At 34.7% G+C, this 72,089-nt stretch overlaps 6 protein-coding genes and 2 non-coding genes across 8 annotated transcripts in view; 6 read left to right on the plus strand and 2 right to left on the minus strand.

The window, feature by feature from the left end:
- Positions 1 to 4,787: 4,787 nt before the first annotated feature.
- Positions 4,788 to 7,427, minus strand: LOC112099933. Its single transcript, XM_024187465.1, has 2 exons — positions 7,000 to 7,427; positions 4,788 to 5,409 (listed from the first exon to the last, which is right to left on the minus strand). Exons 1-2 carry the CDS (start codon positions 7,425 to 7,427, stop codon positions 4,788 to 4,790), a joined length of 1,050 nt encoding a protein of 349 aa, XP_024043233.1.
- An 898-nt stretch (positions 7,428 to 8,325) lies between these two features.
- LOC112100415 lies at positions 8,326 to 8,432 on the plus strand. The gene has a single exon (XR_002906787.1). It is a non-coding gene; the product is annotated as a small nucleolar RNA R71 (small nucleolar RNA).
- An 11,321-nt stretch (positions 8,433 to 19,753) lies between these two features.
- On the minus strand, positions 19,754 to 20,323 carry LOC112099934. Its single transcript, XM_024187466.1, has one exon. It carries the CDS (start codon positions 20,321 to 20,323, stop codon positions 19,754 to 19,756), a length of 570 nt encoding a protein of 189 aa, XP_024043234.1.
- An 897-nt stretch (positions 20,324 to 21,220) lies between these two features.
- Positions 21,221 to 21,327, plus strand: LOC112100441. Its single transcript, XR_002906813.1, has one exon. It is a non-coding gene; the product is annotated as a small nucleolar RNA R71 (small nucleolar RNA).
- A 14,881-nt stretch (positions 21,328 to 36,208) lies between these two features.
- On the plus strand, positions 36,209 to 39,719 carry LOC18050123. The gene is made up of 3 exons (XM_006442742.2): positions 36,209 to 36,778; positions 37,064 to 37,196; positions 37,611 to 39,719. The coding sequence occupies exons 1-3, from the start codon at positions 36,305 to 36,307 to the stop codon at positions 39,182 to 39,184; spliced, it is 2,181 nt and encodes a 726-aa protein (XP_006442805.1). The 5' UTR covers positions 36,209 to 36,304; the 3' UTR covers positions 39,185 to 39,719.
- A 12,411-nt stretch (positions 39,720 to 52,130) lies between these two features.
- On the plus strand, positions 52,131 to 54,822 carry LOC18045833 (leucine-rich repeat receptor-like serine/threonine/tyrosine-protein kinase SOBIR1). The gene is made up of 2 exons (XM_006442744.2): positions 52,131 to 52,864; positions 53,148 to 54,822. Exons 1-2 carry the CDS (start codon positions 52,358 to 52,360, stop codon positions 54,273 to 54,275), a joined length of 1,635 nt encoding a protein of 544 aa, XP_006442807.2. The 5' UTR covers positions 52,131 to 52,357; the 3' UTR covers positions 54,276 to 54,822.
- A 10,537-nt stretch (positions 54,823 to 65,359) lies between these two features.
- Positions 65,360 to 68,858, plus strand: LOC18045834. Its single transcript, XM_006442745.2, has 3 exons — positions 65,360 to 66,093; positions 66,379 to 66,511; positions 66,905 to 68,858. The coding sequence occupies exons 1-3, from the start codon at positions 65,791 to 65,793 to the stop codon at positions 68,464 to 68,466; spliced, it is 1,998 nt and encodes a 665-aa protein (XP_006442808.1). The 5' UTR covers positions 65,360 to 65,790; the 3' UTR covers positions 68,467 to 68,858.
- Positions 68,859 to 70,464: 1,606 nt separating this feature from the next.
- Positions 70,465 to 72,089, plus strand: part of LOC112099935 — a 2,114-nt gene continuing 489 nt past the window's right edge. The window contains exons 1-2 of the mRNA XM_024187467.1: positions 70,465 to 71,341; positions 71,416 to 72,089. The exon at positions 71,416 to 72,089 is cut by the window's right edge and continues 489 nt beyond it. Of these exons, the coding sequence (XP_024043235.1) occupies positions 70,465 to 71,341; positions 71,416 to 72,089 (1,551 nt within the window). The remainder of the gene's footprint in view (positions 71,342 to 71,415) is intronic.

A 72,089-nucleotide genomic window follows, 5' to 3' on the forward strand; every position in this document is an offset into this window, starting at 1 on the left:
CAAGATGACCATAGTAAATTAGTTCTAGACTTAAGCTTCTTTCTATCCATAGTGTGTGTGTGCTCTTTCGATTGAATTCTAGATATGCTATAGCATCACCAAGGAATTGAATGAATTTCAGTAGTGAGTACACTTCATTCATAAATGGGGTAATCATAACTTTCACATACTCAACTGTGATCATTTTAGGATTGACAAACTAGGGAATATTTGACCTCCTCACTGTAACATTTATCTTTCATGTGAATGTCAATCAATTGTAATGATGACACCCAATTACTCAAACCATGCCCAGATTAGAGTTGTTGCAGCAGTAACTGTAATGTAATCTTATCTAGAAGTATCTTTTACTCAAGGCTGAACATGGGGCTTATGAGCAGACCTGGCTACTCAATGCCTTAGACAGAGGATTTTTTTTTATATATATGTTACAGCATTGCTCATAACTCTCGCTACCTTTGAACACAAATCTGCATATGGGGTATATACTCAGATCTGGTTACTCAGCACCTTGAGCCATTGGAACAGATTGTATTTCATAGATATCACAGTTATTCAAACTTGCTTCCCCCCCCCCCCCAAACTTGGGATCTTTTCTATTCTTTTGGCTTTACTCTAACAGTCTCATACAATTCAACCAAAGTCTAAGTGTCGGGATAGAATTTCACTTTCATCTATAACTATCTCTACTTGGCATATAAATATTGAATAGCACTCAATTTATCTTCATTAGATTTTTAAATCCATACACAAATATTAGATAATAGAGCTCCACACCACACAAACATAAACACATGCATACAAAATATAAACATATGCATTCGGGAACACAACCCCCCCAAACTTGAGAGGTGATGTGTCCTCACAAGCAAACAGAACAAAGGCACACAAACGGACAAGGATATGAAAAACCTTAGAAAATACCACACAAATTGACAAACAGAAGGTAGATTTTTTTTTTTGTAATGAAAACTAGTAAGGAAAGAAAACTCCCCTGGGGTGGGGACTGCATCACATGATGGGATGCTATCAGCGCTTCTTGAATGCACTGCACAACTTATCCTTTGGTGAAGCGTGGGGGGAAGTAACTGGCAATGTCTTTGTCTTTTTCTTCACGGGACTGATGATAGGAGTTGAGGCTGGGGTTGCTGGAGCAGTGCCTTTCGACGTACTGCCTTTTCTTTCGCTGGATTGCCGCGGACTGGTGCGAATAGGCTGGCTAGGAGTTTGTTGTAGCAGTAACAAATTGAAGCTAATGTTCCTGAGAGTAAAATGAGAAAAAGAGGGTAAGAATTAGGAGAGGTGTACTTGCGAAGGAGATGGGTAATAGTATCGTAGAGCACTAAGCACAGTGACTCATTTTTATAGTGGACTTTAATTGAAGATAAATAAGGTAACTAGAGATAATTGAGGGAATAAAATATTTTGAATTAAATGTGCAAATCCCAAAATCATCGGCCAATGAAATTAAAGCTTTAATTTCGGAGATTTGTTTCCGCAATTTCTATCTATATCCATGCGTCCATCTGTCACGATTTTGTCTCCAACGGTAATTGAAAGGCTCCAGCTTTTAATTTACTGTAACGGTAAAATTAGTTGCTGCAGCACCCATTCGCTTACTTTAACAACGAATACATGCTCCATACTAAAGCTTCTGACACGTGGTTCACCTCTGCATTCTATCACCATGCACTCTCACTTGTCAACATGGAATTCAATTGTCACACATACTTCTCACAAACTAGAATTAATTCTAAAATTATTAAAAGAAATAAATAGATTAAATTAAAGCGAAAATAAAGAATGCAATAATGTAAAAGGATAAAAGTAAATGGCTAACATAGAAAAATAGAATTAAATAAGATGGTAAAGAGGAAGAGCTGTCTACAAAACCAAAGAATATCAAAGTTGGTTTGAAGTGGCTGTCTCCCCAATGGGTTGCCTCTCATGAAGCGCTTAATTTAAGGTCCTTCAACCTGACCTTCTTTCCTTGGTCAATAGTTGAGTTCTTCAAGGAGTAACACCTCATTTGAACAATCTGCTACTGGATGTATGTAGTGCTTAATCTTGTGGCCATTAACCTTGAATTCCTGACCTGTTTGTTCATCTAGAAGATCAACAGCTCCATAAGGATAAAATTTGAGTAGCTTAAATGGGCCAGACCATCGTGACTTGAGCTTTCCCAGAAATAATCGTAGTCTTGTATTGTGGAGCAACACTGATTGACCAGGGTTGAATTTCTTGTACTGAATATGCTTGTCGTGCCATTTTTTTGTCCTCTCTTTATAGATTCTTGCATTTTCATATGAAAATAGCCGTAATTCATCAAGCTCACAAAGTTGAAGCTTCCTTTGCTCTGCTGCAGCATGAATATCCCAATTTAATTTCTTCAGTGCCCAGTACGCTTTATGTTCTAACTCTAGTGGCAAATGACAAGCCTTGCCATAAACAATTCGGTAAGGGGACATGTTGAGTGGAGTTTTATATGCTGTTCTGTAAGCCCATAAAGAGTCATGTAAGTGTAAAGACCAATCCTTCCTTGTTGGGATTACCACTTTTTCTAAGATCTTTTTAATTTCTCTGTTGGACACTTCAGCCTAACCATTGGATTGTGGGTGATATGTTGTAGTTATCTTGTGTCTGACTCCATATTTTACCATTGCTACAGCAAAGACTTTGTTGCAAAAATGTGTACCCTCGTCACTAATAATTGCTCTAGGAGTGCCAAATCTGGAAAAAATATTTTTCTGAAGAAAAGCCACCACTGTCTTAGCATCATTGGTAGGTAATGCTACAGCTTCTACCCACTTGGAGACATAATCCACAGCAACAAGGATATATAAGTTCCCAAAGGATGGGGGAAAAGGTCCCATGAAATCTATTCCTCAGACATACAATACTTCCACTTCCAGGATGTTGGTCAATGGCATTTCATGTCTTCCAATTATGTTCCTTGTCCTTTGACACCTGTCACAACATTTAACAAATTCATAAGCATCTCTGAAAATAGTTGGCCAGAAATAACCTGATTGTAATACTTTGGCAGCTGTTCTGTGACCACCAAAATGTCCTCCATATGCTGCAGCATGACATGACTCCAGTATGTGGGGGATCTCTCCTTCTACAGCACATCTTCGTATTACTTGATCTAGGCACAACTTATATAGATGTGGGTCATCCCATTGGTAACTTCTAACATCATGAAGAAATTTCTTTTTCTCTTGAAACTTCAACTCAGGTGGTAATAACCCACTTACTAAATAGTTAGCAAAGTCTGCATACCATGGAGATTCTTGCTGCTGCAGCATCTGTGCTTGTTGTACCACCAACAGCTGTTCATCAGGAAAAGTTTCAATGATGTCTTTCCTTGTCAATGTGCTTGTGTCTGCTTCCAGCCTTGACAGGTGGTCTGCTACTTGATTCTCAGTCCCCTTTCTATCTTTAATTTTCAGATCAAATTCTTGTAGCAATAAGATCCATCTGATTAATCTTGGCTTGGCATCTTTCTTTGAAATCAAGTATTTGATGGCTGCATAGTCCGTATATACAGTCACTCTAGTACCCACCAAGTAGGCTTTGAATTTGTCAAAAGTAAATAATACTACTAGAAATTCTTTCTCTGTAGTGGTGTAATTGATTTAAGTTTGAGTAAGAGTTTTACTTGCATAGTATATGGAGTGAAAAACTTTATCCCTTTTTTGTCCTAGTACTGCTCCCACAGAATGGTCACTGGCATCACACATCAATTCAAATGGTAAAGTCTAGTCTGGAGATATGATGACTGGAGTAGTGATCAGAGCTTTCTTTAATTCTCCAAATGCTTGATGACACTCTTTGTCAAAGTGAAAGGGCTTATCGTGTTCCAGCAATGAGCACAATGGTTTAGCCACCCTGGAAAAATCCTTAATGAATCTTCTGTAAAATCCAGCATGTCCCAAAAAACTCCTGATACCCTTTACTGAAGTTGGAGGTGGCAATTTATCTATTACTTCTATCTTGGTTTTGTCTACCTCAATGCCATTCTTGGATATCTTATGACCCAACACTATTCCTTCTTGCACCATGAAATTGTATTTTTCCCAATTGAGTACTAAGTTGATCATCTCACATCTTTTAAGAACTTCTTCCAGGTTGTGTAAGCCATCATTGTATGTTTTTCCAAAGACTGAGAAGTTATCCATGAAAACTTCTAAAGTCTGCTCTACCATATCAGAAAATATAGACATCATGCATCTCTGAAAGGTTGCTGGAGCATTACATAACCCAAAGAGCATTCTTCTGAAGGCAAATGTTTCATAGGGACAAGTAAATATAGTTTTCTCCTGATCCTCAGGAGCTATAGCAATCTGGTTGTAGCCTGAATACCCATCTAAGAAACAATAGTATTGTTTTCCAGCAAGTCTGTCTAACATCTGGTCTATGAATGTCAGTGGAAAATGGTCTTTCCTTGTGGCTTTGTTTAGCTTCCTGTAATCCATACATACTCTACAGCCAGTCACTGTCCTTGTAGGAATAAGTTCATTCTTCTCATTAACTATTACTGTTATGCCTCCCTTCTTCGGAACACATTGAACTAGGCTCACCCATGAACTGTCTGATATTGGGTATATGATTCCAGCATCCAACCATTTGATGATTTCCTTCTTCACCACTTTTTTCATAATAGGATTCAACCTTCTCTGGTGCTCAACCGAATTACTGGAGCAATCTTCTAACAAGATTTTATGCATGCATATTGATGGGTTTATCCCCTTTATGTCAGCTATAGTCCATCCAATTGCTTTTCTCTACTTTCTAAGTAAATCTACTAGACTATGTTCTTGACCTGCATCCAAAGTAGAAGAGATAATTACAGGGAGTGTGTTATTTTTACCAAGATAAGCATACTTCAAATGTGAAGGTAACAGTTTTAATTCAAGACTATGAGGTGATTCAATAGATGGTAAAGTTGTTTTTACTTCCCTTTCTGAAAGATTCAGATGTTCAATAAACCTGTTGTGCCTATCATATTGCTTTGCTTCCATCCAATTTGACTGAATTGCTGCAACATCTTCCTCTTCTACATCATCAAAGGTAGTGACTTTGTCAACTGAATTACTGCAGCATTTGTTCATTCTGTCTGCTACAACAAAATCCACTACACTCAGGAAATTGCAGTCTTCTACTTCATCAGGGTTTCTCATAGCCTCTAGTACATTAAATGTAACTTGCTGATCATTTACTCTCATGGTGAGCTCTCCTTTTTGCACATCTATCAGGGTCTTTCCAGTTGCTAGAAAAGGTCTTCCAAGTATAATGGGTACTTCTTTATCAGCTTCAAAATCCGGTGCAATGAAATCCACTAGAAAGATGAATTTGTCAACCTTCACCAGTACATCTTCTATTTTTCCTTCAGGGTATGTGATAACTCTAGAAAATGAGAGTTATTACATCAATTTTAGACTTGAATCAAGATCATTTAGAGAACAAATAAGGTGTTTTTATTACATTTTGATTACATTTTGCTTAAACATTCATTTTAGTTGAGTATTAATAAGTTTTGCTTGAATCATAGTAATTTGTGCTAAAAACATATGCATAATTGTAGGTTCTTGGAAAGTCTTAATTCATGAGGGGATGTTGAGACATTAGATGAGCAAGAGGAGGAAAGAAGACGGCCATAAAAGAAGAAAAGCACAATCGGGAGCAATGCAGTGATGTTACGGATGTTAGAGCAACTCGTGCTGTAGCAATCTGGAAGTAAATGCGGGAGAAAACTTAGGTGCGGGTCAGCACATGTTTCCTAATTTAACGCATGCACGCTCATGGGCTTGTGTTTAATCTAATTTGCAATATAAAAGGGAGGCAATACCACAAAAAAAGGTTGCAAGGGAATTATCATTAGAATAATTACAAAGGAACGAAGAAGAAGAATATCATAATTTAAGAGTGTTGTTTCGGCAACATTGGGGAATCGTGCAGAATTACTTGGCTTTGATTTTCACTGTGTCCAACTTATATTTATCTTCTTCCTTTAATTGTTTTGATGTATTCCGAGATCAATATATTTATGTTTATTTTTCTCATCCAGATTATGAACTAAATTTACTTGTAGTTGAGTGGCAAATAATCCAATAGGTTCTTGACTGTTCTTATATGTTGTTATGGTATTGCTGTAGCATTTTACTCTAATAGTTTTTATGAATATAACTGTTATTTCGGTTGACCACTCATTTAATAGTTTTAGTTAAGATAGAGCAGCAAAAGGGCATGTCTTAGTGAATATTATTAGAGTATTACTTGTTCTTAAGTCAAGTTTCCTGGATTAGGTTATCTTGAATCCCATAAAGGCAATACTTGAAGTTAAGATTTGTGACACTCTAGACATAGGTGTTCACCTTGTAGAGTAGAGAGATTAAAGGATATAATGTCGTACCATAAATATATAAGCAACTGGTCATTATTAGTAGATTTAAAGGTATGAGACTTCCAACATGCGATAGCTGAGGATGCAGATTTATTCTGCCCAATGCTGCAGCACTTATTGTAACAACTGGTGCTAATTTGGTAAACAACAGTCACCCCATTAGGAGAGTTTGATCATTCAACTACTATATTCTCAATTGAATCTTAGACATATTTAACTTAGTTTATTTCATTACAGTATTGTTTTATTTCCATCTTTCGCAATTATTAATTACGATAGAATTATTTGACAATTGTTTGTTTTGGTCTTTAGTTGATTTGCACTATTGTGATTGTTTTAGCATTTTGAGTAACATCAATCCCTGTGGAGACGATTTTGAATACTCATCACTTTATTACTTGTTGTGTATACTTTTACATTGGCATTGATAATAATTGATTATAAAAATCAATCAACAGTATGCATGAGATCTGTCAGCTAATTGCAGAGTGACTGTTGTTGGTCTGCATTCCCCTACTCCCAACTGCTTAAATACAAACAATGGCATCAGATTAATGCTAGCTCCCAAGTCACAAAGTGCTCTGCCAGCATACCTAGTTCCTATAGAGCAGGGTATTGTAAAATTCCCTGGATCTTTCACTTTTGTTGGAATTTTACTCTGGAGCATATGACTGCTCTCCTGTGTTAAAACAACAGTTTCAAACTTTCCCAGCCTTCTTTTCCTTACTAAGATATCTTTTAGAAACTTCACATAATTTGGCATTTGCTCCAAAGCTTCCACAAAAGGTATATTTATGTGCAATTGCTTCAGCACTTCCAGAAACTTACTGAAATGCTTGTCTTGTTTTTGCTTCTGGAACCTTTGTGGGAAAGGTGGTGGATGTCTAAACTGCTGGGTGGCTTCAGAAGATATCACACTTTGTTTGTTTGGTTTGGTGCAGGTTGTGACTACTGGTGTTGCAACTTCTTTTTCAGCATGTTCTGGTTGAATTTCCTCTGCAGTTGCTGTAGCTTGGTCCATGTAATCAGTGCCTTGATGGGGAGTTTGTTGTAGCATGCTTCAATTTTGGAGTGGTTTTTGTGCTGAATTGCCTTCCATTCCATTTTTAGTCACATCAACTGAGATATCAACATTCTTTACAGATCTCAAATTAATTACTTTACAGTGTTCTTTGCTCTCTCTCCTAGGGTCTTCTGTGTTGCTAGGTAAGCTTCCTTGAGTTCTGCTGCTCATTGCTGTGGCTAGTTGTCCAATTTGGTTTTCCAGGTTTCTCAAGGATACAACTTGACTCTGCACAATTGCTTCATTCTTTGCAATATACTCCTTAATCAGTGCTTCCAGTGAAGTGATTGGATCCTGACTGATATGCTTTTGCCCTTGACTCTGCTGATGAAAACTAGGTGGTTGTGTGTTTCTATTTTGTCCATTTAATGCTGGAGCATTTCGATTCTGACTGCTCCATGAGAAATTTGGGTGTTGTTTCCAGCCAGGGTTGTAAGTTTTCGAATATGGGTTGTTCTGAGGTTGTCGATTGAAGTTACCCACATAATTTACTGAAGCTGGATTTCCAGGACAATTATCAAAATCATGTTCTTCACCACAATATACACAACAAAGTTCAGTAACTTGCTTCACTGTTGCTGGTGCATATATCATGGCCTTTACCATGTTAGTCAATGAAGTTACTTGTGCTGATAAGGCTGTAATTGCATCTATATTATGTACCCCTACTGCTCCTCTTGCTGCTGGTTGCCTGGCTGAAGGCCACTGATAATTATTATTAGCAATTCTTTCCAGAATTTCATAAGCTTCAGTGTAAGATTTGGATAACAGGGCTCCATTTGCTGAAGCATCCACCATCAACATTGTACTTGAATTCAACCCATTGTAGAAAGTTTCCAATTGAATGCAACAAGGAATACCATGATGAGGACACCTTCTGAGCAATTCCTTGAACTTTTCCCAAGCCTCGTACAAACTCTCATATTCAAGTTGATGGAATGAAGTAATCTCATTTCGCAATTTTGCATTCTTTATCGGTGGGAAATATTTCATTAGGAATTTATCAGCTAATTCATTTCATGTAGTGATGGAATCAGATGGTAATAAATTTAACCATGCTCTTGCTCGATCTCTTAAGGAATAAGGAAAGAGCCTCAGCCTTAAGGCATCTTGTGCTGCTCCAGCAATCTTGAAAGCATCGCTTACTTCCAAGAATAATTTAAGAGGGAGGTGAGGATTGTTGAGTGTTAGAAAATGTATATTTATACGGTACGGTACTATTCACGTGTAAGGTACTGTCTACGTTACTGTTCACGATACTGTTCACGATACTGTTCACATAGACGGATCGATGATGTGGCATTGACCGATGATGTGGCATTGACTAATGAGGTGTCACGATCCTGTTGGACTAAAATTTTATGTACTGTTGATGGTGACGTGGCAACATATCAGTGGACCAAAAATCTTGCGTACGGTACATGCATCACACATGATTATTTTCAACCAAACCGCGTCACTGTTCAACCCGGGTCAAACTGTGTTACTGTTCATCCGCGTGGTCAAACCGCGTACTGTTGACTGATGACGTGGCGCAATTCTGAGCATCCAAACTGTTTTTAATCCGATGGCCACGATTTACTTAATGTATCTATAAAAAAGGGGCCTCCCCCCCTAATTTGATAGCTCTGAATCCATTTTTGGACTCCATTTTCTGTAATTCCTTCTCCATCTTATATTTTCTATGTATTTTAATAAATTCCTATTTTACCCATAGTTCAATTATGAGTAGCTAATTTTCTTTCAAGCTTGGGTTGAAGGTGAAGTCTCAACATGTGTCATGGGCTTTATTTGGTAAATTTATTTTCTTTTCCCCTCTAATTTTTGTGGATGATTTGACTTTTCGTCGACAAATAATAATAATCTTGTCTAGATACCGCCCTGGTTACACCGGCTCCCTAGTACAAGGTTATTATTATTTGGCACGATAAGCCCTTAGCATCATATTGATTAGAGTGTGGTTCATGAGGTGTGGATTCCCCCCTCATGATTTAATTGGTATTCATAAGGAATATTTAGCTCATGATGCATGTTGATACGGATCCAGATACCCAAGTACGTCAATTTAATAGATTTTTACTTCAATTTATTCTTGCCATTTCAATTCCAATTTTAGGATAATCCAAATCACTTTCACCAAAAATCCAACTACCCTCATACAAAATAAATTCTACACGCAATTAAAATTCAACTCCTCGTGAGATCGACACTCGTCACCATTGATCTATACTACAATAGATTCGTGCACTTGCGAGTTCAATAAAATTTGCACAACAAGTTTTTGGCGCCGTTGCCGGGGAGGTAAGTTATTTTAATTTGTAAAATTAATTTTTGTCAATAATTTCTTTTATTTGTTTTCTTGTATTTTTTTTCTTATTAAAAAAAAAGAAAAAAAAAAGTGAATCTACATTTAAAGGTTAGTATTTCTTTTCTTTTTCTCTTCTTTAAAATTCTGTAATTTAATTTTTAATTTATTTTTCTTTGTACATTTTTTTTTGGTTTATCTTATTAATATTTTTTAGTTAATTTATTTCACGTATTTTTTTAGTGTGTTTTTATAGAAAGATTGTAACAGCGTGATAAGGTTAGTACCGTAATTTCTCATTTTTCTTTATTTTTATTCGTTTTGTTCCCATTTATTTTTTTGCTCTTTGCATGTATGGTCGTAGGTTATTATTTCCTAATCTTGAGCCTATAGACCTTGAACTAGAAAAAACACTTCGCACACACAAGTACGTTAAAAATAAATTTAGAATGGATTTACAAGCACTACAGGAGAGGCCATTTAAGGACTACTTCAGTCCTTTAGCTAATTTGAGCACATCATGCATAAGATACCCAAATGTAGCTGCTAGGAGTTTTGAACTAAAACCTAGTGTACTAAATTGTCTCCCAACATTCTATGGCCTAGAAAATAAGGACCCATAGAATCATTTGAATGATTTTCATGCTATTTGTCAAACATTTAAATATGAAAATTTTTCAGATGATGATGTAAAACTTAGACTATTCCCATTTTCTTTAAAGGATAGAGCTCGTTCATGGCTTAATACATTGCCTGCCAATAGCATTTCATCATGGGAACAAATGGTAACAAAATTTTTGAATAAATATTTTCCTGTGCATAAAACCAATGCTATTCGCAGGGAAATTTCAGAGTTTACCCAGAGAGAAGACGAGCAGTTTTCGAAACATGAGAGCGATTCAATGGGCTACTCTTGAAGTGTCCACATCATGAATATGAGAAATGGCATCAATGTCAATACTTTTTTGAGGGATTATTGCCGAATGTGCAAGAATGACTAATGGCAACAAGTGGAGGAGAGCTAATGTCAAAAAGTGCATCAGAGATTTGGAAATTCTTCCAGCGACAAGCGGATAATTCCCAACAGCGGAGTCGGTCACTCAGGAATACTAAAAGAATCAAAGGAGTGAACGAGGTTCACATTGGCGAGTCAAGTTCAGAAATTAAAGAAGTCAAAGCTATAATTGAAGGTCTCTCTCAACAAATAGCATCGTTATCGACTGCTAAATCAACAGAACCACATGACCATGACTCATACTCAGATCAAGCCAATGCCATAGGTGTAATGAGAAAACCATCTAATTACAACCCATACTCCAACACATATAACCCTGGATGGAGAGACCACCCCAATTTTCATGGTCTCAAGGATTCCAACAGAATGGACCAGCAGCTCCAGCTCCACCAATGCAACCAATTCCTCAAAATCCTCAAGCCTCACAGCCCCCATTTAGACCATTCAATCAGAACCAGAACTACTCTCAACTCAGACCATGGGAGGATTCATTCCAGAATCTCAAGAATGTTACTCACTCTATGATTGAGCAACTAAATCGCACCATTGATGGACTACGAAATGAGTTGAGAGCAAGCTTCAACTCACAATCCCAATCAGTTTCAAGCCTCGAGAAGATGATGGGACAGCTTGCTTCTTCAGTTCAGACCTTGACAATGACTGTTGAGAAAGGCAAGTTTCCAAGTCAAGCAGTGTCTAACCCTAAAGGCGTGCATGAAGTAAGTACCAGTTCACCACAGCAGCATAGAGAGGTCAAAGCTGTCATGACCTTGCAAAAAGGAAAAGAAATCGACAACAAAGTGGAGATGCCGGTAACAAAAGAAAATCAAATTGTACCTGTGAATGCTGAGGACTCACCACCGGAAGAGAAAGAAGAAACCAACCCACAAGAATATGTTCCCAAAGCTCCATTTCCTCAAAGGTTAGCTAAAGGAAAGAAGAGAAAATCCACAGGTGAGATTCTTGAAATCTTTAAACAGGTAAGTGTTAACATCCCTTTGCTTGACGTTATTAAACAAGTTTCATCTTATGCCAAGTTTTTTAAAGACCTTTGTACTAAAAAGAGAAACATTCATGTTCAAAAAAAGGCATTTTTAACAGAAAACGTTAGTTCTATCCTTCAACACAAGATTCCGCTAAAATGCAAAGACCCAAGCTCCCCCACTATCTCATGTAGCATAGGGAACCACACAATTGAGAATGCTTTATTGGATTTAGGAGCTAGTGTAAATCTGTTGCCTTACTCAGTATTTTTGAAACTTGGACTTGGAGAATTACACCCAACTCCAGTGGTGTTACAGCTTGCAGATCGGTCCACAAAAATACCTCGTGGTATTGTGGAGGACGTGCTTATCCAGGTAGACAAGTTTTATTTTCCTGCTGATTTCATTGTAATTGACACTCAACCAATCCAGGATTCAAGGAAGCACATCCCCATTATTCTAGGCCGACCTTTTTTGGCAACTGCGGATGCTCACATTCAATGCAGGACTAGAAATATGCAGTTGTCCTTCGGCAACATGACTATGGAGCTGAACATCTTCAACATTGCCAAACAACCTCACAATGCAGATGATGGAATTGTTGATGTGGATTTAATAGAAACAATAGTTGATAATACTTTTCTTTTAAACCTTAGTGATGATCCTTTACAAACATGTTTAACTCACTTTGGTTTGGATTTTGATATTGACAGATCGGTCGATGAGGTCAATGCCCTACTTGACTCAGCACCATCCATGGACACTAATAAATGGAAGTCAAGAGTTGAACAACTAGCACCATCAGAAAAGAAACTCATCCCATCATCAGAATCACCACCGAAACTCGAGCTCAAACCATTACCCAACACTTTTGAATATGCATTTTTGGGAGAAGAAAGTACTCTACCGGTAATCATCTCATCATCCCTAAATGACGAACAAAAAGGTAAGTTGTTGGATGTTTTAAAAGAGCACAAAGGAGCATTAGGATGGACCATAGCAGACATTAAAGGTATAAACCCAGTAGACTGCATGCATTACATTCATCTTGATGAAAATGCTAAACCTACTAGGGAAATGCAACGTCGGTTAAATCCTAACATGAAAGAAGTTATTAGAACTGAAGTCCTTAAACTATTAGACGCAGGTATCATTTACCCAATTTCTGATAGTTCATGGGTCAGTCATGTACAAGTTGTCCCTAAAAAGTCAAGAGTCACAGTAGTTACCAATGCTGATAATGAATTGATACCAACTAGAGTAACTACAGGATGGCGTGTATGCATTGATTATAGAAAATTGAATTCTGTCACACGTAAAGACCATTTTCCTTTACCATTTATTGATCAAATGCTTGATAGATTAGCAGGCCATGAATTTTATTGCTTTCTAGATGGTTACTCAGGATATAATCAGATTCCCATAGCACCAAAAGATCAAGAGAAGACCACTTTCACTTGCCCTTTTGGCACTTTTGCATATAGGAGGATACCATTTGGATTATGTAATGCACCTGCTACATTTCAACGATGCATGTTAAGCATTTTTTCTGATATGGTTGAACGATTCCTTGAAGTCTTTATGGATGATTTTTCTATCTTTGGTGACTCGTTTGATCAATGTTTACATCATCTAACACTAGTTCTGCAGAGATGTATCGAGAAAAACTTGGTTTTAAATTGGGAGAAGTGCCATTTTATGGTAAAACAAGGTATTGTTCTCGGTCACATCATTTCAAGCAAAGGTATTGAGGTTGACAAAGCTAAGGTGGATCTCATTTCTAAACTTCCTCCACCCAAAACAGTCAGAGAAGTAAGATCTTTCCTTGGGCATGCTGGTTTCTATAGACGTTTCATTAAAGATTTTAGCAAAGTTTCTAGACCCTTATGCAATCTACTTGCTAAGGATGCACCTTTTATCTTTAATGATTCATATCTTGTGGCGTTTGAAAAATTACAACAGTTGTTGACATCATCACCCATCATTCAAGCCCCAAACTGGAGCTTACCATTTGAACTCATGTGTGATGCATCTGATTATGCAGTAGGAGCAGTATTAGGACAAAGAGTTGATCGAATTCCCCATGTTATTTACTATGCTAGTATGACATTGAATGATGCACAGTTGAACTATTCAACTACTGAAAAAGAAATGCTAGCAGTAGTGTTTGCATTGGAAAAATTTCGATCTTATTTCATTGGTTGTAAAATAATTGTGTTCACAGATCATGCTGCTCTTAAATATCTTCTCACAAAGAAAGATGCAAAAGCTAGACTAATTCGTTGAGTGTTACTGTTGCAGGAGTTCGACTTGGAATTTAAAGATAAGAAATGCACAGAGAATGTTGTGGCGGACCATCTCTCTCGCCTCCATTTTGATACAATTATGGAACCATTACCATTGAATGAGTCATTTCCAGATGAACAATTAATGAATGTGGAAGTATTACCATGGTATGCTGATATAGTTAATTATCTTGTTACAGGTAAACTTCCATAGCATTGGACTAAGCAAGACAAGGCTAAATTCTTTGCAGAAATAAAGAATTTCTTTTAGGATGACCCGTACTTGTTCAAGTATTGTGCAGATCAAATTGTTAGACGATGTGTCCCAGAAAGTGAAATTCAAAATATCCTTTCATTCTGCCATGAACAAGCTTGTGGAGGTCATTTCAGCGCTAAGAAAACAGCAACTAAAGTTTTACAATGTGGTTTCTATTGGCCAACTATATTTCGAGATGCTTACGCTTTCTATTCTTCATGTGATAGGTGTCAACGAATGGAGAGCATTACACGAAGGAACATGATGCCATTAAATCCAATTTTAGTGGTTGAAATTTTTTACGTATGGGTATCGACTTCATGGGACCATTTCCCCCATCTTTTGGCCATCAATACATATTGGTTGCTATTAACTACGTATCAAAATGGGTAGAAGCAATTCCATGCAGAACCAATGATCACAAGGTGGTAATAGGATTTTTGAAAAGCAACATTGTTTCACGCTTTGGATTCGCTCGAGCTATAATCAGTGATGGTGGTGCCCACTTTTGTAATAAAGCATTCAAGGCTCTTTTGACAAAGTATTCAATCACTCACAAAGTGGCGACCCCATATCATCCGTAAACCAGTGGCCAAGTTGAGATCTCCAATCGAGAAATAAAGCACATATTAGAAAAGACGGTGAGGCCGGACAGAAAAGATTGGTCATTAAGACTTGATGATGCATTATGGGCATATAGAACGTCTTTCAAGACCCCGATTGGGATGTCACCCTATAGGCTAGTGTATAGAAAAGCTTGCCACCTACCTGTGGAACTCAAGTATCGTGCATATTGGGCCATCAAGAAATTCAATTTTGACATGCAGCAAGCCAGCTCAGAAAGAAGATTACAGCTGGCAAAACTTGAAGAAATTCGCAATGATGCATACGAAAATGCCAAGATTTACAAGCAACGAATGAAAGTCTTCCATGACAAGCAAATTATGAGAAAATCTTTCACTCCAGGTCAGAAAGTGCTTTTGTTTAATTCTCGCTTGCACCTATTCCCAGGTAAGTTACGCTCTCGATGGTCTGGTCCCTTTATTGTTCATATTGTTTTTCCACATGGGGAATTGAAATTAAGGACCCAAAGAACGGTGTCACATTTAAAGTTAATGGTCAAAATTAAACCATATCTAGAGTACCAACCACATGGAGAAGACACCAAAATAAATTTGAGTGACCCACCAGATTTGAATTAGATTTTTTTTCTTTTCGGTGGTTTGATTTTTCTTTCTTTCTTTTTATTATTCTTTTGCTAATTGAAATTATTTTTGCATAAGTGTGTTTGTTTTACCATTAAGTTTTCTCTTATCATTGTTAATCAAGAGTACCTTACTTAGACCGTTCCTCCTGAACATTCTTAAACCACTTCAACGTGTTAAAACTCATCTCAAAAGGCAGATTCAATTTTGTAAAACACATCGTATTTAGGCTCTGCAACCACCAGAGTTAGTATCCTATGTAGAGGGTTTAGAAAGCCAACTCAGAGACATTGAGAGAAGTGTTTACGACATCCAATTGGAGCTTGAGGTAAATTCAATAAGAGGACGATTTTAATTTTCTTTGTGTGTTTTAATTTATTTTTCTGTTTGTGTGCTTTAGTTTGTTACCTCGGTGAAGTGGCAGATAACGGTACTCCATGACAATCAAGTCGGTTACTTCAATTTTCCCATAATAACTGATATTCTGAGGTGAAGGTATAGACAGAAATGAGATTCTAGCGAAGCTTCACAAGTGATTCCCTTCACTTCCTCAGAATGCCCTCCTTAATCTATAAAGCCCGATCCGAACGCATGCGATTGCTCATGAGGAATAACATACCTGTGGACATCCGTTGGTTAATCGAGGCTAAAGTACGATTGGCAGGTGAGTTACCTCCAAAATTTATTGCATACATGCCTGGTTGTGGTAAAGGAAATTATGCAAGAAAACGACGAGCTCGAAGAATTTCTGTTGCTTGTCATAAGTGTGCCAGAATGAGTTGCGATAAAAACCCATGTTCTTTAGGAATGGTGTCTGATAATAGGGAAGATAAGATTCAATTCATTAGGGATGGCTTGAATAAGGAGTCATTGGATGATATTTTTTTGTCTCTTGAAACGCATCCCAGTGGATATGTGCAAGGAGCGATTCTCCAATTATGGCCATACACGATATAGTCTCGGGAATCTGGCTGTAAACGACCCTGTTTGTCAGTTTATAAAAAAACTGGATGGGAAGCCCATCCTCGACCCATAGAGGGCGTTCAAGCCGTTTCTGGACGTAAAACCAGAGGAAGATGTGAGCCACAGTCGCAACTACCTGTAAATATCTTTTTACTTCACTGTTATTTTCTTTCACTGTTGTTTTATCTTTTCCATTATTGTCTTTAATAATTTTATCATTGTTTCTTTTTCTTTTTACTGTTTCCTTTTTGACTCGCGAGCCATGTGCTTTACGTGTTATTTAACACTGACATGCCACCTCATACACAGTTGTGACCCACTGTCACCAAGATTCTTAAATATGACTTTTTGTTAAGCACTCACAAATTGTTTTTGAGAAATATTCCAATGGCAGCTACTCCCAATAGACAATTCAAGAACGTTTGTGTGCTTTCTAGATTTACCTATGGCAAACATAAAGAGTTCGTTGATGCAGCCATAGATCTTGGTCGAAGCATAGCAGAGAGAAAATTACACTTGGTGTATGGAGGAGGTAACCGAGGGTTATCAAAATTGGTCTCAGAAGCTGCTTTTGTCAGAGGAAGCCAAGTGTTAGGCATCATCCCAAGAGCTCTAAAACCTTTAGGCAGTTTGTCTGACTCATCGACTGGAGAAGAGTTAGTCGTCTCAGGTATGCAAAAAAGAATAACTGAAATGCTTAATCATGCTGATGCTTTTGTTTTCCTTCCAGGAGATCTTACAACATTAGAGGCACTTATCACACTAGCATCTTGGGCCCATCTGCACATTCACCAGAAACCCATCGGTTTGTTAAATGTCAATAACTTTTATGATGGCTTCATCGCATTTCTTAACCATGCAATAAAAAACTATTTCGTTCCTTCCAATGCGAAAAAGCTTTTTATTTGTGCTCACACTGCTAATGAGCTACTTGATATGTTACAAGCTTATAGACCGGAGCCAGACCCTTGGACCTTTGTGTTGGAGCGTCCAAATAATGATGGTAACAGTAGCCGCAGTAAGAAGTACAAATTAGATTTAACTCTCCGCCTGTAAATATTTTCTTCTGTGTTACACCACTCAGGTGATGTCTTCTAAACTCTACTTCTTTCCTTTAAACATTGAGGACAATGTTTCGTTCTAGTTGGGGGGAGGGAATAGTCGACAATTGTGGAATTTTGGTTAAGTTTTTACTAATTTTTTGTTGTAGAAACTAACTATTGCTAACTTTTTGTGTTGAAGATGGCTGAATATGGAGTGTAGTGACTCTAGAAACGCATCTTCATCGTTTGAAAAAAAAATTCAAAAAAAATTTCAGACATTTTCTGTTACTTTATTAAGTTTTGATGTTCATTTTTCTTCTTCCTTTTAATTTCTCCTTTATAAATATACATTTTCAAATATTTGAGTCGAAGATGGCTGAATATGGAGTGTAGTGCCTCTAGAAACGCATCTTCTTAGTTAAAAATAAAAAAAAAATTTTTATCATTTTAAGTGTAACTTTTCTAATTAATTTTTCTGCATCATTTTCACATTTCTGCATGCATATTTTCCTTTCATGTTTAGAATAGGTTGGGGGGTAGAATGTTGTTTAAAAAAAAAATTAGTGATTTGTTTTAACATTGGATGACATGATTAATTTCAAGTTTTAGTATTTGTATTATCTTTGGTCTTAAGTGATGTTACGCTATGTTTGCTACTTTACATGTTGATGTCGGAGACAAATATGAGTTGCTTGAAGGAATGAACATGTCATAAAATGAGAGTTACAATTGGGAGCAATGCAGTACATCTTCTATTTTTCCTTCAGGGTATGTGATAACTCTAAAAAATGAGAGTTATTATATCAATTTTAGACTTGAATCAAGATCATTTAGAGAACAAATAAGGTGTTTTTATTACATTTTGATTACATTTTGCTTAAACATTCATTTTAGTTGAGTATTAATAAGTTTTGCTTGAATCATAGTAATTTGTGCTAAAAACATATGCATAATTGTAGGTTCTTGGAAAGTCTTAATTCATGAGGGAATGTTGAGATATTAGATGAGCAAGAGGAGGAAAGAAGACGGCCATAAAAGAAGAAAAGCACAATCGGGAGCAATGCAGTGTTGTTGCGGATGTTAGAGCAACTCGTGCTGTAGCAATCTGGAAGTAAATGCGGGAGAAAACTTAGGTGCGGGTCAGCACATGTTTCCTAATTTAACGCGTGCACGCTCATGGGCTTGTGTTTAACCTAATTTGCAATATAAAAGGGAGGCAATACCACAAAAAAAGGCTGCAAGGGAATTATCATTAGAATAATTACAAAGGAACGAAGAAGAAGAAGATCAGAATTTAAGAGTGTTGTTTCGGCAACATTGGGGAATCGTGCAGAATTACTTGGCTTTGATTTTCACCGTGTCCAACTTATATTTATCTTCTTCCTTTAATTGTTTTGATGTATTCCGAGATCAATATATTTATGTTTATTTTTCTCATCCAGATTATGAACTAAATTTACTTGTAGTTGAGTGACAAATAATCCAATGGGTTCTTGACTGTTCTTATATGTTGTTATGGTATTGTTGTAGCATTTTACTCTAATAGTTTTTATTAATATAACTGTTATTTCGGTTGACCACCCATTTAATAGTTTTAGTTAAGATAGAGCAGCAAAAGGGCATGTCTTAGCGAACATTATTAGAGTATTACTTGTTCTTAAGTCAAGTTTCCTGGATTAGGTTATCTTGAATCCCATAAGGGCAATACTTGAAGTTAAGATTTGTGACACTCTAGACATAGGTGTTCACCTTGTAGGGTAGAGAGATTAAAGGATATAATGTCGTACCATAAATATATAAGCAACTGGTCATTATTAGTAGATTTAAAGGTATGAGACTTCCAACATGCGATAGCTGAGGATGCAGACTTATTCTGCCCAATGCTGCAGCACTTATTGTAACAACTGGTGCTAATTTGGTAAACAACAGTCACCCCATTAGGAGAGTTTGATCATTCAACTACTATATTCTCAATTGAATCTTAGACATATTTAACTTAGTTTATTTCATTACAGTATTGTTTTATTTCCATCTTTCGCAATTATTAATTATGATAGAATTATTTGACAATTGTTTGTTTTGGTCTTTAGTTGATTTGCACTATTGTGATTGTTTTAGCATTTTGAGTAACATCAATCCCTGTGGAGACGATCTTGAATACTCATCACTTTATTACTTGTTGTGTATACTTGCACATTGGCATTGATAATAATTGATTACAAAAATCAATCAACAGTATGCATGAGATCTGTCAGCTAATTGCAGAGTGACTGTTGTTGGTCTGCATTCCCCTACTCCCAACTGCTTAAATACAAACAATGGCATCAGATTAATGCTAGCTCCCAAGTCACAAAGTGCTCTGCCAGCATACCTAGTTCCTATAGAGCAGGGTATTGTAAAATTCCCTGGATCTTTCACTTTTGTTGGAATTTTACTCTGGAGCATATGACTGCTCTCCTGTGTTAAAACAACAGTTTCAAACTCTCCCAGCCTTCTTTTCCTTACTAAGATATCTTTTAGAAACTTCACATAATTTGGCATTTGCTCCAAAGCTTCCACAAAAGGTATATTTATGTGCAATTGCTTCAGCACTTCCAGAAATTTACTGAAATGCTTGTCTTGTTTTTGCTTCTGGAAACTTTGTGGGAAAGGTGGTGGATGTCTAAACTGCTGGGTGGCTTCAGGAGATGTCACACTTTGTTTGTTTGGTTTGGTGCAGGTTGTGACTACTGGTGTTGCAACTTCTTTTTCAGCATGTTCTGGTTGAATTTCCTTTGCAGTTGCTGTAGCTTGGTCCATGTAATCAGTGCCTTGATGGGGAGTTTGTTGTAGCATGCTTCAATTTTGGAGTGGTTTTTGTGCTGAATTGCCTTCCATTCCATTTTTGGTCACATCAACTGAGATATCAACATTCTTTCCAGATCTCAAATTAATTACTTTACAGTGTTCTTTGCTCTCTCTCCTAGGGTCTTCTGTGTTGCTAGGTAAGCTTCCTTGAGTTCTGCTGCTCATTGCTGTGGCTAGTTGTCCAATTTGGTTTTCCAGGTTTCTCAAGGATACAGCTTGACTCTGCACAATTGCTTCATTCTTTGCAATATACTTCTTAATCAGTGCTTCCAGTGAAGTGATTGGATCCTGACTGATATGTTTTTGCCCTTGACTCTGCTGATGAAAACTAGGTGGTTGTGTGTTTTTATTTTGTCCATTTAATGCTGGAGCATTTCGATTCTGACTGCTCCATGAGAAATTTGGGTGTTGTTTCCAGCCAGGGTTGTAAGTTTTCGAATATGGGTTGTTCTGAGGTTGTCGATTGAAGTTACCCACATAATTTACTGAAGCTGGATTTCCAGGACAATTATCAAAATCATGTTCTTCACCACAGTATACATAAGAAAGTTCAGTAACTTGCTTCACTGTTGCTGGAGCATATGTCATGGCCTTTACCATGTTAGTCAATGAAGTTCCTTGTGATGATAAGGCTGTAATTGCATCTATGTTATGTACCCCTACTGCTCCTCTTGCTGCTGGTTCCTGGCTGAAGGCCAATGATAATTATTATTAGCAATTCTTTCCAGAATTTCATAAGCTTCAGTGTAAGATTTGGATAACAGGGCTCCATTTGCTGAAGCATCCACCATCAACCTTGTACTCGAATTTAACCCATTGTAGAAAGTTTCCAATTAAATGCAACAAGGAATACCATGATGATGACACCTTCCGAGCAATTCCTTGAACTTTTCCCAAGCCTCGTACAAACTCTCATATTCAAGTTGATGGAATGAAGTAATCTCAATTCGAAATTTTGCATTCTTTATCGGTGGGAAATATTTCATTAAGAATTTATCAGCTAATTCATTCCATGTAGTGATGGAATCAGATGGTAATGAATTTAACCATGCTCTTGCTCGATCTCTTAAGGAATAAGGAAAGAGCCTCAGCCTTAAGGCATCTTGTGCTGCTCCAGCAATCTTGAAAGCATCGCTTACTTCCAAGAATAATTTAAGAGGGAGGTGAGGATTGTTGAGTGTTAGAAAATGTATATTTATAAAGGAGAAAAACGTCATTTTACACTTCAAATTTTACTAACACCCTTACTTTTATGTATTTAACCTTCTTTTGATTTAATTCCGTGTGTTTTATTTTAATTAAGTATTTTATGTATTTTAGGGGCATCATAGTCATTTCACAATAAACGAGAGATCAGACGGAAAAACGGACATCACTTTTGAACTCAAGACGGTCAAAAACCTTAGGAGGAGCATAAAATGAAAAATGGCACTGTTCACATATACGGTACTATTTACATGTACGGTATTGTCTACGTTACTGTTCACGATACTGTTCACATAGACGGATCGATGATGTGGCATTGACATATGATGTGGCATTGACTGATGAGGTGTCACGATCCTATTGGACTAAAATTTTATGTATTGTTGATGGTGACGTGGCAACATATCAGTGGACCAAAAATCTCGCTTACGGTACATGCATCACATAGGATTATTTTCAACAAAACTGCGTCACTGTTCAACCCGGGTCAAACCGTGTTACTGTTCATCCGCGTGGTCAAACCGCGTACTGTTGACTGATGACGTGGCGCAATCCTGAGCGTCCAAACTGTTTTTAATCCGATGGCCACAATTTACTCAATGTATCTATAAAAAAAGGGACTTCCCCCCCCCCTAATTTGATAGCTCTGAATCCATTTTTGGACTCCATTTTCTGTAATTCCTTCTCCATCTTGTATTTTCTATGTATTTTAATAAATTCTCATTTTGCCCATAGTTCAATTATGAGTAGCTAATTTTCTTTCAAGCTTGGGTTGAAGGTGAAGTCTCAACATGTGTCATGGGCTTTATTTGGTAAATTTATTTTCTTTTCCCCTTTAGTTTTTGTGGATGATTTGACTTTTCGTCGACAAATAATAATAATCTTGTCTAGATACCGCCCTGGTTACACCGGCTCCCTAGTACAAGGTTATTATTATTTAGCACGATAAGCCCTTAGCACCGTATTGATTAGAGTGTTGTTCTTGAGGTGTGGATTCCCCCCTCATGATTTAATTGGTATTAATAAGGAATATTTAGCCCATGATGCATGTTGATACGAATCCAGATACTCAAGTACGTCAATTTAATAGATTTTCACTTCAATTTATTCTTGCCATTTCAATTCCAATTTTAGGATAATCCAAATCACTTTCACCAAAAATCCAACTACCCTCATACAAAATTAATTCTACACACAATTAAAATTCACCTCCTCGTGGGATCGACACTCGTCACCATTGATCTATACTACAATAGATTCGTGCACTTGCGAGTTCAATAAAATTTGCACAACAAGGATCCTCATTTGGTAATCCATTGAATTGACCAACTGTTTGCAACATTTGAAACATCACTAGCTTCAACTCAAAATTTGCAGCTTCTACTTCAGGTCTGATGATGCCAGGGTGTACAACTTGAGGAGTTAACACAGCATAATCTCTTATAGCTCTGTCTCTGTCATCAGCCATGTAAATAATATTGTTGCCTGGTTGTCTCCCGTTAGCATGTTCATTCTGCTCTTCTTGAATATTGACTGGTTGTACGGGCCCGTGAGGATTCAAATTTCCTGCATCCTGCAAATTATTCATGCTTGAAGCAATTTCTGAATTCCTTTGTTCTCTTCGCAATCTCCTAACAGTCCTTTCAATTTCAGGATCGAATTGGAATACCACAGATCTGTCTTTGCGCATGCTTGTACCAATCTGCCAATAAATAGAATGAATCAAATTAAATTTGGCGCTATCAAGATTTACTTCACACTTTAAAAATAAACAATCAATCCCCGGCAACTGCGCCAAAAACTTGTTGGTTAATTTTATAAGCAATTAATATCAATGCCAATGTGCAAGTATACACAACAAGTAATAAATTTATTAGTATTCAAGATCGTCTCCACAGGGATTAATGTTACTCAAAATGCTAAAGCAATCACAATAGTGCAACTCAATTTAAAATCGAAATAAACAATTAACAAGCAAAGTCTATCGTAATCAATTATTGAAACAAGAATTAAATAAAACAATACCGTAATGAGATAACTAGGTTAAGTGTGTCCAAGATTCTATTGAAATTATGGTAGTTGAATTATCAAACTCTCCTTATGGGATGACTGTTGTTTATCAAGTTAGCATCAGTTGTTATAACAAGTGCTGCAGCACTGGGCAGAATAAATCTGCATCCTCAGCTATCGATGTTGGACGTCTCATACTTTTAAATCTATTAACAATGACCAGTTGCTAATATATCTATGATACGGCATTATAACCTTTAATCTCTCCACCCTACAAGGTGAACACCTATGTCTAGTGTGTCACAAATCTTAACTTCAAGTATTGCCCTTATGGGATTTAAGATAACTTAATCTAGGAAACTTGACTTAAGATCAAGTAATACTCTAATAATATCCGCTAAGACATGCCCTTTTGCTGCTCTATCTTAACTGAAACTATTATATGGGTGGTCAACCGAAATAACAGTTATATTTATAAAAACTACTAGAGTATAATGCTACAGCAATGCCATAACAACATATAAGAACAGTCAAGAACCCATTGGATTGTTTGTCACTCAACTACAAGTAAATTTAGTTCATAATCTAATTGAGAAAAGTAAACATAAATATATTGACCCCGGAATACATCCAAACAACTAAAGGAAGAAGAGAAATATAAGTTGAGCACGATGAAAGACAAATAATTCTGCACGGTTCTTTAATGTTGTCGAACAACACTCCTCAATCTTGATCTGCTTCTTCTTGCCTTTATAATTGTTTTTTATGATAATTTCTTGCTGCCTTTTTTATGTGATGCACGCCTTCTTTTATATTGCAAATTAGGGTAAAAACCAAAGCCCATGAGCGTACATGCGTTTTAAATTAGGAAACATGCAGATCGCGATTTTATGGCTGACCCGCGCTTTAAGCTTTCTCCCGTATTACTCCCAGATTGCTGCAGCACTGGTTGCACTAACATCCGCAACAGCACTGCATTATTCCCGATTATTCTTTTCTTTTTTTGTAGCCATCTTCTTTCATCCTCTTGCTCATCTAATGTCTCAGTATCCCCTCATGAATTTAAAACCTACAATTATGCACCTGTTTTTAGCACAAATTACTCTGATTTAAACAAAACTTATTAAGACCTAACTAAAATGAATGATTATGCAAAAGGTAACCAAAATGTAATAAAAACACCTTATTTGCTCTCTAAATGATCTTGATTCAAGTCTAGAATTGATGTAATAATTCTCATTTCCTAGAGTTATATCAGATATATACATAAAATAGCATATCATCACTAAAAACAAAAATAAAATAAAATAAAATAAACTACGTGATTAAAAAAATTCATTCTTATTTTTATGCATTAAAAATCCAATATATTATTTTCTACAGGAACAATATATCGTTTCTTGACAGGCTTGCAACATTCAAGAGTATTATGATTTGCTTTCGTCGATGCACAACGTAAGCAAACAAACAAGCGCTTCATTGTATCCTTGAGGTGTATTTGCTTAACCCATGTGCATCACTTAATTGGTGGGGCCAAATAACATCTTAAGGAAAGCGACATTTGTAATGTGTCTTAAAGTACACGTTATTTTCTGTAATTTACCTATTATTATTATTTTTATTATTTTCTTCCTACATACAGAGTTGTAAACACATTACTTTACACAACAAAGTTTTCACCATTATTGTTGTATTTCTCTACATTTTTCATTCCCCACAAATACATACCACCAACAATCTTAAGACATTATTTCTACAACAGTGGCACAAAGTTTCACACATAACTTTATTCGTTGGCAGAAAAAGTTGCATTTCTTGTTGGCAAGCCTCAATGTGGTCTATGTTCTCACAACACCAAAGCCCCAAGGACGTGAGGATGAGACATTACCAAAAACCAGAGTGTGGCAGAAGTGGGAGCAAGATGACTACATGTGCAAGGGACACATTTGCAATGCATGCCATGTCTGATACTTTGTTTGATCAATACCATAACAAATCCACAACAAAAGAAATATGGAACTCATTAGAAGCTAAGTACATGATGGAAAATGCCACAAGTAAGAAATTCTTGGCTTCTAAATTTTTTAATTATAAAATGGTCGATAATAGACTTGTGGTTGAACAATATAATGAGATTTTGCATATTTTTAATCAATTCAACCAACACAACATGAAAATGGATGAGTCTATTATTGTCTCTTCAATTATTGATAAATTTCCTCCCTCTTAGAAAGACTATAAGAAAAGTCTTAAACACATCAAAAAGGAAATTAGTCTGGAAGGCTTAGGCCAAAGTCTTCGCATTGAAGAGAAACTCAAGCTTAATAGTCTTGAGGACTAGGCTGCTATGTCCTTTAAAATTAATGTTGTAGAGGAAAGGAAGGAGTATAAGCATTTTAATCACCTTAAGAATAACCAAAAGAGAAAGTTTGATTCCAAAGAGAATAAAGTAATAAGAAGAAAAAGAAGGGTACATGCCACCACTGCAGAAAACCTGGCCACTTCAAAAGAGATTGTCGACTTCTGAAGAAGCAAAAAGAAGTTTCGAACACAAATTTTGTGGCCATGATATCTAAGATTAATGTTCTTAAATATGATAATGCATGGTAGATAGATTCTGGTGCAACCAAGCATGTATGCAAAGATCATAGCCTTTTCAAATCCTATAAAGCAATGGATGATAGAAGTGTTCTTTACATGGGAAATTCCTCCACTGCAATAGTTAAAGGAAAAGGCAATGTGCAACTAGAGTTTACTTCTGGAAGAACCTTAACTCTTATTTATGTTTATCATGTTCCTGAAGTTAGGAAAAATCTTGTATCTGGTAGCCTTCTTAATAAGTTTGGCTTCAAACTTGTTTTTGAGTCAAACAAATTTATATTATCTAAGGGTGGTACATTTGTTGGGAAAGGATACAAATATGAGGAAATGTATAAACTCAATATCAATAATATGAATGTTTCTTCTGCTTATATGGTTGACTCATTATCTTTGTGGCATAATTGTTTAGGACATGTGAATATTAGAAGATTGAATGATATGGCTAATTTAGAATTAATTCCTAAGCATGAAAATAGTATGCATAAAAAATGTAAAGTTTATGCACAGACTAAAATCACAAGAACTCTTTTTCCAAAATTGAAAAATGATCTTCTTTATTGCATTTAATTCACAGTGATGTATGTGATATGCATAGTATTCCTACTAAAAGTGGCAAAAAAATACTTTGTAACATTTATTGATGATGTTTCAAAATATTGCTATGTGTATTTATTATATTCTAAAGATTAAGTGTTAGATAAATTTAAAATTTATAAAAATGAAGTTGAGAATTTTTGTGACACTAAAATTAAACGTCTTACGAGTGATAAAGGAGGTGAATATGTTTTTTCTGAATTTTGTGAATTTGTTGGAGTTGTATATGAAACTAGCACTGCATATACTCCACAACAAAATGATGTAACTGAAAAGAAAAATAGGACATTAATAAAAATGGTAAATGCTATGTTTTTTAATGCTGAGCTTGGTAAAAGTTTTTGGGGTGAAGCTATTTTAACTGCATGTCATATTTTAAATAGAGTGCCTAATAAGAAAAAAAAATGACCCCTTATGAATTATGAAAAAAGAGAAAGTTTAATCTTTCTTATCTAAGAGTTTGAGGTTGTCGAGTCATTGTAAGACTACCTGAATCTAAGATAAAGAAATTAGGAGAAAAGGGCATTGAATGCATATTCTTGGGGTATGTTGAGCATAGTAAAGTTTATAGGTTTCTTGTAACATAACTTAATAGCTTTGTTGAGATCAATACTATAGTGGAATCTAGAGATGCAATATTATATAAAAATAGATTTTTCGCTATACCAAAAAGTATTGATTCTCAAGAAAATGATAAACAAATAGCAATTGGTCAAAAGTGTGATGATAATAATGAGCAAAATCAATTGAAAAGAAGTAAAAGAATAAGCAATATAAAATCCTTTAGACCAGATTTTATACTCTATTTAGTTGAAGAGACAATAGACTCACAATCAAAACAAACCATGATCACACCTACTATATAGTCTGATCCCCTCACCTACGAGGAGGCAATAAAGTCTCAAGATGCTGCTTTTTAAAAAGAGACCATTAATGATAAAATGCACTCTATTATGGGCAATAAGACTTGGAAATTAGTTGATTTATCATTTGTCTCTAATCCTATAGGTTGTAACTGGGTTTTCAAAAAGAATAAGAAAGTTTATGAAACAATTGAAGGATTTAAAGTAATACTAATAGCGAAAGGCTTACACAAAAAGAAGGCCTTGATTATTTCGATACTTATGCACCTGTTGCAAGAATTGCTACTATTAGAGTCTTGATTGCTTTGACTTCAATTTATCATTTTGAAATCTATCAAATGGATGTAAAAATAACTTTCTTAAATGGAGAATTATATGAAGAAATTTAAATAAAACAACCAAAAGGGTTTTTCATGCTAGGACAAGAACATAAAGTTTGTAAACTAGTCAAGTCTTTATATGGCCTTAAACAAGCTCCAAAGCAGTGGCATGAAAAGTTTGACAAAGTGATTATTTCAAATGGATTTAATATTCATGAGTTTGATAAATGTGTATATAGCAGATTCAATGGAAATAAAGGTGTGATTATTTGTTTATATGTAGATTGTCATGTTAATTTTTGGTACTGATAATAAGAGTATTAAACTCACTAAATCATTATTGTCATCTAATTTTGATATGAAAGACATTGGGCTTGTGGATTTAATTTTGGGGATTAAAATTATCAAAAATAAGCATGGCCTAGTATTGACCCAATCACATTATATTGAGAAAATTTTAAAGAAATTTAATTATTATGATTGTAAGCCTATGTCAACACCTTTTACTTCAAACATAAGATTGTACCTTAACACCAGCAGAGCAGTATCCCAATTAGAATATATGTGTGTTATTGGGTGTCTTATGTATGTGGTGACTTGTACTAGGCCTAACATTACTTTCGTTGTGGAAAGGCTGAGTAGATATACTAGTAATCCAAGCCAAGCACACTGGCAAGCAGTGTACAAAATTGTAAAATACTTAAAACATACAATAGATTATGGTATATGTTACACTGGATATCCTTCAGTTTTAGAAGAATTTTCAGATGCTAGTTGGATTACTGATCAAAATGATCATATATCCACAAGTAGTTGGATTTTTAATATTGGTGGAGGAGTTATTTCATAGGGCTCAAAGAAGCAAACTTGTATAGCAGACTCCATCATGACTGCAGAACTTGTAGCTTTGGCTTCATGTTGCAAGGAAGCTGAATGGTTAAGGAATTTGCTTATAGAAATTCCTATTTGGCCTAAACCAATGCCTCATGTATCCATTCACTGTGATAGTGAGACAACTTTGTCAAGGGCATATAGTCAAATCTATAATAGAAAGTCTAGGCACATTGGTCTAAAATATAGTTATGTGAGACAATTATTTACAGATGGAGTAATCATAATTGACTTTGTGAAATCATGCCAAAATTTTTCAGACCCCTTAACTAAAGGTCTTGCAAGGGATATTGTATTAAAAACTTCTAAAGGGATGGGACCGAAGCCAGCATCATCTTATCAACAATTATGGAAACTCAACCCAACACTTGAAATATCAAGATCTTGGGTCAATGAGCAAAAGTATATCATATTTTGTGATAGCCACAAGCACTATAATATTTTAAAATGTGTTCCAAAGGTCAGTGCTTGATACCTATAATATATAGGAAATGTTAAGCTACTTAGCTTTTAATTGACTTATAAATGTTTTAGTTACAGGGACATTCTAAATAAATCTACCTATGCGAGTGTAGGAGGTGGTGCCGCTTCCTATGTAACTTGGCTGGTTACTAAAGTGCTCATGAAAACAAGATATAGACACGGGGCTAATCCAAGTGTCGGCTAAAGAATACTGAGAATTTGAAAAGTTATGTGTGAGATATATCTGATTAGTATATTAAGGTTGTTGGTTCAAAGCTTGCCTACCATGCCACCTTAATTAACTTTGATGTGTTGTCACTAAGTGAAGGTTCAAGTCCAAAAGACACCTTCATCTGTGCATAAATTTTCCAAGCATGTGCGAGATAATTTTTCAAAATTCATTTATTTTGAAAATTGTGGGGGATTATTGGAAAAAATTTCAAAATAAATGGTGTTTTATTGTAAAGACATGTCTAAATAAAAAAAAATGTCTTACTGTAAAGACATGTCTAAATGAATGATGTCTTATTGTAAGGACATGTCCAATTAATTGTGCCTTATAGAAAATATATCTTTTCACTTAAAGATATAACTTTTCACAGTGATATTTCACTTAGATATGCATCATTTCATGGTGACATTTCATTTGAAATGGTGATGGTTTATTTTGAACCATTGATTAAAATTAAATCTTGATCCAATGACCCAGAATAAAGGGGTATCATGAAAGATGACAACCCGAATGAAGAGACACAAGTATGTTTATAAATAGAGGTCATGCTTAAACCATTTAGACATAAAAATAATGATCACACACCATTCTTTTCTTAGCCCTCTTTTCTAGAACGAATTTCAACATAAAATTCATATTTTTGTGCATTAAAAATCTAATATATTGTATTCTGCACGAATAATATATTGTTTCTTGGCAAACTTGCAACATTCAAGAGTATTCTGCTTTGCTTTCGTCGATGCACAACGCAAGTAAACAAACAAGTGCTTCATTGTATCCTGGAGGCGTATTTGCTTAACCCATGTGCATCACTCAGTTGGTGGGGGCAAATAACGTCTTAAGGAAAGTAACATTTGTAACATGCCTTGAAGTATATAATATTTTCTACAGTTTACCAATTATTATTATTTTATTCCTACATAAAGAGTTGTAAACACATTACTTTATATAATAAAATTCTACTATTATTATTATATTTATCTACATTTTCCATTCCCCACAATTGCATACCACCAACAATCCATAAAGAATAACACAGAGTCATTAGAAGAACCAAAAAACTTTACTACTAGACAAAAAAATTTTGTCTTTTTTAGTAAATTTTGTGCTATTGTTGGTACATATAGCATTATTCAAAACATATATGCACGTGATGTTGCATCATTATACATCACTGATGCAACATAACATATTGACCAATCTACCGCTTTTTTATATTAAAATAACAGCACTATATTTGCCATTAGGGGTGTTCGTGGATCGAATTTTACGGATTGGATATCAATCCATATCCGATCCATGATTTTGCAGATTATAATTTTTCAATCTAATCCAATCCACGGATTGATAAAATTCAATCCAAATCCAATCCATACATCTGCGGATTGGATACGGATTTGACTCAATCCATATCCAATCCATACGTCTGCGGATCGGATGCGGATTTGACTCAATCCATATCCAATCCACCATTTTATGCATTAGTTTTTGAATTAAAAATTTTTAGTTCTCTCCAACTAATGAAATAAAAAAAATTAATATAAAAATAATTTTGCTACCAATTAAATTTAAAATTGAATAAAATTTAAATAAATTAATTATTTAAATAAAGCTAAAATAATACATTTAAAGTTTCAAAATATAACACATCAAGACTAATTATTCAAATAAAGCTACAATAATATGTTCAAAGTTTCAAAATATAACACACCAAGCTTAATTGTTCAAATAAAGTTACAATAATACGTTAATATAACACCAAAATTAATTGTTCAAATAAAGCCACAATTAATTGAAATGACGAAGTTTCGGAAATCAAACACAGTCTGATCCTTTACCAGGGCTGTTGTGCCTGTCGAAAAGTGGTGATTATGGAGCCGTCCACGATGGGAACCAGGAGAAGCCGTACGGGTGGCGATCTTGAAGGTTGTGATAGTGAAATTGTTCAACTGGAACCAGTGAATGTGAAGTGGCTCGGTGGACTTGGGAAAGAAGATGGCTTGCTCTCGCCGGAATCGCACGGCCGATGTCCTTAAAATCCGTGTCAAGAGTGTATCCAACCAGTATTGAGTGTTGCTAGTGTGTGTGACGGCGGGGAAGTTTATGGTTTTTTGTTTGCAAATTGTTGGTGACTTGACGTCATGTTACTTTTCTTTTGGGTGACTTTGCAAATTGTTGGTGACTTGGCGTTATGTTACTTTGCTTTTACCAGTGCGTGTGACTTTGCTTTTATTTTGTTTTACAATTTTTACAAGTTATATTTGTATATTTGATTATTTAATTATTTTTCATTTTATATTATTATTGGGTAATGACTAAGATATGTTATAGTGCTTATGTAATCATGTAATGTCACATTTATAATTTTTTTAATTAAATTTATAATAATTTTTTTAATTTTATATATATATATTTTTTTTTTATTTTTTTTTTTTTTGCGGATTCACGGATTTCTGCGGATTTACAGAAGTAAATCCATATCCAATCCATCGACTGCGGATTTTTAAATTTTCAATCCATATTCAATCCACCAATCCACGGATCGGATTTAAACGGATCGGATTGAACGGATCGGACGGATTGAACGGATCGGATTGGATTCTGAATACCCTTATTTGCCATGGGTCAAACCCTAAAACCTTACAAAAAACGACGCATTTTGTGAATTTTTTTTTGTTTAAATTTTAACCAATATGACGTCGTTTTGCTTCAAGCCTCCCCCACGAATGGTTTTCCCTTCCTCTTCATTTCACCACTCAACCCCAACGATATAACCGGCCTGCAGAACCCTTAAATTGTTATTCTTTCCTTCAATCCGATGGGATTTGGTTTAGATTAAGCAAAAGCAAAAGCTTGAACAAGGTAAGGTACTATCTTCTTTGGCTACGAAGATGTACATAAACAAAAAGAATTGAGTTGCAGCATCTACCCTTGAAAATTGAGTTTTAATTCTACGTGGCTTCTTTGGCAACGGATTATTTTCAAAGCTTGAATTTTGCTTGAATTTTGTTGTTTTAATTTGCGAAGCCATTGCCGTTGCTGTTAAATTGGGTTAATATAATGGGTAATAAGCTTATGCTGCGATGTTTTTTGCTTGAACCCTAAGCTGTTTCAAATTGAATCTTGAGTTGTGAGTTGCGGATTACGAATGGCAATTTCAGGTGCGGATTGTGGATTGCAAATGGAAATTTCAAGCTGTGGCTGGAGCTAGATTGAAGAAGGAAAGGGGAAATATTTGGCTGTGGCTGGAGCTGGTGGTTGGAGCTCGATCAATGAAGGAAAGGGGAAATATTTGGCTATGGCTGGAGCTTGTGGCTAGAGCTCGATCGACGAAGGAAATGAAAGAGAAAATATTTGGCTGCGGCTGGACCTCAATCAACGAAGGAAAGGCAAGGGAAAATACTTGGGTGGAGCTCCATCGACAAAGAATAAGAGAAATATTTGGCAAGCGAAAACGGCATTGTTTTTGGCTTTAATAAAACGCTACGTTTAAATTTTGGGGTTTGACCCGGGGCAAGTATCATTTTCGTTAAAATAAACCAGCCTACGAAGACTTTGATGTTACCACAGAAAAATGTGAAAGAAAGCGAGGGTTCGGAAAATTAATATTGATAAAATAATAATATAGAGCGGATCTGAACATGGAAAGCATGCATATTAAACAACAAAAGGAGAGCCAGATCCAACGGTGGCTACAATAATAACTCCTGTTTTAGGCACACAGGCCATTCATATGCAATCCCAAGTTGGTCGAGTACTCAAGTTCTTGACTGGTCTCAATTTCTTCTTAAGCAAGATCTGGGTTCTCACGAATTTGCTTCCTCAACTTCTTCATCCAGGTCACTGTGTGTTGATACTTGAACATTGCCCATGTGTTTGTTTGAAAAATTTTATTCTACGTATTTGTTTTAGGTTTGTTTGTATTGCCATCTAACGGTACTGAGCAATGAAATTTAGACCGAAATTTTTGACGAAAAACTGGAAAATATATATATTAGAAGTTCTCCGAAGAATAAACTATGCACGAACATTAAAAAAAATTGTAAAATTATGTTTCTTAGAGGTTTTAAACTTCGGTTATGTGCCACGAGTCATGGACCACAAGAAGCTGATTCTTGGCTGCTTTTTGTTTATTTTTATTTTACTTGAATAGACTAAAAGCGTCTGAAGAATTTTTAACAAAATAAAATCAACAATAATCGATTTTATTTTTGAATTTGCTTCTTTATCTTCTTCATCCAGGTCACTGTGTAGAAATCAATAATGAAAATGTTCAATTTCTTGAAATATATGTTCTAATGTTGTTCGATATTTTATTTCCCGATAAACATAATATGGTCACAGGGTCCAGCTACATTGCTTCGGGGGTTTGGTGCCCCATTTTTTGTCTTTTTCAAATTCACCGTTGGATGCAACGCAAGACTTGCATAATGGCTTAGATATGATTTTAGGTTATTAACATTAAAGGCCCCTCTTGTTCATGAAAAAAAAAAATCAAACGTTTTATAATTATGACATAAAAGTCCATAATATATATATATATATATTACACTATTGAACTAGATTTCCAACTAAATGACTTATTCTTACATGTATTAATATCTATTAAATTAAAAAATTTACTTATTAATTAACAAATTAACTAGTTTATTATATAGTTAAACTATGTATATTATTTACGAACCATAATTAATGATAAATATAAATTTATTTTTTTTAATTTAACATAACGACAACCGATTTCCTCTCACCCATATGACCAAGGTTCAAACCCCATAATCTTTTTTATTTCAACACAAGAGATTTTACTAGCTCAAGTAAATGTAATATACAAAATATGAAAATAAATTTAATTTGATATTCTATGTAGTTAATTTTTTTTGGTAACATAAGATTTATTTAACATACTATCAATTATTTAATTATGTAGTATAAATATGTTAATTTACTAATAATAATAAAGTTTTAGTTTATGAATTTTTAAAATAATTTTTGTTTGTTTGATCAATATGTTTGTATTTTTGGTTGATTTTTTGTCCTTAAATAAAAGAATAAATTTAATTGCACACTTAAATAAATTAATATTTGTTACTCCACACCAACAATTTAAATAGTTATTAGCACATGTCCATATAGTTGAGATCTTTCATTAACTTAACTAAGAGAAGGGTAAAAAAATTCTAAACAATTACTCTATTTGAAAATAATTTAAATACTTCCTTAGTTTTCTTTTATTTAAAATAATTTAAATATTTCAAAAAATTTTCTTTTAATTTACTAGTGTTTGTGTGTATAAAGAGAATAAGTGTTTGAATTCTAAATAAATCATGGCTTCCAAAAGCATTAATGTAATTGAAAATCTTTAGGTGCATGATTAATGTGTGAAAATTTAAAAGCTTTTAGTTTTTTTGTTTTTATAACTAATAACAGGACTTCATTGTAATTGACCTTGAAAAAGACAAAAGAAAGAGGTATCAAACCAATTTTGCAACGTAGCTACGCCCTATGGTCACAACGTTTCCGGTAAGCATAAGGTTCGCCCAGCAACTGAAAAAAATAATTAATAATCAAATTTTAAATAAAGAAACACTTCAAAAAATAGAATAGAAGAAACACATAATTTTTGTCATTAAACACTTTCAAGCACTTCCTCCGTCCTTGATAAAACAAGTATATAACATTTTTATGTGTAAGATTAATTAGTATAAAGAAGATCAATTTACAATTTAAAGGAAATAAATTAAAGTTGAATGAGTTCAAAGACTAAAATCAGAACTCATTTATCTAGATTCTAGGGCTCCAACTACCGTGCACCTAGTGCATGGTGCTCCTATTTTGTCCATATGTGAGTTGGCCATTAGATCTAATACCGAACTTGCTTCAAGGGAATGAATGTGTTTTCTTTTATTTTTAACATTGATGTCCTTATAGTTTTTTAAAAAAGTAAAATAATCAATGATTGGACACATAATTTTAAATTGTTTTAAATTTTTATATTTTTATCAATTGATTTAATTTTATTATTAAAAATTAATGATAGTATAAGGACAATAACTTGCAAAACCTTTTAATACATATAATCTTTTTTTATTTTTTTGAAAACAACATAAAATCTATTCAATCGATAATAAATAATTTAAATATATAATTAAAATTTAACTTAATAATAATATGACTAAATAACAATTTAAAAAATTCAAAATAATTAACTATAGTTTAGTATTCAAATATAAATAATAGGAATGACTCTAAATGTAAATATTAGAAACATATTGGACTTAGGTGTTAAAATCTTAAAGCTTCTATTTTTTTTTTACTTTTCAAAAAATAAGAGGGACCTAAAATAATTTACTAAAAATTAGGGGTTCCAATAACCATGCCCTCGGGGCACCATAGCTTCGTCCACATTTCTAGTATCTATAATATAATAATAATTTTGAAGGATATTTTAATAATTAAAAAAATTAAATTTGGTGGATAATTTAGTGGGTCTAAATACCAACCCTTTTCTCTTAGGGGTATATTCATCTGTGTACCTGCTACTAGCGCAAAGCAATTCCCCAAAAGCTTGAGGACCTTTGAACAAAATTTCTGTAGATCCGCTGATTCTAAGTACTAGAAGAATTTCCAGGATGCCTTTTATTGCCTTTTTAGGCAGGTGCATTTTAGTCAATCACAAGTACTTGTTTGATAATTCCCTGCATTTAAATAAGGAAGAAGAAGCCACCAGACCGATCGATCGACCGAGAAAAAGATGCCAAAGTTCACTCTCGGAAATTCCTTTCGTTTTGGCAGCAAAAGGGAAACCGTCTGTAACTTTCATTCCGAAAATATTGAGACGATACTAAAAAAGTTGACTAAAGATTGGCTTGAGCAGTTTGCTCGAGATGCGCAGATCCAGGCCGATCTGATTGGGTGGAAGAAGATGATGGTGAAGATTAATAAGGTGCTAGATGATGCCATAGAGAAGCAGACGGAGGAGGAGTCAGTGATGATATGGCTAGGCAAACTTCAGCACTTGGCTTGCGATGTTGACTACTTGTTGGATGAGTTCCAAACGGAAGCTTTCCAGACGATGTTGCTGCAAGATGCTGATGCGATGTCTAAAGTAAAGGAGGTCAATGCTCGATTGCAAGATATTGCATGGCAAATAAACGTACTAGGTTTGAAAGAAATTTCCGGTGGGAAGTCCAGAAATGTCAGGCTAAGATTTCTCACAACCCCTTCGGTGAGTGAAGCTGGCTTATAAGTATTGATATTCAAACAGAAAATTTTTACATAAAACTGACAGAAACAGTGATAAATCGATATCAATTTGCTCACTTAATTAAAAAATTAGGACATTAGATACTGATTTGTCACTGTCTTTATCAATATCTCGATCTCCTTAGCAATTTTTCACCAATGCAAATGGTAGAGAAAATGATAAAGAATAGATACTGAATCGCCCATGCTACAAATATAAAGACTAATTACTAATGCTAATTCAAAGTGTTTTCTTTTGTTTTGAAAGCTACTCTTAGCGGCAGTAAGAGGCGGAGGTCGAGATCGTGGTCCTACAGTCTTTAGTCCCTTAATCGAGAAAGAGGACTTGGCTTTTTTGGAGAAAGAGGATTGCTCTGCTCCTTTGGAGAAAATAGGATCAGGTGGGTGTGGAGAAATTTACATTGCCGAGCTAACGTGTTTCTAGAGAATTCTTTTGCACCCTATTTTTTGCGTTATATATATATATATATATTTATGAGTCAATTGTTAGAGATCAAATTCAGTCTTTTTTTTTTTTAGCTGAAATTCAGGCTTAATTGAAGATGATTACAGGAAATTGAATCTCAAGTAAAATAATAAAATGAAAATTCTTTATTTATAGTTAGTTCTAGCATCAGAATGCATGATGGTATTATTTATTTTTTCAGTTATTTTGGAATTTTGTCTTATTTACACATCTTGGTGAAATTGTTGTATGTTCATTTTGTTTGTCGTGATTGCTTATAAGCTATTTTTATGTTGATAAGTATGGCTTATTAATAATTTTATTAATAATTTTCTTTGATTATTGATAGAGTTTCCTCGAAAGCACAAGGCTGGTTCTCAAAAAGAGGTGATTGGAGTGCTTTCATTTGAAGTTGTGAGCTTGATGTCTAAGGTGGTTCACCTTTGGCAGTCTTTGAGTGATAAGCAGATTGTTAGATTGGGAGCTGAGTTACTAAATTCTGTGGGCATAAAGAAGCTTGTATCGGAGGATGACGAGTTTATTGCAAGTTTAATATGTGCTGAGATGATTGAGGATTTGGCCCACGTGGCGAAATCTGTGGCTAGGCTTGGGAAGAAGTGTAATGATCACGGTTTAAAGATTTTTGAGATTGCTCTAGATAAATTTGTTAATATTGGTGCTGACCCATATGGGTGGGAGTTTTCATGGAAGAAGATGGAAAAGAAAGTCAAGAAAATGGAACGTTTCATTTCAATAAATGCAACTTTGTACCAAGAGATGGAAATGCTTTCGGATCACATACAAACTCTGAAGAGAATGAAGAGTAATGATGGTGAGATAGAGCATTTGATAGAGTTTCAAAAGAAGGTTGCATGGAAGGAGCAGGAGGTGAAGCATCTAAGGGAGGTCTCTCTTTGGAATAAGACTTACGATTATACAATTCCGCTTTTGGCAAGATCACTATTTACATTATTTGGAAGGATACGATATGTCTTTGGAATAAACGTGAGTGTGGATGTCGAGGATTCAAGAGATATGTCTTCTGATTATATTTACCGCAGCCAATCAGTTTCTGCATTATTGCAATCTTCAGTTCATCCATCTGAGAATACTGGTATAGCTAGATTTTCTTCAGGTCCCCCTGGAAAATTTACTGCTAACTCAGGTCCTATTTCAAAACCAAAAAGAATGAATAATTATCATTCAGGTCCTCTTAGTGCTATGAGCACAAAATCGGGTCCTAGCATGATGGCTGCAGATATTTCTCCTGTTGCCAACCGTTATTCAATTCCAAATATTTTGGGAGCTCTTAATGAAGCCAAAGAGAGCAATGTCAAGCAAATTCCTCAGGCCAATAGAGTTCAAACAAGATCTTCAATATTCAGTTCCAAGGGCAAGTTGTTAGATGCGTCACCCGAGACTCTTGGTGGTGCTGCTTTAGCGCTACACTATTCAAAAGTCGTTATTGTAATTGAGAAGCTGGTGGCATCTCCTCACTTGATTGGTCATGATGCAAGGGAAGACTTGTACAATATGTTACCTGCAAGTGTGAGAGCCACTTTGAGAGCAAGGTTAAAGCCATATACAAAGAGCTTAGCTTCATCAGTGTATGATACAGAGTTTGCAGGCGAGTGGACTGCAGCAATGAGTGCGATTTTGGAATGGTTGGCTCCACTTGCTCATAACATGATTAGATGGCAATCTGAGCGGAGCTTTGAGCAGCAGAGAGTAGTTTCCAGGAGCAATGTTCTTCTTGTACAGACTCTGTACTTTGCAAATCAAGAAAAGACAGAAGCAGCAATTACTGAGCTTCTTGTTGGCCTTAATTATGTCTGGAGATACAGCAGAGAACTCAATGCAAAAGCTTTGCAGGAATGTGCTAGCAGCAGAGTGTTTGATGAATGCTTGGATTTGGAAGGGTAAGATTATTCACTGACTGTTGCGATCATCATCGGAATACCATTGCCTCACCACTTCATTGGCTTTGGGGGATACATGGTTGCAAAGGATTTCTATGTTCTGGCTAGTCCACAAGGCTTCTCTGTTCTAGTCAACAACAATGACGTGGAGCATGGGCAAAACTCCTATCCGCTCTATCGAAATTCCATATACGTAAATGCACTACCTTAAGTTAAAGATATAGGTTTGAGTAAAAACAATATAGTTTTGTTGAGACATGGCGATGCACTTCTGCGTGCCAAATATGAAATTAAGCTATCATTCAGCGAAATTTGTATACTTATTTAGGGATAAACTTGTGTAGTAATTGTAAATTTTTCCACATTAGGCTTTTCATTCATGTATATAGCCCCTCATGATCTGGCTTGCTTCTTTTTGAGTGGCTTACTGGTATTGATATAGTTATGTGATTGTGAGCTTTCGGCTGCGTGGGAACTGAAAATGTAATTCAGGTTGCAGAAACAAGATCTTGAATTCAATTTATCATATTTATATTCGATAGGATGGCATATTCGCAAATCAATTGCAGCCAACTGTATTCAGTGACATTGCTTGATGCCTATTGGCGAATGAATCTGGTGACTCATTTTTATTTATGTCCTTTCAGTTGTCGATGGTGCTAATGCTACTAATATCCTCAGTTTGTGAGTGATGATATTTGACCTCTCATTTTATCTCGTCAGCCCTCATTTTTTAATTAATTCATTATAAATCTTTTAATCTCTAATTTATCGTCATTATTATTATAATTTTATCATACTTGCACAATCACACTGATATAGGGGTGGCAAAAAAGCCTGGGCTGGCCCAGGCCCGGCCAAGCTCAGCCCAGGCCCGCAGACTTAAAGCCCGGCCCGTAAGGGTGGGCCCGGATATGGGCCCAAAAATTACAAAGCCCACATATGTTGGGCCTGGACAAAGGCTTAGCAAAAAAGCCCGGGCTTTTTAAATTTATGAATAAAAATAAATTTAATTTAAATAAAAAAAAACTCAAAGTATTAAATTAGTTTAATTTTTTATATTAGTATTTGTTATTTTATTAGGTTGTATTACTAATATTTTATGTATTGGACTATTATTCTATTTATATATTAGATAATTATCTTTAATTTAAATTTTTTTTCTTAATTTAAAAAATATTTTATAATTAATTTAAAAAGCCCAAGCCGGGCCCGAGCCCGGCCCAAGCCCGTCTAGGCCCGTCCAAGTTTGGACAGGCTTTTTGAAGGGCCTGGACTTCATTTGAATGATGTGTGCTTGGGCCTAGGCTTTAAAAAGCCCGGCCCAAGCCCGCAAATTGCCATCCCTACACTGATATCCAAGCGATTGACCAACTGTAGAGTTTACTTCAATTTTTAGAGCTACTGTTATATTAATCTTTTTTTTTCCTAGAAGTACTGTTACATTAATCTCAATTCTTTATTTCTTGCAAAATGATTAATCAAATACAAAGATGACAAAAATTTCTTAATTAAAAAAAAGGAGAAGAAGAAGAAGAAGAAACTAAGCATTCATGTTGCCACTAACATGGGTGGCCTTAAGTATATGCGAACAAAGCGGTTGCCTAAGGCCCCAAATTTTAGAAAGGCCTTATTTTTTTAGTATTAGTAATAATTCTTTAGTTAATAAAGATTTTTAAAAAAAAATTATGTGTGGTGGAAAAGTCTATTAGACATCTCTCTAATTAATAATTATTTTTTATATAAAAACCTATAATTGGTTATCTTATTGTTAAAGAGATAATTAATAATATTGTCTAACCATTAATTTATTCATTATTAATTTTTCCAATAAAAATAAGTAATTTTTTTTTACCTTTTCAACTTCTTAAAAGAACTCAATTATTCAACATTAGAATTTTCAACTTTGAGTATTCCTTTTAATTTCTATTAAAAATCTTATAATCTAGAAAATTATAGATGAAAATTTTCTTGTTCTCTCTATAATGAAGATTATTACATGCATTAGTTCATTCAAAAAAGAAAAAAAAATAGTTACTTGAAAAAAAAATAGTTCACTCAAATATTGCTCCTTTGCTGGCTTATATGGTCCGGCCTGACTGCCATTTACTTGTCTATGAATTCATGAAGAATGGAAGTTTACAAGAGATTCTAAACGATGTCTCACAAGGAAGAAGAGAATTAGAGTGGCTAGCTAGACACAGGATTGCACGAGGTATAGCTTCTGGGCTTGAGTATCTGCATATGTACCATAGCCTTCGTATAATCCATAGAGATATCAAGCCAGGGAACGTGCTCATAGACGATGATATGGAAGACAGGATTTCTGATTTTGGTCTTGCAAAGGTATTGCCTGATGGTCATACACAAATCAGAGCTTCGAATCCTGATTTTGGTGTTGCAGAGGTAATGCCTGATGGACATGCGCAAGTCAAAACTTCGAATTTGGCGGGAACGGTGGGATACATAGCCCCATAGCATCACCAGACGCTAACATTCTCGGACGAGTGTGATATATACAGCTTTGGGGTGTTACTAGCTGTTTTAGTGATGGGAAAGCTTCCATCCGATGATTTTTTCCAACACACCGAAGAGATGAGTTTCGTTAAATGGATGAGAAATGTCATGAATTCTGCGAATCCTAACCGGGCTATCGATTCGAAGCTCCTCGGCAATGGGTACGAGGAGCAAATGCTTCTTGTTTTGAAGATTGCTTACTTTTGCACTTTGGATGATCCAAAGCAGAGACCTAACAGCAGGGATGTTAGGTGTATGTTGTCTCAGATTCAGCACTAATTAAGGATGTGGATTTTTTTAAAATGTACAAGAGCATAACAACGTCACTTGTGATGAACAATTTATGCTCTTTAATTAAGTTGTACAATTACGATCCCCTCTGAGTTTTCACTTGTCTAATCGATACAGAGCGGTTCAGGTCACTATACAAAGTAGAAACCATTTCTGAAATGTGGCATACTTGCTATATTTCAGCAGTCGTATGTTTCTGGCAACATATCAAGCCTTTCATTTTGCATAAGAAAAATAGCAAGAACGGCTCGATGTTGGTAGTTCGTTCTATAAGCATATGCTAACACACATTGAGAGAATCTTTCCAAAAAAAAAAAATGAGAAAGAGAAAAGTTCCATGCAAGTGCATTTTAGCCATTGTAATTTTGAAGAGTTGCTTCTATTTTGTATTTTAACTTTTTCTTTTTTATTATACTAAATACATTTTCCACCAAAGAGGGACCACTTTATAATACTTTTTTCTTTACTTTAATACTTTAAATAATCTTTGCTTTACTTTTTTTTTACTTTATTTCATTTACTTTTATTTTTAACTCATTACGTTTAATGGCGGATTCATTCTTATGAAAAGAAATCGCACAATCGGGTCACTCAAAAAAATTAAATTTTTTATTTCTGTTCAATTTGATTCTAAAAGTTAGAACTACTCGTATCTTTTCCTTTATGTAGGTTAAGAAAAAAACTCAGACAAGGCTCCTTCAACAGCAGCTAATCATGTTCGTTTTTTATCTTTTAAATTTATTTACCAGCTAGCCCAAGATGTCTTTAAATTTCAGAATCATAGAGAAATATATATATATATATATATATATATATATTATCAGTGGGAACACTTAAGCCGCCTCAATCCGCACACTATAAAGGTAAATCAAAGGACAATTATGAAAGGCTCAAATTCTCAGCGAAGATAAGTGATCAAAAGAGGAAATGGGGCTAGAAACTGAAAAGCAGTAAAGTATCTCAAAGGCAGTGTGGTACTTATAAATGATTTTAGGAGTTTTATATTCTTATCTAATAATTACTAATTTTATCTTTCTAAAAGATTACCAAAAAAATCACCTCAGCATTCAATCCAAATCTCATTATATGATGTTATAATTTATTTATATTACAGTATTAATAGTGACATAAAATTTAATTAACTGTTCACATAATTAGTATTTGTTATGATAATGTTGTGATTTTAATTATTTAGAATCTGTTTTACCTGTTATTGTACCCGTTAAACACATTTTTTAAGATTATATAATAAAAAAAGGTATAACTTTTTTTAAATATTTATTTTAACATTAACACAACTCAATTTTATTATCATCTTATTCTTTTTTCTTCACCTAAAAAAAGATTGTTAAATTAATAAATACAACAACTAAGCTCTCGTGGAAAACCGAAGTCATCTCCAAATATTTCGAAAAAAAAAAAAAAACTAAAAATATTCCCGCATGCGCCAATTGTTTGGAAGTCCTCAATAGCAGTAAAAATTTAGTGGTGCGCTTTACTCTTGAGAAAGCAGCACAAATGAACCATAAAACTCCACCATATTTAATGATTTTAAAATCAGGATCATTATAGTACTACAACATAGGTCATACAAATATGCGTTTTGCTTGATTAATTAGAAATAGAGAACAACATAATAGAACAGCATGAACCCACCACCGGACACCAGTTTTATAAATTTTTTTTTTAATGTATTGCCTTACGATAACTCGATTCCTTGTAGACTCATATGTGAACAGATGTGAACCTCAAACATATAATCTTACTTCAACAAGTTTTACCGTAAAATTAGCTAGCACCATTTGTAATGTTGTTGATAGGCTTTGATAGTTTAAAAAAAATATTGAGTAAAAACTAGCTAGATTAATAAACTACTTAGCCACTCGGCATACTGCATATTTGATTCCATCCATAAATCGATTTTCTTCCCTATGAGTTCGAGTCTCAATAAGAATGTTAGTTCTTACTGTTCATATGTTATGATATGAATATACCACACCAATTCATTATGTATAGATGATGAGATTCCATTGATACAGAGCCAATTCAAATCCAAGTTGGAGAGCAGCAGTTCGAACCCCCACAATGCATGTGGGGGTGTTTCCTTCCTCAAATAAAATTGAGTGAAGGCAGTCTGTTTTCTTGTCCCAGTACGAGGAGTAGACATCCCTCGAATATTTGAGAGGGTTAAAATCTGGGCAGCGCTCCATTAGATTTGATGTATGTTGGTCCCAATTATAGTCTGATTTGTACATATCTGTTATATTCTCATGTAATATGAGTTGTAATCTGAGTCTCATGTAATCAAAAATAAAAAATAAAAAATAAACTTCTTTGCCCTTATTTTACCTTATTGATACAATAATATTAGAAATTCTAACATTTAAGTCTCAGTTTTGAGTCCTATTATTATGTGTCATTCATTTATTAAATGATTTATTTCATAACTCATGAACTTACTAAAACACCGTTCAATAAATGAATACCACATCACTTAAAATTCAAATTGAGACTGATATGTTAGAATGTCTAGCACAAAGTAATTAATGGAGAACAAATTGTAACTCTCTTTCTTCTATGGTTTTGCGAAATTTTTTATTATTTTACATTTTTATGGCTTTCAATCTCTTTATTTACCTTTGTGCGTCTGATTTTCCTCTACTTCCCTTATCTTAACCTTGACTAAAGTAATAACGAGAATATATATATATACGTACGCAATGGATCCGTGATCCCTTGCACAAATTTTTACTTTTAGATACGGATGTATATATATAAAGAGTCAATTTGTGTAAAACTTAGCTGATTGTGCAAATTATTAGTTGTTGGGATTTTAAACAAACGACAAGCAATTTACTATTTATCTGCAATAATTAGGCTTGGAAAAAGTAGTAGTTAGTTAATGGTATTATGATAATGTTTTGATTTTAACCAACAATTCACATAATTAGTAGTCAGTTATGATAATGTTTTGATTTCAATTATTTAAAATTTATTTTACCTGCTTTCTATCGGTTAAACAAAATTTTTAAAATTATATAATTAAAAAAATAAAGTATAGTCTCTCCAAATTTTAATATTTTTCCTTTAAAAAAAAAGATATGTATTTTAACATTAACACAACTCAATTTTGTTTATCATCATATTCTCCCTTCTTCACTAAAAAAATGGATAAATTAATAAATATTGTAACAACAGAAAAAATCGTTTATACCCCTTAATGTTTCATTAATTTAGTAAAATTATAGAGTTTTAATTTTATTTTCATATATGTCCCTAACTCAATTACCCTTATATTTTCATCAATTTAGTATAACAATAGAGTTTTTATTTTATATTCAAATATGTCCCTAACCCAATTACCCTTGTGTTTTCATCAATTTTATATAACAATAGAGTTTTTATTTTATTTACAAATATATCCCTTATTCAATTATATTATTTTCAATTGAAATTAGTGACTTATTTTATAAAATGATTAAATCATATATTTATTGAATAGATTGAAAACATTAGGGAGCTAAAATTTTATTACTACTTTAATTTATTTTAAAAAGCTTCTAATTGAAAAAAAAAATATGTCAATGTAATGTAACATTGTCACTAGTATTAAAAGTACTTACAGAAACAACATGCAGTAACAATTATCAATATTTTATAAAATTTTTATGTGAATTTTCAGATTTTATTTATTAGTTATATTAACTAAGAGGGCAAGTTAGAAAATAAAATTTGAGTATTTTAAGGAGCTTTTGATAGAAGAATTATCAACATCTAGTTTTTTAAAGAGAGCTAGAGCGCCTGAAAAAGAAACAACTGCACCCAAATACATTTTTGCTGAATTGAGTTTAGTTTATTATTGAAACTTTTGACTAATAATACCTTTACAATTTGAAAGGATTAATAAATTTTAATTGTTTAATTTATTAAGTTTAGTAATTAAGTACTTCACCTCAAACATAAAAGTGTTACCTGTAATTTTTAATTGATTGTAATTACATGTATTGATCTATTTTAATTTGAAATTCTTAATTGATTTTTTAATCCTTATATAATTATATATTATTATAGGCTGCAATGTCAGATTCTATAATTGAAGAATAGTGTTTTCATATTCGAGTTACCTTTTGTTTTTTACTCTTTTTCTATAATTATTTTTGTTTATAGTTCATATTTAGAGAGATAAAATTTTTGGTATTCTTCCTTATTTAATATACTTATTTTTATATATAAATTTTTATGTTCGCTTCAAAATATAAATTTTAAAATTTAGCCCGGGGTAATATTAAGTTCTGAATCCGCCCCTGGTCTTATGGCAGCCTCAATAACTGGGCTTGGGGGGTAACCGAAGTCATTTTCAAATATTTAGTTAAAAAAATCCCATATATACCAATTGCTTGAAGGTCCTCAATAGCATTAAAAATTTAGTAGTGTGCTTTACTCTGAGAAAGCGACACAATGAACCACAAAATTCCACCATATTTTATGATTTAAAATCAGGATATAAGTCATGCAAATGTGCATTGAGCTTGATGAATTAGGAGCAGAGAACGACGTAATAGAACAGCATGAACCCACCGCCAGTTAAAAATATAATTAATTGTGTGGGACTGTAATTATATGGAGTACATCCTTTGATCTTCATTGACCAACTATTTCACGTACACAGTCCCTTTTCAGTGCACCGTGCCCATTTGATTTTATTGAGAACCTTGCCCCTGTCCGTGTGTGCGCGAGTGCACGCATGCGCGTATGTGCATGTGCGTTTGTGCCTGCGTGTATGTGTGGGGCTCAACGATGAGAGTTAAAAAAAAAATTTACTTGGAAGCAGGCTGTGAAAGAGCTTGATATCCTTGGTATTGCTATCGTTGAGAGTGAAGGGTTCGGTGGTCAGAATCTCGCAAAACAATAACCCATCAAGGGTTGCCAAGGGTATTACTGGCATAGACGCATCAATGCTTAAGTCAAAGACTGAGAGTAGCACGATAACAAATAAATAATAAAAGAAAGAAAAGAGAGTAAGCGAAAACCCTTGAAGGAAAAAGAAAACCCTTGAAGGATTTGCACCCCTCCTCCAATATGCTTATTTCTCATGCATTTCTTCGTGTTGTATTGTATATCTTTAAGTAGTCACCTCTGCATATAAAAGAAATAATCAGAAGTATAATTGAGTTAGGAAAGCTTATCTATTATCTTGTAAATTTCGAGTTTGATAAGGATTAGAACTTGTATTACTTTATCTTATTTATATTAGGACATATTATTGGATGTGGGTCTTCAAACTTGAGTTTGGTAAGAATATGGGCATAACAGGAGCCCTCAGTTTATAATATTCACAAGTTTACGAGTGAATGCTAGAAATTGATATAGTTTATAGTATGTTAAATTTTTTTATTATCACTCATTGAATGTTGTGAGGACATATCGAGTGTCATGAGCGAATCTTCAATGACGTGAGAAGAAAACAAATGACATGAGAAATCTCGAATGTCATGAGGACAACTTGAATAGTATGAAAACAATATAAACGACATGTGAAAATCTCAAATATCATGAGGATAACTCAAATGACATGAGGAGATCTAAAATGTCATGATATAGGCCATGAAATTAAGATAATGTCTCGTCAAGGGCCATTAAAGTAAGATAATGCTGCAATATGATTTTCTAATTAGTTAAAGCAAGTTAGTTTAAGTTAAGGATCCACAAGTGAATCGCTTCACTAGTTGATACAATAATAATAAGCTTATAAGAGTAATTTTCAATCATTTTGACTAGTTTAAACCGCTCTCGGCAAAAGCTTTATTGATCTAGGGTAGGCAAAAAAACATGGGCCAACCCAAACCTATCCCTACTGCCTTAAGCTGCGGGCTTTTAGCCTAGTCCTCCACATGAGGGCTTAAACAAGGGCTTAAGAAAAAAAAAAAAAAAACTAAGGCCAAGTCCAACCCTTTATTTTTAAAAAAATAAATTTATAAATTAGAATAATAAATTAAAATTTAAAAAGAAAAAAAGAAAGTTAGTTTTTAACTGTCTTAAACCACACGGTTTTATACTTTATTAAAAAACTAATTCTTTTAAACTGCACAGTTTAAAAGTGTGTCCGCATTAAAAAAATATGGACATCCGCACCTGGGAATGATTATATATATATTTCTATTAGAAATATTCCAATCCAAAATTTTAAAGTGCAGAAACATCTAGAAAAACGCATAAACTGTGCAGTTTAAGCCCTTTAAGTTTTAAATCTTTAAAGCCCCGTGATTTTAAAGATTTCCTGAACTTTTCCCTTACTTTAAGATCCCTGACTATATATACATACATACATATAACTTTGGTAATAATGAGAATCTATATATGTACATGATGAATCTGTAAGCCCTTAATGAGAATATATATGTGTTTTATTTATTTATTTATTAATAACATTTCTATTTTGTTAAAATGAAGATATACTCATTAACGAGTTATTCTATATTCATATATGATCTGTGTAAAACTTAGTTGATTGTGCAAATTATTAGTTTTTGGAATTTCAAACAAACCACAAGTACTTTAGTATTTACTCTGCTAATGATTGGCCTAGGAAAATATATCGCTTTCCTTCAAAATATAAGGAAAAAAATCTACAGAGACATAGAAAATTATAAAAATATACAGATTGAAAACAAGCTTCGGATTATATTGAACTGGAAGTCATGTAACGCCTTTTGTAAACCTTTCATACCGCGTTTCTAAAGTTTTTGTAAATCAGCAATCTAATGATGCTATAAATCAATAATAATGTATTTGTTTTGTGAATGAAAAGAGGGAGCACAATTAAATGTTTCGTCCACAAAAACTGGGCTCCTCTCGGTGTTAAACAAGGAAAAGCAGCAGGAAATCTCCTCGAAGTAAGTCTAGCTCGTGCTCACTAGAAGATTTTCTTTAAGTTATGAAGATTTGGACAGACAACTTGTGGAGGAAGGTGCAAGCAGGGATTCCGCGAGCAGATATTCATCTAAGTCAACCTGAAGAATTGACTTGATCAGAGTCAACTAGCAAATTTTCTCCAAAAAATAAGGGTTTGAGCTCTATCCTCTCAACGGTTAATATTTATAAAAGCTTCCAAAAATTTGAACCAAGTAAGTGATCGTTTCTCTCGCTACTTCAAAACTCTATTTGAGAAAATAGCATTGGGAGTTCATTCTTTCTTTCTTCCTTTCATTTTTAAAGCCTTTCAATTACACTAGTTATAATCAATACTCAATAACTTAATACACATTAATCCATGAAATCCAAAGAACTGACTTAAGTATCAAAGGGTTTAACATCGAAAAAATCCTCAGTTTTCCCCTAATCGTTTATTTTGAACACATTTATTTTTCTAGGAAGTACTCGTGATCACTTGTGTTTGTTCAAGTGAGTAGAAAGTTTATATTCAAAATCATCTATCCCACTATTATAAATTTTAAGTATTGATGTTGGCGTCTAGTTATTGCTCAACACGATCATATTTTAGCATCGATAATATTGATTTCAAATATAGTATTGTTTTTAAATTATTTATAATATAATTCAAAGTCTTTACTAATAATTTAATAAATACTTAATTTTAGGGATCCTAATATTCACTTGAGTTAATTGATATATCATATATCATAGTAGAATAATATTATATAATAATTATAGATTTATCATGCAATAAATGAGTAGAAAATATAAAATAAATTAATTTATAATTCTCCCAACCTTAATCACATCTTACAAAGCCCTGATATCCTCTAATTTTTTACAATTTATTTTAATTACATAGAAGTGATGAGTAGAAAACAAAAAAAAATGAATTGATAATGAATACAAATAATTTGTTAGAAAAATTCTCAAACGATTTTAATTCTTATTTGTTTTTAAATATAATTTTATTTAAAGTGGAATTTTATAAGAATAATGAAGGTCACCAATAGCTTCAGTCTTTGGGTTATTAAATTTGGATATATATATATATAATATTAATTGTCATGTAGTAACTTACCATCGCACCCATTACGAACCTTTTTTAAAAGATATGATTTCTAGGTTCCAACTTTCAATGAAATGACCACATACGATGTATAATGCTAAACACTTGTTGACTTATTTAATTTTTTAAGTGAATTTCTTTTCTAAATAAAAAAAAGACTTGACGGGGAGGAGAGGCTGTCATATATTATTTGTCATCTCGATGACAGACGAGCTATAGACAGAGCAAAGTAAGTTTTATATATTGTCACGAGTCATTGACCACAAGAAGCTGATTCCTGGCTGCTTTTTGTTTATTGTTATTGTAGCATGTGAAGAATTTTTAACAAAATAAAATCAACAATAATCGATTTTATTTTTGAATTTGCTTCTTTATCTTCTTCATCCAGGTCACTGTGTAAAAATCAATGATGAAAATGTTCAATTTCTTGAATTATATGATCTAATTTTGTTCGATATTTTATTTCCCAATAAACATAATAGGTTCACAACCTTTCCGGTAAGCATATGGTTCGACCAGCAACTGAAAAAAATAATAAATAATCAAATTTTAAATAAAGAAACACTTCAAAAAAATAGAATAGAAGAAATACATAAATTTTTGTCATTGAACTCTTTCAAACACTTCCTCCTTCCTTGATAAAACAAGTATTTATCATTTTTATGTGTAAGGTTAATTTGAATAAAGAATATGAATTTACAATTTCAAGGAAATAAATTAAAGTTGAATGAGTACCCAAAAAAAAAAAAATAGAAACTCATTTATCTACATTCTAGTATCTATAATAATTATTTTGAGGGATATTTTAATAATTAAAAAATTAAATTTGGTGGATAATTTAGTGGGTCTAAATGCCCCACCCTTTTCTTTTAGGGGTATATTCAGTTGAACCCACACCGAAGCTTCAGTACTCCAGCTTGGTAGAAATTGCTTATAGCAAGTCAATTCAAATTCAATAAAAGACAAATGACGTAACCGTGTTGGTTCCGCGTGTTGACTGTTGAGTTATTCCTCACTTTCCCGTGTGGACTTCCACGCGCATTTTGCGCAACATACCCCCATCTAAGTAGGGAAGCAGGGATGGCAATGGGGAGGATAGGGGGAAGGGGATGAAAGGGGACCAATCTTTTCGTATTTATCTTCGATATTTTGCGTATGTATTCGTTTCCTCTCCGTTCCCGTCAGAATTACTTGAGAGAATTCTCATCCCCTCCCTGAATAATAACAGGGGATCTCCGAGGGTCCCCGATACCTGAATAACTAATGCATTTTTTTATTTTTAATTTTGAGTTAATCATATTAAAATAAAAAATTTCAAATAAAAGTAAAGTTCGAAATATATCTTACATTAATATCCATTACAAAAGTCACATACATTAAATTAGTAAGTAACGCAGCATGCAAGGGATATAAACTTTTTTTACAAACTATCATGAACAAATTAATAGTTTAATACAAAATTGTTACAAATAAAATCGAATTTAGATTCAAAATTAACTTTTTCAATGGTGGCGTGGGTACTTTATAAATGTGGACTATTCCCTTTACAACACAATAGTTAAATCAGAGCAAATCAAGAGCAAATATTAAATTAGATTAAATTAGATATTAAAATTGTGATTCGCTGTGGGCAATTATAACATCTAAAAATAAATAAAAATAGATTTAAGTTTAAAATATTTAAAGAATGTTAAAATAAAAAAAAAATTGGGCTAATAGAATTTACTCGGTCTTTTTAATGTTCGAAATAAAAATTTAGGACTTTAATTAGTTAATTAGGCCTAAACGTTTAATAATATAAATATTTTGATATTTTTACCAATATTTATAATTTTATAATTTAAATTTTATTATTTATTTATTAGTAATTTTTTAAAAAATTAAAATAAAATTAAAAATTAAAATGGGGAAATGGGTAGGGGATGGGGATTCCACCTCATCCCTGTTCCCTCCCCGAATAAGAAATTGGGTAAAAAAATTTCTCCGTCCCTTCCCCGAGTAAAAAATTGGGTATGAAATTATCCTCATACCCTCCCCGAATGTGAAAAATTCCCGAAGGTACCCGTTCCCGTAAGGATTTTTGCCATCCCTACATCTAAGTCAGTCAAGTCTTCTCTTTTTGTTAATGTGGCATATTTTCTATATCAAGCCGTTCATTTTGCATAAGAAAAATAGCAATAACAGCTCAATTATTGGCTGTTCCTTCTATAAGCATTTTCTAACACATAATTGAGAAAGTCTATAAAATTTTAAAGAGTTCCAGGCAAGTGTATTTTAGTCAATCACAATTACTTGTTTGCTAATTCCCTGCATTTAAATAAGGAAGAAGCAGCCACCACACCGATCGATCGATCGACCGAGAAAAAGATGCCAAAGTTCACTCTCGGTAATTCCTTTCGTTTTGGCAGCAAAAGAGAAACCGTCTCTAACTTTCATTCCGAAAATATTGAGACGATACTAAAAAAGTTGACTAAAGATTGGCTTGAGCAGTTTGCTCGAGATGCGCAGATCCACGCCTATCTGATTGGGTGGAAGAAGATGATGACGAAGATTAATAAGGTGCTAGATGATGCTATCCAGAAGCAGACGAAGGAGGAGTCAGTGAAGATATGGCTTGGCAAACTTCAGCACTTGGCTTGTGATGTTGATTACTTGTTGGATGAGTTTCAAACGGAAACTTTCCAGAGGATGTTGCTGCAAGATGGTGTTGATGATGCAGTGCATAAGTCCGAGGATTCTACGGCCACGTCTAAACTAAAGGAGGTCAACGCTAGATTGCAAGACATTGCATGGCAAACAAACCTCCTAGGTTTGAAAGAAAGTTCCGGTGGGAAGTCTAGAAATGTCGGGCAAAGATTTCCCATGACCCCTTCGGTGAGTGAAGCTACCTTATAAATATTGATATTCAAACAGAAAAATTTTACAGCAAACTGACAGAAATAGTGATAAATCGGTATCAATTTACTCACTTAATTAAAAATTAAGACAATAGATACTGATTTGTCACTGTTTTTATCAATATCTCGATCTCTTTAGTAATTTTTCGCCAATGTAAACGGCAGGGAAAAAGATAAAGAAGAGATATTGAATCGCGCATGCTACAAAAATAAAGACTAAATACTAATGCTAATTCAAAATGTTTTCTTTTGTTTTGAAGCTAATCTTAGCGGCAGTAAGAGGTGGAAGTCGAGATCGTGGTCCTACGATCTTTAGTCCATTAGTCGAGAAAGAGGACTTGGCTTTTTTGAAAAAAGAAGATTGTTTTGATTCTTTGAAGGAAATAGGTTCAGGTGGGTGGGGAGAAGTTTACAAAGCCGAGCTACCAGGAAGCAATGGAAAGATGATTGCTATTAGGAAGTTTATTATTGATGCTCCAATGAGCGCAGCAGAGTTGATTAAACAAGATATCGATGAACCTATTTTCCTACGGCACTGGAAAATTGGGGCAATTCGGTCTGAGATTATCACTGCGAGTCAAACTAGGCACAGGAATATTCTTCCTCTGCTGGCTCATATGGTCCGGCCTAACTGCCATTTACTTGTCTACGAATTCATGAAGAATGGAAGCTTACAAGACATTCTATATGATGTCTCACAAGGAAGAAGAGAATTAGATTGGCCATCTAGACACAGGATTGCGCGAGGAATAGCTTCTGGGCTTGAGTCTCTGCATATGTGCCATAGGCCTCGTATTATCCATAGAGATATCAAGCCAGCGAACGTGCTTATAGACGATGACATGGAAGCCAGGATTTCTGATTTTGGTCTTGGAAAGCTAATGCCTGATGGTCATGCACAAATCACAGTTACGTGTATGGTAGGAACGGTGGGATACATGGCGCCCGAGTATCTCCAGACGGAAACAATTTCTGAAAAGTATGATATATACAGCTTTGGGGTGTTGCTAGCTGTTTTAGTGATGGGAAAATTTCCAGTCGATGACTTCTTCAGGATTACAGAGGAGAAGGATATGGTTAGATGGATGAGAAATGTCATCTTCTCTGAGAATCCTAACAGGGCTATCGATTCAAAGCTACTCGGCAATGGGTATGAGGAGCAAATGCTTCTTGTTTTGAAGCTCGCTTGCTTTTGCACTTTGGAAGATCCAGATGAGAGACCTAACAGCAAGGATGTTAGGTCCATGTTGTCAGATACAGAATTAATTAAGGATTTTATGAAAAAGCACAAGAGAATGGATTTTGACAGTGATGATTATGATGAACTCATCCAACAAGAAATCTATACAGAGTGGCTCAGCTCATTGGACAGTTATAATCCCCTCTGAGTTTTTACTTCAAATAATCTATACAGAGCGGCTCAGCTCATTGTACAAAGTAGAAACCATTTCTGAAATGTGGCATATTTTCTATATGCCAGCAATCATATGTTTCTGGCAACACATCAAGCCTTTCATTTTGCATAAGAAAAATAGCAAGAACAACTCGCTATCGGTACGTAGTCCCTTCCATAAGCATATTCCAACACTTATTGTGAGAAAAGGGAAAGTTCCAGGCAAGTACGTTTTATTTTTTTAAAAAAATGTTCCTTTAAAAAGCAACTAACCGTGTTTTACATTTCGATTCCGACTGTGTCTCCATATTTTATTTACAAACCAGTTCAAAAGAGCTGTCAAAATTTCAGAATCATGAAAAAAAAAAAAAAATATATATATATATATATATCGTCTGGCGAGTGGAAACACTAAAAGGCCTTTCAACCCGCACATTATAAAAAGTAAATCAAAGCATAAGCACGGAAGGCTAGAATGTTGGAAACCATGTTTAAGTTGGGATAAAGGAGATCAGAGACATCAAAAGCGGGCCTTGAAATTTAAAAGCAGAAAAGTATCTCACAGGGAGTGGGACATTATGTTTTGAATGTTGCAGCTAGAGGATTCATATAGAGCAAAGTTCACTACGGAGGCGTGACAGCAGCCCAACAAAGAGGAAATGTAAAATGATGGCCAGGAAAAAACTATTAGCAGACGGGGAGCAAGAGAGGTTATGTTAATGCCTTAATGGACTTTTGATGCAGAGCAAGAAATTGAAGAAATCCTAATTATATTTAAATGTATAATATTTAGGAATATTTTAATTAATTTGTATTCTAGTTTAATTTGGTTTCCTATTTAGAGTCTTATTGTTTAGGTATTGCTTATTTGGGTAATATTTCTAATTTAGGCATAAGTCTTATTAAAATAGGTTTTCTAATCATATTAGGATAAGTCTTACTTAGTATAAATAAGTGTCTTTTGTAGCTTTTACAAGCAGAGAATTTTGAGTTCAATAATATTTCAATTTTCAAATCTCTTTGTGAGTATTTGAATAGTTAATTCTCGGTATTCTGAATCAACGAGTCTTAACCCCTAAGTTCGCGGTATTCTTTTGAATCAACGTGAATTTAGTTGTTCTTTTATTCCGGTATTCTCTAGAATCAACGGAATATTTTGAACATTAAACTTCCGCTGCATCAACTTTGGAAAACCAAATGCACTCTATTGTTAGACATACAAACCTAATTCTCTTAAAATGGCTAATAAATGCGGAATACTCCAAAGCTAGATTTTTTCCCACACTGTAGCTTAAAGGACTGCAAGTTGGGAAGCAACAGTTCCTTTAATTTACTGGAGAAGTATTGCCATATTTTATCCAAAAAAATGCAACTCTAGTGTGATTAATAATATTTGTCCTTCTCTTCAAAAAAAAAAAAACATGAAGTAGAGGTCTAGCAGCACCCTGTTCAAATCAAACAAGTTATGGGCTTATGGGCTTATGGCTCAGTGAGGAAAACGGAAAGCCGATGTCATTTTCAAATACATAGAAAAAGAAAGTTGGTCTCATACCAAATTTTTTTTTTTTTACTAATAAATTACAATCAGGACTCCAAGGATGTTTACAATCAGAAATCAATTGTGACTCTTTTTCATAATTCTAGTAGTCTCATACCAAATATTTGAAAGTCCTCAACAACATTAAAAATGTAGTAGTGTGTTTTACTCGGAAAAAAGCCACACAATGAACCATGAAACCCCACCATACTCTATGATTTTAATATCATGATCATTATAGTATTGCAACATAAGTCAAACAAAAATATATTTAGGTAGTGTCTACTTCACGGATTAAAGAATTGAAATTCGAAATCAAAATAATTGACTGCATTTTCTTCTCAAAATAGAGGCAGGAATCGAAATCGAAATCCTTGGCCCACTCAAATTTAGAAATGGGGAATGGGAGATTGATTCCCAAGCCCCTGAGGATTTGACCCGAGTAAATGATCTTTTCTCTTGCTACCTCAAAACTCCCTTTGAGAAAATAGCATTAGGAGTTCATTCTTTCTTTGTTGTTTTCATTTTTAAAGCTTTTTAACTAAACTAGCTATAATCAAGGCTCAATGACTTAATACACATTAATCCATTAAACCCAAACAACTTACTTGAGCATCGAAGGATTTAACACTGAAAAAATTCTCAACTTTCTCTTAATCGTTTATTGTGAACGTAGATATTTTTATGGGAAGTACTTGTGATCGCTTGTGTTTGCTCGAGTGAGTAGAAAGTTTATGGTCAAGATCATATGTCCCACCATTATAAATTTTAAGTGTTGACGTTGGCGTCTAATTATTGCTCAACACGATCATATTTCAACATCAACAGTATTGATTTCAAATATAGTATTTTTTTATATTTTTTATAATATAATAAAAAATCTTTACTAATAATTTAATAAATATTTAATTTTAGGGATCCTAATATCTACTTGAGTTAATTGATGTATCATTCATCAATTAGATAGTAGAATAATATTATATAATAATTATGCATTTATCATCCAATAAATGAGTAGAAAATATATTTTAAAAAAATAGTTGTTAGCCAAATCTCTACCCGATAAGCCATGATTTCGTGGTATCTTATAAATCTTAAAGATTAGGGGTTGCACCCTAGATGGCTCTTCCCCTAGGCAACTTAGGCAATTGCCTAGGGCCCACTATAGATGAAGTCCCTTAAATTTATTCCTAAATTATAGTTATTAATTATTGATTTATATTTATTATTATTTTATAATTATATTTTCCATAAACAAAGTATTAAATCCTTATAAAGTCTCCTTTTAATATTATAATTAACAATTTTAACGCCATTTATTTCCTTAATATATTTCATCTAAAACTCTATAAAGGCCACATATTTTTTAAATTATTATCATTAATATCTTTTTCCAATTATAAAAAGTACATGAAACCTTCATTGCTTTAGTGAAAAAAACTACTTTCTCTACCCTACTTTTCACTTAAGAAAAAAAAAATCAATTGTTTTACTTTCCATTGATCACTGCTACTCAAAGTCTCAATCCATTAAAGTTAAAGTTTTCAAATTTCTAGATTCTATTTGTCCATTCTCTTATTAGTTAATTATGCTATTTAGTTGTTTTTGTTTCTTTTTAAAAATATTATTGTGTTTATAGGTTGTTTTCCTGTAATTATCTAGTATAATTGTTTGCTTAATTAAACTTGTTTCACTAGAAAAAAAAATGCTACTAAAAATTAAATGGATTAGGGTACAAAAAACTTCAAAAACAATAGAAGAATAGTAAAGTTAGTTTAATCTAAAAAAGAAGCCATTGATAAAAACATATTTAAGATCAACTATGTCATAGGAAAGATTAAACAAGTTGACTATATTGTCTATTGAAAAAGATCTATTAAAAAAATTAGAGTATAAAAATTTGATTAATAATTTTACATCTCAAGCTAGAGAAATTAATTTTAAATAAATAAAATTAATACATACATTTTACCTTAAACTTTTTGAAAGGTCTAATTAAAACAATTTGCTTAAGCCTTAAAAAATTATTAAGCCGCCCCTGGTTAGCACCCCTTCAACCAATGCATAGGGGGACTCCCCATCCCCACCACGAACCATTTGACCAGTGAATTTTCATCAATTACCACTCTATAAACAAGCGTAAAGGCAAGGGCGGCGCTGCTACATATAAATCTCAGTCAAATAGAGGAACGTTATTCATATGATGTACCCCACCCCACATGTTTGAACCCTTAGATCTGGATATAAAGGCAAGGGCGACGCCACTTAAATGCATAAATCTCAATCAAATGGAGATGCATTAAGAGTTCCGAATAGATATTTATTTTTCCCATCATATACCCCACGTACGTTTTAAACCCTTGATCTAGAAAGTCCTTCCTACAAACACCACATATTTCATAGAGATCACCATAGGGTTCCGGAATAGTTGAATTGGCACCGTATAATACCGTGCCGATCAATTAAGTCTTAAATTTCCATTTTTTTCTCCTCTCTCGACAACCCTAATCACATCTTACAAAGCTTTGTCATCCTCTAATTTTTTGCAATTTATTTTAGCTATATAGAAGTGATGCGTAAAAAACAATGAATTGATAATGAATATAAATAATTTATTAAAAAAATTATCAAGTGTGTTTAATTCTTATTTATCTTTAAATATAATTTTATAAAAATAATGAAGGCGCACCAATAGCTTCAGTCTTTGGATTATTAAATTTGGATACTTTTTTTTTTAATTGTCGTGTCGTAAGTTACCATCCCACGCATTACGAACCTTTTTTAAAAGATATGATTTCTAGGTTCTAACTTCCAATGAAATGACCACATACGATGTATAATGTTGAACACTTGTTGACTTATTTAATTTTTTAAGTGAATTTCTTTTCTAAAAAAAAAAAAAAACTTGACGGGGAGGAGAGGCTGTCATATATTATTTGTCATCTCGATGACTGACAAGCTATAGACACAAACTTGGTTGTGGGTCTCACACGGGACCACAGCCAAGCACTATTCATGTGAGGGCTGTTACTTACAGTAAGGTAGTCCTCTCTTCTTCTCTTTAATTTTTGCATTTCGAACTTTGATCATTTCAGAAACATATCTTGTTGACTTTTGTGTTTTTAGTTATATTTTGTATTACATTTTCTGTTATATTGAGCTTTGAATTTTTTTAATTTGTATCTAATAAAATCAATAAAATATCTCTAAATTTAGTTGTTCTGTAATTATTCTTAAATGAATTGTGAACTTCTTTTGAAAATTAATTTTGTAATTAGAATGCATTATTTATATATTGATTCAAGTCCATTAAAAATATTTACGTATTTATTAGAATTTCCTTTTTTTGGGGTTAAACTTGACAAATCGAATAGTACAAAGAGACGAAAGCCATTTCGTGTAGTTAACTATTATTGATTGCATGTAGGTTAGATATATGATACGTAGTACCCTTTGTTGACCTCATTACCATAAAATGTCGGCTGATTTAATAAGAAAAAATAATAAATTAAAAAAAGAATAATATTGTCGAATGTAAAGGTTAGTTTTGATATATTCAACATGATATGTTGGGTTTATTTGCACAATCATGCAAAATATAACTAAAATGCACTAAAAATACATCATTCACTCTCTAAGTAATCTTAATTAAAACTCAAAAGTGTCATGATAACTCTTATTTCATAGATTTATCAGCCAACCCAGCCAACCAATAAGGAATTTAAACATTTGCTTGCCAATTAAAAAGCCATTGACAAGCAAATGAGTAAGATCTCAATAAAGAATGACGAGGAAGTACTTTTTATTAATAAGAAGATACATCTATTTAGACGACATAGTGATAGAGGATTTAAAGGAGATGTTCCACCACTACGTCATCTGAATCGATGTCTCTTCTTATCAGTTAAGAGTGTCTTCTAGTCATTCTTTATTGATGCCCCACTCATTTGCTTGTAAATCTCTTTTGATCCGCAAGCAAATTTGTAAATTCGTCAATGGTTGGTTGGAAACCTTGAACAGGTATAACAAAGCTTTTAAATTCAAGTCTCGAACCATAGTCAATAATTTTTTTCATTCTAGATTTAGAAATTACAGCAGTAGTACTAACCCAAAAATTTCACGGTATAAAAGGCTTTACCCTGTTGAATTACTTGTCTATTGTCATGTTTTGTTGTGAAATTAATAGTAACTCATTCTCCAGAAGTTGTAACTGCGTGTTATTCTTCTTTAAAAAAATAGTTGCAAACGTGTCATGAGTTTTAGCCTTTCTTTTGTGTTGTAACATCTCTTCTTCAATTACACTATTGATAATCAATATGGCCTTCTCAGCTTTAATGTTCTACTTTTTCAAAGTGGCATCCTCAGTTGGTGATTTTACTTCGTTATCGCAAACGTTCTCCTAGAGGTCCTGGCCTTGTAAGTAGGACTCTATCAATGTTGCTGATGTATTGTAATTTTTGTTATTGAGTTCCTTAACTCTTCCAACTATTTGAAGGTTATCGATCGTGTTTGTAAAACTTTGACAATGCCAACCAAGCTCGATCTTCACAAATGAACTTGCATAATTTCGAACTACTCATAATTCAACGAAGCCCCATCGAGGATCGTCCTTGCTGTACTCTCGTAGCTTCTCCACGAAAGTCTTTGACTATTGTGAAATTCCGACAACATTGCTACAGTGGTCTCCGACCAACCACACTCTAATATTAATTGTTGAAAACTGTGGAAGACTAAACTGCACGAAAATAAAACTATTTGGGAAATTTTATAATCTCGTTAATCTAAATGACTTTATTAATATTTTCCAAGAGAGATACTACAACACTCATGATTTACTTTTCTTTCTCTCTTTTAATTCTTCACTCTCACTTCATACTTAAGCAAATAATACAAGGGAGTATTTATAGTACATAAAAACAAATATAAACCATTCAAATAAAAAATTACAAAAAATTAATAATCATACATTTCATCTGCCATACTTATCACCAATAATATCACCTACCACTAAATTTTTTTTTTAATGCTCATAAAACCTTTTCTGAGTTAGGCTTATTAAGCTGGGCTTTGGAAGATGGTGATGGGCTTATTTTAACATCTCACTTAATAAACTCAGAACTCAACAATTCCCGATGTTCTGATCTTGTCCAAGAAACTTCATATTCTGCCAACGATTTCCAATCTTCAAATAAAAATTGAAAATCTCAAGGCCTATGGCGAACATAATTGGCATAGGTGGAAGGCAATCTTGAAACAAGATTAATTCAACAATCCTTCGACATCTATCTCTGATGTTGCAGCAATTATTCTCCTTGAACTCACTGCCATACAAGCAATTTGTTCTATTGTCGAATTATGGGGCTCGTAAAATGGTTTGTTGGATTTTCATGTTTCAAGTGGGTAATGTATGTTTATTATATCCACCGTATTATGTAATCATTTTTTTGCTTTATGCTATATATCAACAATTTGTAAAGACTTTTGTAAATACCTTGCGAATGAAGCTCTCAAACGAAGAAGAATGATCAAATTCAATTAATTTTTTTCTTTATATCTTCGTGAGAAAGAGAGAGAGAAAAATGAAAACAAAGAAATTGTAAAAAAAATGCCGAGAATCAAAAGATAATGATTCAATATTGAGCACTGAATCAACAATTAGTAGATAAGAGAAATAACACACAACCATTACAAGAACAAAAAAAGAATTTTACTACTAGACAAAAAAAATTTGTGTCTTCGTAGGAAATTTTGTGCTATTGTCGATACATACAGCATTATTCGAAACATATATGCAGGTAATGTTGCATAATTATACACCACTCATGCAACATTACGTATTGAGCAATCTACCGCTTTTTAATATTAAAATAAACAAGGCCTACGAAGAAGACTTTGATTTTACCATAGAAAAATCTCAACGAAAGCGAGGGCCCACAAAATTAATATTGATAAAATAATAATATAGAACTGATCTGAACAGAGAAAGCATGCATATTAAACAACAAAAGGAGGACAGCCAGTAGGGATGGCAATGGGGAGGGGAGGGGAGGGGACCAATCTCCCCATACCCATCCCCGATATTTTACATATGTCCCCGTCCCCTCCCCGTCCCCGTCAGAATTGCTTGAGAGAATCCCCATCCCCTCCCCGAATAATAACAGGGGATTCCCGAGGGTCCCCGGTCCCCGAATAACTAATAGTCTAATACATTTTTTTTTATTTTCGATTTTAAATTAATCATATTAAAATAAACTCATACCGCTATTGTAAGCTCGTAACCAACTTTGACAGCACATTAAGGCCTCCAATGTGCTTGGATGAAGTCTGTTATGGTATGGGCTCACAACTCTACCACTAGTGTTAAAAGCTGATTCATAAGCAACTGTTGTAATTGGAATTGCCAAAATATCTCTAGCAATTCGAGCTAATGTAGGATACCTATTAGCATTTGTCTTCCACCAACTCAAAATATTAAAATCTTCCATCCGAGGTATAACTTTCTCATCCAAATATGAATCTAATTCATCTGCAACAACTGCACAATCTCCATTGTTTACATAATCATCAAAACCTATCATCCATTTGGTTGCTTTCTTATAAGAATCCCCTGTAGATCTAGTAGAAGAACTACTACCAGTATAATCAAAGCAATAAACAGTTGGTGAAAACTTCAATTAATACTCTTCAACTAATTCCCGGCAAAAGGTGACCACTTTCCCAACATACAACTATTTTGATATTTATTATTTTTAACAATATTTATAATTTTGTTATTTATTTATTAGTAATTTTAAAAATAAAAATAAAATTAAAAATTAAAATGGGGAAATGGGTAGGGGATGGGGATTCCACCTCATCCCCGTCCCCTCCCCGAATAAAAAATTGGGTAAAAAATTTTCCCCGTCCCCTCCCCGAAAAAAAAATTGGGTATAAAATTATCCCCGTACCCTCCCCGAATGGGGAAAATCCCCGAGGGTACCCGTCCCCGTGGGGATTTTTGCCATCCCTAACAGCCAGATCCAACGGTGGCTGCAACAAAAACTCCTGTTTTAGGCACACAGGCCATTCATATGCAATACCAAGTTGGTCAAGTACTCAAGTTCTTGACTGGTCTCAATTTCTTCACAAGCAAGATCTGGTTCTCATGAATTTGCTTCCCCATCTTCTTCATCCAGGTCACTGTGCCTTGTTACTTTATCATTGCCCTTGTGTTTGTTTGAAAAATATTATTCCACGTATTTGTTTTAGGTTTGTTTGTATTGCCATCTAATTTAGACCGAAAATTTTGACAAAAAACTGTATATATATTTGAAGTTCTGCCAAGAATAAACTATGCACCAACATTAAAAATAAAAAAGGATTTTTTTGTAAAAATCTGTTTCTTAGAGGTTTTTAAACTTCGGTTTATGTGACCACAAGAAGCTGATTCTTGGCTGCTTTTTGTTTTTTTTTATTGTACTTGAATAGACTAAAAGCATGTGAAGAATTTTTAACAAAATAAAATCAACAATAATCGATTTTATTTTTGAATTTGCTTCTTTATCTCCTTCATCCGGGTCACTGTAGAAATCAATAATGAAAATGTTCAATTTCTTGCAATATATGTTCTAATGTTGTTCGATATTTTATTTCCCGATAAACATAATATGGTCACAACGTTTCCGGCAAGCATATGGTTCGGCCAGCAACTGAAAAAAATAATTTATAATCAAATTTTAAATAAAGAAACACTTCAAAAAATAGAATAGAAGAAACACATAAATTTGTGTTTTCTTTGGTTTTTAATATTAATGTGCTTATAGTTTTAAAAAAAAGCAAAATAGTCAATGATTTGACACATAATTTTAAATTGTTTTAAATTTTTATATTTTTATCAATTGATTTAATTTTATTATTAAAAATTAATGATAGTATAAGGACAATAACTTGCAAAACCTTTTAATACATATAATCTTTTTTATTTTTTTGAAAACAACATAAAATCTATTCAATCAATAATAAATAATTTAAATATATGATTAAATTTTAACTTAATAATAATATGACTAAATAACAATTTAAAAAATTCAAAATAATTAACTATAGTTTAGTATTCAAATATAAATAATAGAAATATACTCTAAATGTAAATATTAGAAACATATTGGATTTATGTGTTAAAATCTTAAAGCTTCTTTTTTTTTTTTTTACTTTTCAACAAATAAGAGGGATCTAAAGTAATTTACCAAAAATTAAGGGTACCATGCCCTCGGGGCACCATAGCTTCGTCCACATTTCTAGTATCTATAATATTATAATAATTTTGAAGGATATTTTAATAATTAAAAAAATTAAATTTGGTGGATAATTTAGTGGGTCTAAATGCCCCACCCTTTTCTCTTAGGGGTATATTCATCTGTGTACCTGCTACTAGCGCAATGCAATTCCCGAAAAGCTTGAGGACCTTTGAACAAAATTTTTGTAGATCCGCTGATTCTAAATACTATTTTACATTCCTTTTCACACAAACTTAAAGGATAGAAATGGCTTTTTCAAAGATTCAACATCAAACCCTAGAATGGGAAATAAGTCGGCCTAAATTTGACAAATTTGATTTGATCAATCAATCAAAAGACTTTAAACCCACTTTCAAAATTGTAGGATGATACCGTACGGCAATGCAATTGTTATTCAAATTTCTTCCCTTCTTAAACGTTAACCTAACTGGTGGGCACGACTTAGAGAATTCATCAGTGCATGACTACGGCCTGTGCCTGGCATTTTCTTATTTAAAAATAAAAAATAAATAAATAGATAAAGAAAAAGTATATTGTTCAAACTTACGGCGCCCAAAGAAAGGGAAAAAAAAAGGATAAAATTAATGAGAATTAAAGATATTCTCCAATAAGATCCATTTTTTCATTCAAAAGGTTACAAGAAAAGTTGTGTTTTGTTCACAAGTTTATATTAAACAACAGGTTTTACAACGTGGCATACACTAGAGTTTCAACACTGCAAGTGCAATATTTCTTTCCTTAATTTTTCAAAATAAACATGCTTCTTGGTTGAAAGAAATTGAGGGTTCAATTTGATTTTCTCAATGAATGATGAAAGCTACATACTGGTTGGCAGATTGTTGTTTTATATCAAACTCAACGTAATGGAAAAAGTATGATGAATATAAATTAATATATAGATACATAAAACAACGAAGAAAAGTACTAAACCCAATCTCCCGAACATGCATGAAAAAAACTTCTAAAACCACCGACTTGTTATAATGTAAAATAGTCAATAGCTTACACTTCTAATTTCATTGGATGTGAAAGTAATGCCAAATAGATTTTTGCTTGGACAGTTGAACCCACACCGAAGCTTCAGTAAATTGCAGTTCCACCAGCGGCCGGCTCAACTTAACTGAAAAAAAATGAAAGAAAAATGACATAACCGTGTTGGTCCCACGTGTTGAGTTCGTGTGGACTTCCGTGCGCATTTCGCGTAACATACCCACATGTATGTAAGTCAGTCAAGTCTTCTTCTCTTTGTTAATGTGGCATATTTTCTATATTTCAGCATTCATGTGTTTCTGGGAAGTGGGAACATATGAAGCCTTTCATTTTGCACAAGAAAAATAGGAATAACAGCTCAAATATTGGCAGTTCCTTCTATAAGCATTTTCTAACACATAATTGAGAAAGTCTATAAAATTTAAAAGAGTTCCAGGCAAGTGTATTTTAGTCAATCACAATGACTTGTTTGTTAATTCCCTGCATTTAAATAAGGAAGAAGAAGCCACCAGACCGATCGATCGACCGAGAAAAAGATGCCAAAGTTCACTCTCGGAAATTCCTTTCGTTTTGGCAGCAAAAGGGAAACCGTCTGTAACTTTCATTCCGAAAGTATTGAGACGATACTAAAAAAGTTGACTAAAGATTGGCTTGAGCAGTTTGCTCGAGATGCGTAGATCCAGGCCGATCTGATTGGGTGGAAGAAGATGATGGTGGAGATTAATAAGGTGCTAGATGATGCCATAGAGAAGCAGACGGAGGAGGAGTCAGTGATGATATGGCTAGGCAAACTTCAGCACTTGGCTTGCGATGTTGACTACTTGTTGGATGAGTTCCAAACGGAAGCTTTCCAGACGATGTTGCTGCAAGATGCTGATGCGATGTCTAAAGTAAAGGAGGTCAATGCTCGATTGCAAGATATTGCATGGCAAATAAACGTACTAGGTTTGAAAGAAATTTCCGGTGGGAAGTCCAGAAATGTCAGGCTAAGATTTCTCACAACCCCTTCGGTGAGTGAAGCTGGCTTATAAGTATTGATATTCAAACAGAAAATTTTTACATAAAACTGACAGAAACAGTGATAAATCGATATCAATTTGCTCACTTAATTAAAAAATTAGGACATTAGATACTGATTTGTCACTGTCTTTATCAATATCTCGATCTCCCTAGCAATTTTTCACCAATGCAAATGGTAGAGAAAATGATAAAGAATAGATACTGAATCGCCCATGCTACAAATATAAAGACTAATTACTAATGCTAATTCAAAGTGTTTTCTTTTGTTTTGAAAGCTACTCTTAGCGGCAGTAAGAGGCGGAGGTCGAGATCGTGGTCCTACAGTCTTTAGTCCCTTAATCGAGAAAGAGGACTTGGCTTTGTTGGAGAAAGAGGATTGCTCTGCTTCTTTGGAGAAAATAGGATCAGGTGGGTGTGGAGAAATTTACATTGCCGAGCTAACGTGTTTCTAGAGAATTCTTTTGCACCCTATTTTTTGCGTTATATATATATTTTTGAGTCAATTGTTAGAGATCAAATTCAGTCTTTTTTTTTATAGCTGAAATTCAGGCTTAATTTAAGATGATTACAGGAAATTGAATCTCAAGTAAAATAATAAAATGAAAATTCTTTATTTATAGTTAGTTCTAGCATCAGAATGCATGATGGTATTATTTGTTTTTTCAGTTATTTTGGAATTTTGTCTTATTTATACATCTTGGTGAAATTGTTGTATGTTCATTTTGTTTGTCGTGATTGCTTATAAGCTATTGTTATGTTGATAAGTATGGCTTATTAATAATTTTCTTTGATTATTGATAGAGTTTCCTCCAAAGCACAAGGCTGGTTCTCAAAAAGAGGTGATGGGAGTGCTTTCATTTGAAGTTTTGAGCTTGATGTCTAAGGTGGTTCACCTTTGGCAGTCTTTGAGTGATGAGCAGATTGTTAGATTGAGAGCTGAGTTACTAAATTCTGTGGGCATAAAGAAGCTTGTATCGGAGGATGACGAGTTTATTGCAAGTTTAATATGTGCTGAGATGATTGACGATTTGGCCCACGTGGCGAAATCTGTGGCTAGGCTTGGGAAGAAGTGTAATGATCAGGGTTTAAAGAGTTTTGAGATTGCTCTAGAAAAATTTGTTAATATTGGTTCTGACCCATATGGGTTGGAGTTTTCATGGAAGAAGATGGAAAAGAAAGTCAAGAAAATGGAACGTTTCATTTCAATAAATGCAACTTGGTACCAAGAGTTTGAAATGCTTTCGGATCACATACAAACTCTGAAGAGAATGAAGATTAATGATGGTGAGATAGAGTTTCAAAAGAAGGTTGCATGGAAGGAGCAGGAGGTGAAGAATCTATGGAAGGTCTCTCTTTGGAAAAAGACTTATGATTATACAATTCCGCTTTTGGGAAGATCACTATTTACAGTATTTGGAAGGATACGATATGTCTTTGGAATAAATGTGAGTGTGGATGTCGAGGATTCAAGAGATATGTCTTCTGATTATATTTACCGCAGCCAATCAGTTTCTGCATTATTGCAATCTCCAGTTCATCCATCTGAGAATACTGGTATACCTAGATTTTCTTCAGGTCCCCCTGGAAAATTTACTGCTAACTCAGGTCCTATTTCAAAACCAAAAAGAATGAATAATTATCATTCAGGTCCTCTTAGTGCTATGAGCACAAAATCGGGTCCTAGCATGATGGCTGCAGATATTTCTCCTGTTGCCAACCGTTATTCAATTCCAAATATTTTGGGAGCTCTTAATGAAGCCAAAGAGAGCAATGTCAAGCAAATTCCTCAGGCCCATAGAGTTCAAACAAGATCTTCAATATTCAGTTCCAAGGGCAAGTTGGTAGATGCTTCACCCGAGACTCTTGGTGGTGCTGCTTTAGCGCTACACTATTCAAAAGTCGTTATTGTAATTGAGAAGCTGGTGGCATCTCCTCACTTGATTGGTCATGATGCAAGGGAAGACTTGTACAATATGTTACCTGCAAGTGTGAGAGCCACTTTGAGAGCAAGGTTAAAGCCATATACAAAGAGCTTAGCTTCATCAGTGTATGATACAGAGTTTGCAGGCGAGTGGACTGCAGCAATGAGTGCGATTTTGGAATGGTTGGCTCCACTTGCTCATAACATGATTAGATGGCAATCTGAGCGGAGCTTTGAGCAGCAGAGAGTAGTTTCCAGGAGCAATGTTCTTCTTGTACAGACTCTGTACTTTGCAAATCAAGAAAAGACAGAAGCAGCAATTACTGAGCTTCTTGTTGGCCTTAATTATGTCTGGACATACAGCAGAGAACTCAATGCAAAAGCTTTGCAGGAATGTGCTAGCAGCAGAGTGTTTGATGAATGCTTGGATTTGGAAGGGTAAGATTATTCACTGACTGTTGCGATCATCATCAGAATACCATTGCCTCACCACTTCATTGGCTTTCGGGGATACATGGTTGCAAAGGATTTCTATGTTCTGGCTAGTCCACAAGGCTTCTCTGTTCTAGTCAACAACAATGACGTGGAGCATGGGCAAAACTCCTATCCGCTCTATCGAAATTCCATATACGTAAATGCACTACCTTAAGTTAAAGATATAGGTTTGAGTAATAACAATATAGTTTTGTTGAGAAATGGCAATGCACTTCTGCGTGCCAAATATGAAATTAAGCTATCATTCAGTGAAATTTGTATACTTATTTAGGGATAAACTTGTGTAGTAATTGTAAATTTTTCCACATTAGGCTTTTCATTCATGTATATAGCCCCTCATGATCTGGCTTGCTTCTTTTTGAGTGGCATACTGGTATTGATATAGTTATGTGATTGTGAGCTTTCGGCTGTGTGGGAACTGAAAATGTAATTCAGGTTGCAGAAACAAGATCTTGAATTCAATTTATCATATTTATATTCGATAGGATGGCATATTCGCAAATCAATTGCAGCCAATTGTATTCAGTGACATTGCTTGATGCCTATTGGCGAATGAATCTGGTGACTCATTTTTATTTACGTTCTTTCAGTTGTCGATGGTGCTAATGGTACTAATATACTCAGTTTGTGAGTGATGATTGTTGATGCTGAGATCTGCTCGTCCTTGGACCGACCAGATTCTTTCATCAACGCTTAAGTTATCGACTGTTGCTCGAACCACTAAGGCCGGGATCACCCTCCTTTCTCTCACTAGACCTGCGTTCACCAAAAATGGATCAGAGACGCCGGTGGTTTTGCCGGCGTAAACCCTCCGATGCTTAAGTTAGCACAAGGTGTTTACGGGAAAACAATATAATTTGGGTTCAAGAAGTTTGTTCGAGATCTGTAAGAAAATAGTCTCGTTGCAATTTGGCAGCGTTTTCCCTCTCTTAATTTTTTTCTGTCCTGTCTTCTTCGATGTCTTTCTCTTTTATAGCCGCCCTTTGTCCCACGTTTTTCGTTTGCCCCTTATCCCTCCTTTTTCGGGTGGTGGTAGCCCCTCATGGGACTCTAACTGTTAGATTGTGGACAAACGTGGATCTCGCGTGTCCTTCAACCGTTCTAGGAGAAGCGCAACTACCGCGATTTTGTGAGATCGTGTTCCCGCTTTCCTGGGGATGAGTATCGGCTCGGCGTATACTTCTGGTCGGTATGTTTTCCTGGTCGCATTCATCTCGGGTCGGCTCCTGTTTAATCCCGTGTTCTGCTCGTACCATATAGCTGAAACGATTCGTGCTGGGGCGGAACCAGTAGCATGGCCGACCTGGTGCCTTTATGTACTCAACACCAGTCCCCCAGTTTCTGGTCTGGCGAGTGAAATGAGTTAAGAGTAGAAACTGATGGTCAAATCTCACCAGCCCGGGGAGCTTCTCATCTGATCCTCTTTTTATTGAGACGGGCCTGACCTGATGTACCATTTCTCTACTGAGGAGACTCCGACCTGAGCGTGGGCCTAAGTGAACCTGCCCATAGCATATCTGGGCTTACTTCTAACCTGGCCTCTTGTAACGGTTGGTGACGTGGCATCTCCAGACTCTTCGTATTTGAAATTTGAAACGACGGGCTATCCGTTCTCGATATATGGGGGGGGGTGAGCTGGCATATCCCATCACTTAAATGCTTCCATTTCCCCCTTTTCGTTTCAAATCCCTAGACTGGAGTCATCATTATCTTGCTATTCGTTTCTCCGCCGTCAACCAAATTTTCTCTGAACTTTGCTCACACTTCCAGCGTCCGGAGTATCCATTCGCCGGGTGTTTTCTCTGTCACGGCAGCGCTATCAGTGTCAGTCTATTCCAGGTATAGTCTTTAACCCTTTCCTCTGGTTGTTGTTGATTGGGTTCTGTGTTGCCTTCTTTGTGTCCATATACTCGAGTTTTCTCTGTTTTCTTTTGGGGATTTCGGTATGTCAAATCGGAAGAGGAAGTTAATTGTTGATGAGGGTGATGAAGAGTCAGGGGACTCAGGCCTCAATGTGCCAATACCCACTGATTACTTAGGCCCCTCCAGTAGTGTAGGTCCTTCCCATGGCAGGGATACCCTTGAATACCCACGCCCTTTGGTTATCTCTCCTTCCCCCGAACTAGAGCTTGTAGGGAATAGAGGTGGACCTGCGTCGGGCTCTGGTGAGAATCACAGTTCTGGTGGGGTTGGGATCCCTGAAGGAGTTAGTGATGGTAAAGGGAGCAGTTCCGGACCGAGCAGACCTGCTCAGAAAAGGAACCTAGGCCATATGGTGGAGGCTGATTCCTACCCTATTGATTTCATGGCTTGTGCCACCACCCCCACCGATCTATTTAAACTTAGGAATCTCTACAACATCCCCAACGATGTTCTTCTTGTAGTCCCTGGGAAGGGTGACGTTCCTAGTCGGCCTCCGCGGGGGTATGTGACGATGCACCTAGAGAGTTTTAAACTAGGAGCTCGGCTGCCCCTTCAGCGTTATTTTGCCAAGATATTGGAAGGTATGCACCTGGCCCCAGGTCAGCTACACCCGAACGGGTGGAGGGTTCTATCGGCTATGTTTGTGTTGTGGGAGAGGTGCGGGTTGGAGGAGCCTTCCCTTGTTGAAGTGAAGCATTTGTATCAGCTGCGGAGCAGCCCAAGGGAGGCGGGCTGGTACTACTTCATGTCCAGTTCTGCAAAGAAAAAGCCAATCATCGGTTTCCCCTCATCGTGCAAGAATTGGAAGAACAAATTCTTCTTTGCTGGGGGAAAATGGTGTTCAGCACTTCGTTCGTTGAGTGGTGATCTTTACCTACCAACGCAGTTTGTCACCCCAGGTCGTTCATTTTTTGCCTGTATTCTCTTTCGAATTGCCACTTATTGGGTTCTTTAACCTTGTTTGTTATTTCAGAGTCATGGGGTTTGATCGGGGGGCTTGAAGATCGTCCCTTGCTTCAGGTGGAAACTGCTCTGGTGAATGCTTCTACTTGCCAAGACCTCCTGTCTCCAACAAACTTGGTCGGTTCGGGCCTAGTGGATATAGCCGATGGAATGGATAACAAGATCCTCAGCGCGATGAGCAGGAAGCGTGGTCGGGCCCCGAGCAGCTCCAGCAACCCTCCTCCTCCTCCGAAGAAACCTACCGTCGGTCCTTCCAAGGCGCCTGTTCCTGCTCTGCCTCCTCCTCCACCTCGTAAGAGTGGTGGGGAGAAAACCTCTGACAAGAGTCCTGAGGTCAGCTTGCAATCTGGGGACCGATCTTCTCCTCTCCCATCTCGGGATCAAGGTGATTACCTGAGTCCATATCAGAAGGATTATAAAAAATCGGTTGGGCCTAAGATGGTGAAGGACATCGAGAGCATGAGCCTCTCCGAGTTGGCTGCTTCTGTTCAGAGAGTCTCATTCAGGCTGGCCACAATGGTCTCGTGCTACAAGATCGGGTCCGCGCGTCATGAGAAGAAGCTCCAGGCTGATAACCAAGAGTTGAAAAAGAAAGTTGAATCTGCTGACCGCTCCAAGGAGAAATTGGCCGAGCTGAACAAACAGCTTACGGAGCTTGAGGAGAAAGTTGCTGTTGCTGAGTCC

This window comes from Citrus clementina, unplaced genomic scaffold (assembly GCF_000493195.1).
Source record: "Citrus clementina cultivar Clemenules unplaced genomic scaffold, Citrus_clementina_v1.0 scaffold_3, whole genome shotgun sequence".
In the NCBI taxonomy this organism is placed as follows: domain Eukaryota; kingdom Viridiplantae; phylum Streptophyta; class Magnoliopsida; order Sapindales; family Rutaceae; genus Citrus; species Citrus x clementina.

Excerpts from the sequence above, each read along its gene's own strand:
- LOC112099933 (XM_024187465.1), bottom strand. The coding sequence starts at position 7,427 with ATGGACCAAGCTACAGCAACTGCAGAGGAAATTCAACCAGAACATGCT. Across the intron at positions 5,410-6,999 it reads CCCTGCTCTATAGGAACTAG|AGTTATCACATACCCTGAAG; the intron begins GTATGCTGGCAG and ends CTCATTTTCTAG.
- LOC112099934 (XM_024187466.1), bottom strand. The coding sequence starts at position 20,323 with ATGGACCAAGCTACAGCAACTGCAAAGGAAATTCAACCAGAACATGCT.
- LOC18050123 (XM_006442742.2), top strand. The coding sequence starts at position 36,305 with ATGCCAAAGTTCACTCTCGGAAATTCCTTTCGTTTTGGCAGCAAAAGG. Across the intron at positions 36,779-37,063 it reads GATTTCTCACAACCCCTTCG|CTACTCTTAGCGGCAGTAAG; the intron begins GTGAGTGAAGCT and ends TTGTTTTGAAAG. Across the intron at positions 37,197-37,610 it reads TTTGGAGAAAATAGGATCAG|AGTTTCCTCGAAAGCACAAG; the intron begins GTGGGTGTGGAG and ends GATTATTGATAG.
- LOC18045833 (XM_006442744.2), top strand. The coding sequence starts at position 52,358 with ATGCCAAAGTTCACTCTCGGTAATTCCTTTCGTTTTGGCAGCAAAAGA. Across the intron at positions 52,865-53,147 it reads GATTTCCCATGACCCCTTCG|CTAATCTTAGCGGCAGTAAG; the intron begins GTGAGTGAAGCT and ends TTTGTTTTGAAG.
- LOC18045834 (XM_006442745.2), top strand. The coding sequence starts at position 65,791 with ATGATGGTGGAGATTAATAAGGTGCTAGATGATGCCATAGAGAAGCAG. Across the intron at positions 66,094-66,378 it reads GATTTCTCACAACCCCTTCG|CTACTCTTAGCGGCAGTAAG; the intron begins GTGAGTGAAGCT and ends TTGTTTTGAAAG. Across the intron at positions 66,512-66,904 it reads TTTGGAGAAAATAGGATCAG|AGTTTCCTCCAAAGCACAAG; the intron begins GTGGGTGTGGAG and ends GATTATTGATAG.